Source organism: Pezoporus flaviventris, unplaced genomic scaffold, assembly GCF_033815535.1.
Source record: "Pezoporus flaviventris isolate CSIRO_AGI_PZ_B2104156 unplaced genomic scaffold, CSIRO_AGI_Pfla_v1 ptg000004l, whole genome shotgun sequence".
Classification (NCBI taxonomy): Eukaryota; Metazoa; Chordata; class Aves; order Psittaciformes; family Psittacidae; genus Pezoporus; species Pezoporus flaviventris.
Window position 1 is genome coordinate 142085 of NW_026892552.1, and position 72089 is coordinate 214173.

Below are 72089 nucleotides of genomic sequence, written 5' to 3' on the forward strand. Positions count from 1 at the left end.
GAACTGTTTGATGCCCCGTTGATAGCACTTCTCCCCAGCTGTAAGTTGGAGGCAGCACTATGATCAGAGGAAGGTCTTTCAAAGCGATGACACCAGCATTTCATTTACCATTGAACTTAAAAAAAAAAGCCTAGTCTGGCAGAAACCTCTTTTTTAGGATTATTCTAGAAGTAGCTGCTGGTAGTCTGAAAGGAGGACCTAGTTATTTATGTATAATGAAACAAAAACCAAAAGAGGAATGGTTCCCAAGATGCCTCCAGCAGATTCCAATTGCAGATTTCTTTGGAGCTGGTCCTGCCTACATGCAGAATCATAGAATAGTTAGGTTTGGGAAGTACCTTAAAATCATCTAGTTCCAACCCACCTGCCATGGGCAGGGACATCTCATACTAGACCATGTCACTCAAGGGTCTGTCCAGTCTTCTTCTGGCCAACGTGTAGACCTCTGTCTGCCTTACATGAGAGGGCGCCCACACAGAGGTGGGAAGATGTCCCAGCTACTGGCAGCAGTCCCCCCCCAGAGACCAGTCCTACAGCTGATTACTTTTCCTGCATTAGCACACGCCTGTGCTAATACAAAATCAGTTCTAGTGATAAAGTCACAACTGCAAATACAGCTTTTTTTCAGTACTTAATGCCTTTTGACAAGGTTAGACACCCAAGGGAGGCTGAAGTCTTTCAGGAGGAAGGACTAATGCTGTCTCAGCAGTGGGAAATCTTCCCAGACATCCTAAATGAAGAACTGCCATTTTAAATGACAAGTTTCACAGTCAGAGCCTTCTGCACAAATGGGTGATAAATACTGAGGTACTCTGGGATCGCGGTGCCCTCTAGAGCATTTGGACTGAAATAAGTGTTCAGTTCACACCCAGAGTTTTGCATGTCTGGCACACACCCCTCACTGACCACGTTCACCCCGAGGGTAAAAAAAAAATGAAATTTATCTATTCAAAATGCATTCGGGGATTCTGCACATCAATCAAGTCGTGCTGCCACCTCAATTTGTCTTGGAGCTTGAATAGGGGCATTGGACTTCCTACCAGAGCTGATGCTCTCTGCTAAATCAGGGTGCAGATGTATTTACTCCCAGGTTGGCTCTATGGGGCTGAAGCAGGGATTGCATCGAGCCCATGAAAACCAGACAGCAGCAAGGTGGCGAGGCTTGTCAGCTCCATGCAAGTTTGGCCAACTCTCCTGCTAGCTTTTGTGGCTAGAAAGTAGTTGGTTAAGAATTTCCCCCTCCACAGAGGATTCTCTACATGACCTCTGCTGTGTCAGTTGGCCATCAAGAGCATCTTGGAACGTGTCCAGCTGGCTGTTCAGTAAGGGCTTTACTTAGTGCTTGGTCTGTAGCCACACACATCTGTACAACATGGCAAAATGAGAGTTTTGCCTTTGGAGAGGATGTGAGCTTTAGTGTATGAACTTTGCTCCAGTATCTTCTCCAAACCCTGTCATCTCAGAGGCTCTTGTAGCAAGGAAACAACACCCAGCTAAATCTATCACACATGTTTGCCATGAATCTGGCTCTTAATTTAAAACATTTAGCTTCCACATCCTTGTCAGTGCTGCAGAGCAATACTTCTTCTTTTCATTCTCTTTCTTTTTTTTCCTGCAAATGGTTTAGTATGGGTCTGTTTAAGGGTTCCATAAAAGAAATGCAAGTATTTTAGCTTGACAGAGCTTTAACAATAGGTGCTCACCTCCAGATATTTTCTGTCTAGAAGACTAAATTACATATTTTTTTCCAGCACAGGGTTTCTTCACTGTGGCCAGAATGCCCTCAAGTCAGCATTACTCACCATTTGTCTTGTGTTTCTGTCTTGACTGTCAACTCAGCTATTAACATCTCTTTTCTTCAGAAAATTAGTTCTTTCTATAGGATTCTGTTTACATGCTTACCACACTTCCTGGTGCAAACAGAACACATAAGTATGCTCTTTTTTTGCAAGTGTTGTCCCCTCTTCTTGAGGAGCCCTAACAACATGAGCATCTGTTATTTCAGTTTTGTCTGTGATAGAGTTTATTTTCTTCATAGTACCTGGTGCAGTACAGTGTTTTGCTTTTAATCTGAGAACAATGATTATAACACACTGATGTTTTAGTTGTTGCTATATGATTCTTACCTGATCAAGGACTTTTCAGTCTCACGCTCTGCCAGTGAGGAGGGGTACCACAAGCTAAGAGGGAGCAGAGACAGGACACATGACCCAAACTAGCTAAAGGGGTATTCCATACCACTGCATGTTATGCCCAGTTTATAAATTGGGGGCAGTTACCCAGAAGAGACCGATCACTGCTTGGATCAGGCTATCAGTCAGCAGGCAGTGAGCAATTGCATTGGGCATCAATGCTGGCTTTTGTTTTGATTTGGGTTTTTTGGTTTCTCCCCCATACACCTGCCCCCCCCCCCCCCCCAAACCCCCGCCTTTTACACTTTAGTTTTAGACTCTCTCCTTGTTATTCTCTTTATGACTACAGGTACTAGTATTAGTATTGTGGTTTACTTTATTTTAGTTACTTTAGTCCTTATCTCAACCCATTGGGTTTACATTCTTCCGATTCTCATTCCCATCCCACCCAAAACAGGGAAGGAAGGGGGTGAGTGATCAGCGCTTCATTCTGGGCTTAAACCACAACATCCTTCTCTGGCTCCCCAGCCATTTGCAGCAGCCAATATCACCAGGAACCCGTGCTACTCCCCAGTACTGTCTGCATTGCCTATTGGCAAGGATGCGGGCTGGCTGTGCCAGCCTTGATGCTGCTTTCCAAGACATACAGCAGAAGATGCATATTAAGCAGTTAATTCTTACAAAGACAGGCTGAGAGAGCTGGGGTGGTTCAGCCATGACAAGAGATGGCTCCAGGGAGACCTTATGGTGTGCGAACTTTCAGTACATTAAAGGGGCCTAAAAGAAACCTGCAGAGGGCTTAGGACAAGGGCCTGTAGGGACAGGACAAGGGGGAATGGCTTTAACCTGACAGAGGGGAGACTGAGATGAGATCTTAGGAAGAAGTTCTTCCCCATGAGAGTGCTGAGGCCGTGGCACAGGTTGACCAGAGAAGCTGTGGCTGCCCCATCCCTGGCAGTGTTCAAGGCCAGGTTGGCTGGGCAGGGCTTGGAGCAACCTGGTCTAGTGGAAAGTGTCCCTGCCCATGGCAGGAGGCTTAGAACTGTGTGAGCTTTAAGGTCCCTTCCAACTCAAACCAGTGTGTGATTCTATGATGATTCTATGACTACATGCTGTGCTTAACTGACAGCCTGCTACTGGCTTTTTCCCCACAGTTAGCAATGGACCTGGTAGAGACCATTTCACACTCTCCAGTGGCTTTGTTCTAGTTCTTTCTGAAGCAAATGCTGTAGATTATATGCTACAACACCGTGACATATATCAGTCTGCATTTCTTAGCTGACATATGGACATCGCACATCTTTTAAAGACCTTAGACAGCTGAACATGCCTCTTGAAGGATCAGAGAAGCATCTCAGCATAAAGATTTAAAATGTTTGCACAATAAATATTTTAATCAGACAAACCAATTTTCTTGCATGACAGAACAGAAAGACTTAGCAGATGAACCTTGTGGACTTGGGGTAGGTCTGTCAGTAACTCCAGCATGGTTCTATAACACCTGTACTGTGTTTATCAGCATTAAAAAGTAATAATAAATGACCAACAAGAAGTACGTCCATGTCTCAGCCAGCCTGGTTCAGGTCCAGACGTAGAAGAGGTCTGGTGGACCTCAGCATCCTGAGCAGCAGAAGCTGCTGGTAGCCAGCATCCACGAGATGGAGCTCCAGGTGTTACAATAATAGCAATGAGGACGCTTCATCTTGCATTTTAGCTTGCCTTTTCCCTCTTCCCTTAGGTAGAATCGCAGAGCTGTGGGTGTGCAATACATTTTCTTAATAAATGAGTGCTTATTTCAAAAGTAAGCTAGAGGGTTTTGTTTGCCATCTGTTTCCCTGACTTTACCTAATACTGATTTGGTCGTTTGTTCAATTGCAGGACCTATTAGATGCAAAACAAAACAAACAAATGTCTCACTAGAAAACGGAGCATAGTTGTGAATGAGCAGTGTTAGGTCAGCTTTGCTTTCCTCTCATGCTGAAAGCTCCAGAAGGCAGAGATTATTGGTAAATTCAGATGGTAGGTAATAAGGACAGTTAATGGTAATCGACAGAGGCAGAACCATGTTCAAGAATTTCAGGTATTCTGCTGAAAATATTTAGGTACTTTTACCTAGCCAATTTCTCTAATTGTGGCAGGAATGTAAATTTCTTTCCTGCAGCTCTGGCACAAATGGGTCACAGAAAATAAGTAATTACAGTAATCTTACCTTTACAAGGGACAACTTTTTTAGGGAATTTTTGCTTGTTTTTCTCATGAGGTTCTGTTGTGGTTTAAACCCAGTCAGACAACTCGTTTACTCACTTCCCCCCCTTCTTGCCCTCCCCCTACTCCCAGAGGGACAGAGAGGAGAATCGAAAAGAATGCAACTCCCACGGGCTGAGATAAGAACAGTTTAGTAACTAAGGTATAACACAGATCACTACTGCTACCACCAATAATGATGAAGGAAATAACAAGGGAAGAGAATACAACATCTCACCACCAGCCAACTGATAACTTGCCCCCGTCCCCCCCAGCCTGACCAAGCACGGACCGATACCTCCTCCAACCCTGCAGTCTCCCAGCCCTTCCGGCTAACTCCCAGTTACATCCTGGGCATGACATGCTGTGGTATGGAATACCTCTTTGGTCAGACTGGGTCAGGTGTCCTGTCTCTGCTTCCTCCTGGCTTCCCCTCCTCCCTGGCAGGGCGTGAGGCTCACAAAGTCCTTGGCCAAATCAAAACATCCTTTTTATCAGCTCTGTTCCCGAGCCGAAAGTCAAAACACTGCACTGCATCAGCTACCAAGAAGGAGAAAAATGACTGCTACTGATGAACCCAGGGCAGGTTCAGAGAGCAGTGCCTGTGTACCTCAGGCAACCCAGAAAGTTATCTTTCTTACTACAGATTACTGAGAAGTTCCAGTGTTTCCATGAGCATTATTGGGCACCCTGCCCCTGTCCAGTTTCTGGGAATGTGAGCACAGGTAGATGTTCTCAACCTGTTATACCAGTGCTTGCCAAGCCTCATGGGTGGGCTTCAAGCCTGGAGTCCCAGCCCTTCTGCAAAAGTTTGGAGTGGGGTGTTGGTCTGCATTAAGACACTGAGTCTGGAGCATAGTGAGTTTGGGACCAGAAGGTACCAACCCCATTGGGCTCTACCCTAAGTGTTGGCATTTTAGTAGCATTATATTGCTTTGTCAGACACAACTGAGCCAGTCATAGAATCCCAGACTGATTTGGGTTGGAAGGGACCTTAAAGCCCATCCATTTCCAACCCCCTGCCACAGGCAGGGACACCTTCTACTAGACCAGGTTGCTCCAAGCCCTGTCCAACCTGGACTTGAACACTGCCAGGGATGGGGCAGCCACAGCTTCTCTGGTCAACCTGTGCCACGGCCTCAGCACCCTCATGGGGAAGAACTTCTTCCTAAGATCTCATCTCAGTGTCCCCTCTGTCAGGTTAAAGCCATTCCCCCTTGTCCTGTCCCTACAGGCCCTTGTCCTAAGCCCTCTGTAGGTTTCTTTTAGGCCCCTTTAATGTATTGAAAGTCCGCACGCAATAAGGTCTCCCTGGAGCCATCTCTTGTCATGGCTGAACCACCCCAGCTCTCTCAGCCTGTCTCCAGAGCAGCTCCAGCCCTTGCGACATCTCCATGGCCTCCTGTTGACTCCTGTTGACTCCTGTTGGAGTCCCCAGAGCTGAACGCAGAGCCAAGATCCTTGACTTAGCACACTGCTTTTCCTGGTAACTATAATTGATATAAAATAAAATAAGTGTTAGAGTTAATTTGAAATCTGATGGGTAACCACCATCCAGCTCAGCACCCCATGCTAAACCACATTAACACCAGGTGATTTGAAAGAACCTTCTTGCAGGCTGTTGGGCTGAGGGTGTGGGGTTGCTCAGTGCCAGCCCACCACCCTGGGGCACCCTGGGGACTTGGTCACTCCAAGAACATGGCAGAAGCAAGACCACTGCTTCTTGCTGCAGCCCCATGCACTAGTGTACCACCCCATCAGCCCTGCCTGAATTCCTCTGTTGCTATTCTGACAGAGGGGATGATTTTCTTATAGTTTTCTGGTGAGTGACCTTTTTAGCTGGAAAAGCAACTGTTGTTTTCATCACCTGGCTTTCACCTTCTGTTATGGGAATAGTGACTCACTGGAGGACAACAATGTAGTAATATATGAGGCCACCACATTACCTGTAGGGTACATCCCCATTAAGGCTCATCAACTAAGGTGCTAATTCACTTCCATTTTCAGCTTCTGGAAAATATGAACATTTATTCCAGCCTCTGGGGGAGGGCAGGTTTTACCCTCTGAACAAGACCTGCTGCCTCTCACAACCTGGGTCCTCCTCCTACATAATGACCTCTGCTCTTCAGTTGGTGTTTCAGCTCTCACCCAAGTCCTGATACATGGGCTACCATTTTCCTAGCCACTATTCCACCCTGACCCACATCGTCACTCATGGCAGACCTTGTGTCCAATCCCAGATGCTTTACTCTCAGGGGTGGTTTCTGGCCAGAGAATAGCAACTTGCACTTCGTTGGCTCTTGCTCAAGCCCTCTGGCTGATCTGGTCCTCAGAGACCCAGTTCACTGACTGCTGGATCCAGGTGCACTGAGGTCCTGCCAGACCCTTGCAGTACAAGCACACCCATACAGATGCACTGGAGATTTGTACCTCTGACTTCCTAGAGCTGCTCAGAGCATGACTACAAAACTAAGGAAAGGGCTGAAAAAGCCTCCATAGAAACACAAAATAAAATCAGCTAGATGGGATATTGGAGAAGGAAGTCAAAGAACTGTAAGCGTGGGCATAAGAGATACTCATGTCTCTCACACACACACTTTTACCCTACATATTACAAGATACACATATTGAGATTGAGAGAGATTAAATATTTTATAAATAAGGAGTTACACTATGTGCTTACCCCAGAAAATAATGTTCCTTGGATTTCAGTAGCAGTCAGTGATGTTTAAGCAGGGGTACTGAAAAGCTGCCTCTTGCTGTTGCAACCAAATTTGATCACATCTTCCCCTCCAGTACCCATGCTTGTGACACTGATGAGGACAGGCTGGCAGACAGGGCATGTTTTAGCAAGGAAAACAGCTCCTTTCCCCAGATAAGCACAGGAGGCTGAAGTCAAGGTTAAATGACCCTAAAACCCGTGGCTGTGACAGAAATTTAATCCCCACAAACACAGTCTAAGAGGTAGGGTGTCCTGGGTTCAGCAGTAGCAGTCATGTTTCTCCTTCTTGGTAGCTGGTGCAGTGCAGTGTTTTGACTTTCGGCCTGGGAACAGAACTGATAGCGATGTTTTGGTTTGGCCAAGGACTTTGTGAGCCTCATGCTCTGCCAGGGAGGAGGGGAAGCCAGGAGGAAGCAGAGACAGGACACCTGACCCAAACTGACCAAAGAGGTATTCCATACCACAGCACGTCATGCCCAGGATGTAACTGGGAGTTAGCCGGAAGGGCTGGGGGACTGCAGGGTTGGAGGAGGTATCGGTCGGTGCTTGGTCGGGCTGAGGGGGGCAAGTTATCGGTCGGCTGGTGGTGAGGTGTTGTATTCCCTTGTTATTTCCTTCATCATTATTGGTGGTAGCAGTAGTGATTTGTGTTATACCTTAGTTACTAAACTGTTCTTATCTCAGCCCGTGGGAGTTGCATTCTTTTTGATTCTCCTCTCCGTCCCTCCGGGAGCAGGGGGAGGGCAAAAAAGGGGGGGAAGTGAGTGAACGAGTTACCTGACTGGGTTTAAACCACAACATAGGGACATGCTGCCTAAGAGAGACAGGACAGAATAAGGGGTTTTCCCCCATCCCAGGCACATACCTCTGCTTTGTACCTCAGGCTGGACCAAATAGATCCCTCCAGGAGCTGATTCACCTGCAAACTGGCAGTATTTGGATCTGCCCCTCACACCAAGTGAGGGTCTCAGAGGAGAGGAAGGGATAAGGGGTTGGCAGGTTGAATTGGAAAATCTTCTTTTTTCACAGCTGAAACCACCTCACCTTGGAGGAGTCACTGTTGTCCTTGATTTTGACTTCAAGTTTTGGTGCTTCAGCCCCAGAGTTTGGAGGACAAGGGCAGCACTGACTAACCCCCCCAGTGCTGGAGAGATGAGCTGCTAAGAGACAGACCAAAGAACTAGCCTCTGCCCCTCCTGTGGCTCTCATCAGTGGTTTGCTGAGCTGCAGTTTTGAGCAAGGCTCATCCCACTTACGTCAGGCACCAGCACCAGTCCATGCACAGGAGCCAGTGCTGATGCAGTTCTCACTCCCTAACTTCTGCTCAGGTCACGTTAAAAGCATGGTGGGAACAGCAGCTTGGAGCATAAACACAGAGCAGGGGGTTGTCAGTTCTTTAGGGAGTGTTTGGAGAGGGGCTTTGGACAAAGGCACACAGGGACAGGACAAGGGGGAGTGGCTTTAACCTGACAGAGGGGAGATTGAGATGAGCTCTTAGGCAGAAGTTCTTCCCTGTGAGGGTGGTGAGGCCCTGGCACAGGTTGCCCAGAGAAGCTGTGGCTGCCCCATCCCTGGCAGTGTTCAAGGCCAGGTTGGATGGGGCTTGGAGCAACCTGGTCTAGTGGAAGGTGTCCCTGACCATGGCAGGGGGTTGGAACCGGGTTGTGTTTAAGGTCCCTTCCAACCGAAACCAGTCTATAGTTCTATGAACTCAGGTTTTGCAAGTAGTGGTCATGCTCTGGACTGGGAACTTCTCAGTGGCAAGTCGGAGAGTTTCTGACCACTGTCAGGCACCTCCCTATAGAACAGGATTAGGTGACTTTGCTCCCTGGCAGCAGGATTTAAAGCTAAACCCTTTCCAAGATTTTCTGTTTGGTATAACAACTCCAAGATATCCGACCTTTCTGTCCCGATTCTCACCGTGTCTCTAATTTGATGCTGTGCTTTTTGCCTCAGGAGCTGGCTGATGAAAAATAGGCTGCTGAGTATTTCAACGTGCAAATTAGTAGAATCTAACCCTAATTTATCCAATTTATAACTACCTTGTCTTCATGGGGATTTCTCCTCCAACAAGATACATAAGCACAAATCATTATTTTTCCAAGGGAATTCAGAGCAGCATAGCCCTCTGGAAGAGGATGTTTTTTCCTGGCATTTTTTTTTTTAAAGGATTTATCCAGTGTGGCAGCCAGAGCATGTCACTTGCAAGCTCCGGCCTAAAGGTGGGCCTCCACAAACAGAGCTATTAACCTTCAAATTCTCAATAGCTGGGTCTTGCTGCGGGAACAATATCTCATGTGTTTTGTATGCAAGAGTGGCTATCAATTTGCTGTTTATTTTGTGCCTCATTGGTTTAGGTTGTGCTTAATGGCAGCATTTTTTACTTCACTACTTGTACAGAAGACTTTTAATAAATTTCTAATTCTCCTTACTCATGAACCTGGTTTTAATGTACTTAGAGTTTTGAGAAGATAATCTAGTAATGGTTGAATAGATTACCTGCTTAGGAAGAACAGGTTACAGAGCAGAGATAAAAAGTTATTAGTACTGTCTTCGTTCCTGCCACATTAGTCAGTAAATCAGAAGTTTTGATCCAATAAACATATATCAATACATGCAGGACCAAAATATTTTGCACTTGGAAAATCCTGCTCGGAGGATAAGCACACTTTGTATGTAACATACACACACATACTTCCTTCACACCCCATTATACAGCCAAAAGTTTCCTTTCTCTCATGTAATGGGCTTTCATTTTAACTGAGGGTTGTTAAAGCCTTTCAATCTTTGGCACAAACACAACCAAATAGTTGCAAATAAATGTAGACTTTGGCTGTTGATTCAAATGCAGTTCACTTTCACACTTTCTTACACAGTAAGATTTAAAAAAAAAAAAAAGAAAGAAATGGGCTACCAGAACCTAAGGTAAAGGGAAAAATGCTCCAGCTAGCAGGTGGCCTGTCAGCCTTAGATAAATATGGAAAGATTGATTAAATCATGGTATTTATGCATCTAAGGAAGTCAAGACGAACACTTCAAGCTACTAATGACAAGGCCACTGTCACCCTCATTGCAAGGTCATGTTTTAATTAGAAACAAAACGGACAGCCTTGAAGAGCTGAAGGAAAACATGCAATGCTACAGAGCAATTCTTTCTGAAGATCACAAGGTGATATGAAAATTAAAATATAATTTTCAATTTTTCACAGTAATACTGGATTTTCCTCCATTTAAGTGATGGCAAAATCAAGTCTACTCTTGAACTTGTATGCTGTAATTATTACATCAATAGATAACATGATTTGGTAAAAAAAAGAGCAAGAGGTTTTCATGCTATTAGTACTTCACCATTGACTATTTCAAGCTTTTATCGAGTAGTGGTAATCAACCTTTTTATTTGCTTAATACATTCTTATCCCGAAGGGTTGATTTTATGAAAATTACCTTCTCAGTAAAGGTGTAATTTTCCTGTGGTAAAATGAAGGATGTTCTCAACACTGGTAATTGTCCAATTATTTTGTACTATTTTTATGTTTTAACAAGCTCAGTGAGTTTCAAGGCAGCCTGAGAGCTCTGCATGGTTTGTAAGCATGCTAAATAACAAGGCACCTGGCAATGCTATAATTATACATGGTCTTCTTGCTAACTATGAAAATAAGACCAGAGCATGTTTTTTCTTGCTGAATGTAAGAAAAAACATCACATTTTCACACACCAGAATACAAAACAAATATTATTCAATTCACTTTGCACTAGAAAAAACAATGTTATTTATTAGTACCTACCAGAGCACAAGATGAAACCCAGTGAAAAGAGCTCTGCTTAGCTCAGTGGGGACAGATAGCACCAAACCCACAAGGATTCTTGGTGCAGTGTTAAAACTAGATGTGTGCTATACCACTGGTAGACTGTAAATCTGTATTTCATATTAATTTATATATTTTACACATATTAATATCATACCTATCTAATATAAAAATACATAATATTAAATTTATAAATATATGCTCTGCTGAAGGACACACCTATCCCTGGAGAGGCTGATGTTTCCCTGGAGCAGAAGGAGGAAAACTCATATCCTGCTTTCAGTATGGTCCCTCCCATCAGATTATGGTTAGATGGCCACACTCAGAGAGTTGCGGTCAGTGGCTCAGTGTCCAAGTGGACATCAGTGACAAGGGGTGACCCCCATGAGTCAGTGTATAGACCGATCCTGCTCAACACTTTTGTTGGTGACATGGACAGTAGGACTAATGCACCTCAGCAAGTTTGCTGGTGACACTGAGCTGTGTGGTGCAGGCAACAGCTGGAGGGAAGGGAGGAGATCCAAAGGGACCTGGACAGGCTTGAGAGGTGGGCTCATGTGAACCTCATGAAGTTCAACAAGGCCAGGTCCAAAGTCCTGAACTTGGGGTGGGGCAATTCCAAGCACAGCTACAGGTTAGGAGGAGAATGGATTGGGACCAGCCCTGAGGAGAAGGACTTGGGGGTGTTGGATGAGATGAATCTGCCCATGACCCAGCTTCAGTGTGATGGGCCCAGAACCTCCCAGTGTGCTGGGCTGCATTCTCAGAGTGTGAGCAGCAGCTCGAGGGAGGGGATTCTCCCCCTCTACTATGCTCTGGGGAGAACCCCCTGCTCTGCAGTCCTGAGGCCCCAAACATAAGAGGGATGTGGACCTGGGCTGGCTGGAGCAAGCTGCAATGCACAAAGCAGCACACAACAGCAGGAACTCTAGCAAACATTTCACAAAACCTGAGCTGCAAACACCAGGATGTTTAAGTGAGCAGGCAAAACCTCCGTGCATTTATGTACTCATTCACAGTCACATTTCCATCCTTCCTTTCTCTGTTCCCACCCCAGGTTTTTTTGCATCGTTAACTGGAATGGCAAGGAACAGGGGCTTGCAGCTGAACATGATTTAAAATAAACATCTATCCAAAAACCATGTTGTCCTCTACTCCTATGTTCCTGTGAATATATGACATCTGCAGCAGGCTGTGCTTAAGGAACAGTACACTGTACCAGATAATCATCGTCACTGGAAAGAGCAGCTGAATCTTAGCACAGAAGTGAAACGCAGCTAACATGCAGTTGTTTGTAATGCTGGTAATTTAGATGACGAAACCTCTGAGCAGTGAGAAACAAGTTGTTACCTGACAATGTTACTGATTTTCTTATTTTGAAAGAAACACCAAATAAGCACTAGAGGTCAAGGCTGAAGGAGAGCAAAAACCAGCCGGACTGGATGGCAGTGAAACACTTGACACATTAGTAAAATTTCCTTCTGATAAAGTATATCCAGCTTGGAAGGAGCACTAATTTTAAAGTTGGCTGAAAGACTGAAAACAAAATGATAAGTTATAATATAGCAAAATGAGGAGGGTTTGTTCAATATGATGGCAAAGGGATGGGTGTCAGGGCTCAGTCTATTTAAAATCCCCATTAATGATCCAGAAGAAGAAACAAGCAGCAAGTAATGAGACTTGATACTTGAGAGGATTAGTTAGCACTAATGAAAACTGCTGATTAATGCAAAGCAACAGACACCAGAATCATGGGCACAGAACAAAAGGCACAAAGCTCACTGGTGGAAATCAAATTTAATAAAGAGAAACCTGAGGAAACTGTAGCCAGAGGAAACATCACTTGGGTTAAGAGGAAACCTGGGAAGCAGTAAGAAGGAAAGCAATTTCTGCAGGAGAACAGATGAGTTATCATGCACTATGCTGTGCTGCAAAGGTGCTGCAGCGAAAGCCGGAGTCACATAAGGCTGGGTCGTCCAGTGGGGAGCCTAGCAGCCTCCACATCTCAGCACCATTTTGGAGAGCACCACTGTGCTAAGCTGCTGTGACCTATGCATCTCAACACTCCCAGAACCCATAAAATACCAATAAAAGCAGTGGCAAAGAACCTAGGCATTTCAATCTCTGGGAAAAGCCTGGAAGTGCTGCAACTTTGCTGCTGTAGCACAGGTTAGCAAAGCCACAGCTTGGAAAGCACTTGTGGGGGGCAAAACCAACACCTCTATTGGAGGAGGCATAGGAAGACAAAATGCAGCTCAGAGCACTGAAACCACAGCTTCACCTATCAAGCAAGGAAGATCATAGAATCATATTATAGAACAGTTCGGGTTGGAAGGGACCTTAAAGACCACCTGGTTCCAACCCTCTGCCATGAGCAGGGACACCTTCCACTAGACCAAGTTTCTCCAAGCCCCATCCAACCTGGCCTTGAACACTGCCAGGGATGGGGCAGCCACAGCTTCTCTGGGAAACCTGTGCCAGGGCCTCAGCACCCTCACAGGAAAGAACTTCTGCCTAAGAACTCATCTCAATCTCCCCTCTGTCAGATTAAAGCCATTCCCCCTTGTCCTGTCCCTACAGGCCCTTGTCAAAAGTTCCTTTTCAGCTTTCTTGTTGGCCCCTTTAGTTACTGGAAGGCTATTGGTATTGGAAGATATATTCTGAGGTATTGGAAGAGGTCTCTTCACAATGTGTTTGGGCCATAGTGTATAAGGAAATTCCCATATTTGAGAATATAAGAGCAATTTGAGTAAATTCTATTGAAAGTGACAACCTGTAAGATCATACATAATCAGCAAGATGGCTATGATGCAACATTAATACCTGCTTGAAGAAAATCAGCTTTACACAAGTAAGGCTTCTTATTTATCTGAGCTCAGAATAGCAGAGACAGCATAGAAAGAGTTCCAGGTGATTACAGACTCTGACCATACAGTTATACCATAGAGTAATGTAAAAGGCTGAGTAAATGCCTTCAGATGACTTGGAGGCAGACTGCAGCCCCTCTTTACCATACTAGATGAGCAACTTTTCATTAGGCAGCACTTGCTGAGTTCCATGGAAGACCTGCAAAGGGAGCAGCCGCCTGTAACATGGGTCCCACTCTTTAGCTTGTCTGCTGCCCTCTCTTACAGACAGTGGCATCCCTCAGTGCAGTCTTATGCACTGTGCATGTTTTCACAAGCAAATGGCTAGCTCAGAGAGCAGCAGGGCTTTATAAGCAGTAAAAGGAAGGGCATTTAGCATCCAAAACCTCATAGGCAATTTGCTGGTTCATGATTTGAGCTGCAAGAGGAATAAAGTGTTGGTTTACCATTCTATTAGCTCCACTCCCTTGTTAAAAAACTTTTTAAAAATCCCGAACAAATTCAGTGACTTCCTCCTGACAGTTTTGTCAGGTAATTCATATGCATCACAAATCCATTTCCCATACTCTCACCTCTATTTACCTTGCTCTGAATTTCATCAGGGCCATAGCAGTACAGCAGCATAAAAGGAGCGTCCCTCCAGGTACTCCATGTGTCCATGTAGCTGCAACAAGACTCTTACATTAAACAGTCAAAAGAGAAGGCAAAAATACTGCAGGGTTGGGTTTTTTTAATCTCAATGGAGCCAGGTCAAATGGAAATTAAAGCGCACAAAGAGTACTCTATTCAAGTTCATAGGAAAAATCAGGTACCACAAAGAATTAATTCCTCCACATAGTAAGTGCAAGAAGGAATCCTCTGGTACTGTTGGTTATCTGTAATGTCAGAAATAGTGTCTGACCATCGCTTGTCCAAGGCTCAGCTCACACCAGGACGACCTGGGAAGCTCAGGAGTGGTACCAGGTTGGAGCCTGATCCTCTCCTGGGCTGGATGGGACTGAGCCCCATCAGCAGGCAAATGGGCAGTGGCAGAAGTCCAGGTAGCTCAGCAGTGGTGGCACACCCATCTCTGCTCACCTGGCCCAGACTCCCCACCTTGCTCCCAGAAGGGAGCAGAAGGCTTGCTGACTGGAACAGTGCAGGAAGTGAGCTGCTACCTGCCTAGACACAGTTGTGCAGAGGTGTCCTCCAGCTTTGCTGCAATGTCTAGTACCCAATGCAAGCCAAGTCCTCACACACACACAGCTGTGACAAAACCAAGGATCTGGTGGGCTCTGGGGAAGTGAACACCAGGCTAACATCTTGTTCCCCAGTTTACTCTCTCTACAGAGCATGTTGAGTCCTTTGTCCATGGCAGGTGTTGGCAAGCAGTGCTACCTACAGGTCATCATAAATCATAGCTGTTTGCAGATATTCTTTTTCAGACAGTCTCTGGATGGCAAGAAAAGACTCAGGCAGATGTGATATCACAAGGGAGCTCCTTGTCTGAAACTGCCAACCCTGCAAGGCAGACCCTGCCCTAACAGAGGAGCAGCAAAAGCTGTGAGGATCTTTCTGCATCTGGATGTCAGTCAAACATGGGTTTCTCTGCTTGTCCTGGGCAGAAAGCAGAACTGAATTGAGGAAGGTGCTGAGCAGCATCTGGGGAGCAGGAGCTCTGGAAGATGGCAGCTCCCTGCAAAACTTGCAGTCTTTCTGTTTACAGCAGAAGAAAGCAAGTCATTCTTGCCAAGAAAATTCCCAGGCTGAGTGTGATTTGTCAGAAAACAAAAAATGCTTTATTTGCATGCGAAGGATCATGACAAGAGCACCAAACTTGAATGCCATGATCACAGGCATGGTCTTTGCCATTCCAAGTTGTAGTGAACAGTTGCTGGGCAATCAGACAGAGACAAGGAGTTGTGATTACTGCTATTACTGCAAGACTGGCTAGATGCTCCATCCCTGGCAATGTTCAAGGCCAGGTTGGACAGAGCCCTGGGTGACATGGTTTAATGGGAGGTGTCCCTGTCCATGGCAGGGGGGGTGAAGCTAGATGTTCTTAAGGTCCTTTCCAACCCTAACTATTCTATGATTTTATGTATACGCGCAGAGAAGTCTCTGCCAAAGTATTCAAATGCTGTCTGACATTCATATCATGGCTTCGCTCTTCCCCTTGCTGCATTTTGCTCCAACTACAATCTGCTCAGAGTAGGGGCTCTCCTACACAGCCTGTCATACAGCTATCTCATACAGCACCTTGCTCAGGTTGTGTCATTAAGAGAAAAGCACTGCTGTGGATTATATAATACCTAAACTTATAAATATCACAAACAACATTTTAATCTCTCTGAGAGACTTCTGAAAAACCTGTTTGTCAGTGGCAGTAGCTGGGGCATGCCAAGAATAATCCCGAATAGGAAGGTAGGAAGGGTTTTGAACAGCAGTCGCATATTCGGCACAGCCAGGCACTCAACATGCGGTGTGCCTGAAGATGACTCAGCCTGCCCCTCTTTCAGAGTAAACAAAAGGTGATCTTGCCTCTTCTGTGTTACTTTTCTGGTTAGCTGAAGTGCTAGTGTTCTTCTTTTTCCTAGCCATCTTCAGGATGGAAAACATTAAAACCCAGGGCAGCTTGGTGAATGAGGGAGCTGCAGCACTCTGCTCTCCTATTGCTGCCTACAAATGAGTGTCAAACATTGTCACTGAAGGAACACTAATGCTACCCAAGGGAGGAGTTAGTGATGCTTATTTTTATAAGGTTTGTATTGTTTTATACAGAGGTACATGAGTGCTTGTATGTGTATGTTATCAGTAATTCTAGAGGAGAACAACCATTACTTTCAGACTGGGTAGTTCTGTTTCACATCTCACAGTTCTTGGCTAATTTACAGGTTTCTAGTCCTGACAATGCCCTTATTTCAGGCTGGAGTCTGTTTTGCAAAGGAACCAGTAAATCCCCGCATGGTACAGGACCTACAAAGCTTGCACACAGCATGTAGATCTTATTGATGGTAACAAAAATTAAATACACGAGATACTGTGTTTTGTCATTAATTTCACTGCACAAAAGATGTACTGGAATCCAAAACACAGTGTTTCTGCTTATATGTAAAAGAAACAAGAAGTGTTTGGACTGCTAGAACGTTTTGGTGAAAGCATAGACCAGGAAAACAAGTGCACTTCTGCTATAGTTTGTTCTGTTCGCAGAATCAATATGAGCTATGCTGCAGAATCACTGTTTCACTGAAATAAGTGCTCCTGGACTAGCAATACCAGAAAACAGTGCCCAGAACAGATGAAATCTTAGGTGATTGTAGGTAGAGTGGTGATCAGCAAAGAGACCTTTTATTTGGGCATTTTGGCAGGAGACTTCAGGCCAGGCAAGACTGGGCTGGACGCGGGTTAAATACCAGCCTGTTTCTGTCAACACTGCAAGAATTACTCTGGGTTTCACAGGTTATTCAAGTTTTCCCAGATTAGGGAAAAAGATGCATTCCTGCTAAATTGTTGTACATCATGTGATCAGTTCCCTGCAAGGAGCTTCTAGTAGAAGGAAAATCACCTTCAACCATTTACTGAGGGTTGAGAGGGCAAGGAGGATGTCTCTCTGAAGCAAAAAAATGTATATAGTTTGTAAACTCTTTTTCATCACTCTATTCTTTGAACAGACTGACAGCAGTACTGGTGGATGAAAACAAAGATTATGAGTGGATGAGCTCCATTCATGGCTCAGGAAAGGGCATGCTGATTGGCCTCCATAAGGAGAGAGGGTGAGCTGGGCATCAGGCTCCTTTATGTGCAAGATGAGCTGCAGTAAATCAAACCTCTTGCACTGTTACGTCCACCTACACAAAGACACTAATTTTATGACTGCATGCTGCAGATGCAGGCAAACAGAAGACACTTGCAGGCTCAGCCTCAGCTTTGTGCTAATAGGAGATGATTACACTCAACTTTGTGCATAATCCCCCCAGCCACACTTCACAATCTGTCAGAGATATACTGTTCCAGAGAGATGCAATGTAGGCTGGGGTTTAGCAAAAATCCTAAGGGATTTAGGTCCTTGGATGCCATTGACAGGTGAAGGATGTTGAGTCCCTACTTCCTTCTGTTCCCTTTTAAAGTTTCGGCAATGACACATTCGTCCATCAGCCCACCTCTGCAAGAAAAAAGAGCTGTGGTCACGCTTTGAATAGGTGTGTGTAGGGGATTTTGAATTGTGCAACAAGCTGAGCTGACACAATCATCATTAGATTTGCTGAGAAAAGTAAATACTGAGTGACTTCAAAGGTAAGCACACGCTGATGAATGCTCTTAAAAATGGATAATGCCTTCGACTTTCAGTGCAAAATTACAGATGCCAAGTCAAGGAACTGAGCTGATTAACTCAGATTAACTGCAGAGCGGATGAACCTTGAATATCTGAAATGCTGGGCTTTGGATTTTATAATCAGAATTCTGGCAGGAAAGGGAGATGAGAGAGATCAAGAAAGCAATGAATTTTATTACAAAACAAACCATATCTGAGTTATCAACAGGACCAGCAGAAAGATCTTAAAAATTTGTCCTTTGAAGCCAGAGTAATGCAACTGAGAATTGCTTGAATAAAGAAAGCACAAAATTTGATCTTTTTGGGGTCTGTCTCAACTCTGTTGTTTTCCTCTTTTCCTTTCCACTGCTGTGGAACAACACCCGACTGAAGTTATTTTGCTCTAGTTTCATCTGTCAGGTACACAAGAAAATTTGGAGTGAGCCTATAAGGACAGCGGAGTTACTCAAAATTCATGCAAAGTAACAGCACATTAATTATTATAATAATTAGTTATATATATAATATATATAACTAATATATACATATATATATATATTATATCTTCTATCTATTCTATCTTCTCTATCTCCTCTATCCTCTATATCTTCTCTCTCTCTTTCTCCTATATCTTCTCTCTTGGGCAGTAGGGCACCTTCTGTTAATAGCTGAGACACGGGTCGGTAGATGTGGGGAGCAATTGTATTCTCTTCCCTTGTTATTTCCCTTATCATTGTTATTATAGATGGTAGCAATAGTGGTTTGTGTTATACCATAATTACTGGACTGTTCTTATCTCAACACATGGGAGTGACATCCTTTTCCATTCTCCTCCCCATCACTCTGAGAGCATGGGAGGAAGAAGTGGGGGGAGTGAGTGAGTGGCTGAGTGGTTCTGAGTTACTGGCTGGGCTTAAACCACAACAGTTCTTTGACCTGTGTGGGGAAAACCCATTGGATTTTTGAATATATATATGTATAAAATATATATATTATCTATATAATATATAGATAATAATTATTATTATAACTAATTTAGTTTCAGTCTAGCTTCTTAAAAAGTGGACAGCATTCCCTGAACCTCATAAGAAGACTAAGACCATACAGGTTCGATGTAGAACCATAGAATCATAGAATAGTTAGGGTTGGAAAGTACCTTTAGATCATCTAGTTCCAATGCCCCTGACAAGGGCAGGGACACCTCACACTAAACCATCTCACTCTAGGCTTTGTCCAACCTGGTCTTGAACACTGCCAGGGACGGAGCATTCACAACCCCCCTTCACAACCCATTCCAGTGCCTCACCACCCTAACAGGAAAGAATTTCCTTCTTATATCCAACCTAAACTTCCCCTTTAACCCATTACCCCTTGTCGTATCACTACAGTCCCTAAGGAAGAGTCCCTCCTCAGCATCCCTATAGGCCCCCTTCAGATACTGAAAGGCTGCTATGAGGTTTCTGTGCAGCCTTCTCTTCTCAGGCTGAACAGACCCAACTTCCTCAGCCTGTCTTCATACAGGAGGTGCTCCAGTCCCCTGATCATCCTCGTGGCCCTTCTCTGGACTTGTTCCAACAGTTCCATGTCCTTTTTATGTTGAGGACACCAGAACTGCACACAATACTCCAAGTGAGGTCTCACAAGAGCAGAGTAGAGGGGCAGGATCACCTCCTTCGACCTGCTGGTCACGCTCCTTTTGATGCAGCCCAGGATACAGCTGGCTTTCTGGGCTGCAAGCGCACACTGAAGCCTGCTCATGTTCATTTTCCCATTAATCAACACCCCCAAGTCCTTCTCCGCAGGGCTGCTCTGAATCTCTTCTCTGCCCAACCTGTAGCGTGCCTGGGATTGCTCCCACCCCGGCATAGGACCTTGCACTTGGCATGGTTAAACTTCATGTGGTTGGCATCAGCCCACCTCACAAGCGTGTCAAGGTCCCTCTGGATGGCATTCCTTCCCTCCAGCGGATCAACCAAACCACACAGCTTGGTGTCATCGGCAAACTTGCTGAGGGCGCACCCAATCCCACTGTCCATGTCAGCAACAAAGATGTTCAACAAGACCGGTCCCAACACCGATCCCTGAGGTACACCAGTCGTTACTGGTCTCCAGCTGGACATTGAGCCATTGACCACAACTCTTTGCATGAGGCCATCCAGCCAGTTCTTTATCCACCGAGTGGTCCACCTATCAAACTAATGTCTCTCCAATTCAGAGACAAGGATGTCGTGTTGGACAGTGTCGAACGCTTTGCACAAGTCCAGGTAGATGACATCAACTGCTCTACCCCTGTCCATCAGTTCTGTAGCCCCATCATAGAAGGCCACCAAATTGGTCAGGCAGGATTTCCCCTTAGTGAAGCCATGCTGGCTGTCACCAAGCCCCTTGTTGTTTTTCATGTGCCTTAGCATGCCTTCCAGGAGAATGTGCTCCAAGATTTTGTCAGGCACAGAGGTGAGACTGACTGGTCTGTAATTCCCCCGGTCATCCATTTTCCCCTTCTTGAAAATGGGGGTTATATTTCCCTTTTTCCAGTCATCGGGAACTTCACCTGACTACCATGATTTCTCAAATATGATGGCCAGCGGCTTCGCAAGTTCATTTCCCAGCTCCTTCAGGACCCACGGATGGATGTCATCAGGACCCATGGACTTGTGCACGTTCAGATTTTTAAGATGGCCTCGAACCAGTTCCTCTCCTACAGTGGGCGCAAGGTCTTCATTCTCGCAGTCCCTGCGTCTGCCTTTCAAGACTTGGGTGGTTTGGTCAGAGCCTTTGCCAATGAAGACCGAGTCAAAGAGGTCATTCAGAACCTCAGCCTTCTCCAAATCCTGCGTAGCCAGTTCTCCTGAGAGCTTCCTGAGGGGGTGTACGTTGTCCCTACTCTTTTTTTTATTTGCTACGAACCTGTAGAATCCCTTCCTGTTATGCTTAACATGCCTAGCCAAGTTTAATTGTAAGTCTGAATCCTGAAATTTTTAGTAAGACTATAAAACCATATAATCCCAGACAGGTTTAGGTTGGAAGGGACCTTAAAGCCCATCCAGTTCCAACTCCCTGCCACAGACAGGGACACCTTCCACTAGACCAGGTTGCTCCAAGCCCCGTCCAACCTGGCCTTGAACACTGCCAGGGATGGGGCAGCCACAGCTTCTCTGGGCAACCTGTGCCAGGGCCTCTCCACCCTCACAGGGAAGAACTTTTGCCTAATGTCTAATCCAGATCTCCCCTCTGTCAGTTTAAGACCATTCCCCTACATGTTGGGAGAAAAAAAAGAAAGTTAACCTCTATGAAGTAAAGTCTCCACTGTACAGGGCTCACCTGCGGCTCTGTAAGTGTTGCCTCCCTGATAAAGAATGTCTTGTGCACACTTCCCTGAGGGAAAGTGATTCACCACACCAGGCTGAGACACAGTACACAATGTAATCAACTCACAAAACTCACCTGCATGTTCTAAGAAAATCTAAGCTTCACTCACAACATTTAATACTGAATTGCAAGCAGACATTAGCAATAACTAAGCATCACATCCCCTTACTCTGTGCAGAGGCACCCTCAAGGGGCAATCCTTTTGGATTCAGCCAGGTATTTGATCCTGTAACTATACTTAAACAGTCAGGAGAGTGATTGAAGCAAGCAAATAAGATTAAGCACAGGTTTAATGTCCTTACATCACCTGCAGCACATGCTTACACAACTCGATAAACTGAAGAATGCCCATTGTTTTCTGAGTTGATTTTCCTCTAGCCTGGCAGGGGTCATATATGGTGTCTCTTTATGCGCAGCTGCACTTCACTGACATCCTTGTAAATTTCCTGTAGCCACCACTGGACTGGAGAGCCCCTGCTGACTGAAGGGATGGTTTTTTTACAGCTTCAGCTTAGCCTTTCAAGCAGTGTGCAGATAATCCAGCAGTGCTCAGCATGGCTCAGCACCGGTCTGCGAGTAAGAGTGGGAAGGGATGAGGACAGCATCCACACTGCCTAATTTCAGAGACATAAATTCAGCACCTGAGTTGGGCCATTCAGGAGAGAGCTACTGTGTTCCTGGTGAGGCAGCTTTCTCCATGGCGTGGTGCAGAATAAAGCCTGTATCCTAATAGATGCTCTAAAAGAGACACTTTCTATTAATTTTAAGGGAAATCTAAAGAAATATTAAGAGTACTATAAATATCCTCCCCTAGTGAATTTCAAACTCAGTGCTCAAAGCCAAGAAGGAATTCTGACTGCAGTGTTTTCACAACAGAGCCAAGATCCACCATTTACAGAGCCTGATAAAATACTTACCTGTTGGCTTACAAAAGTCAGCATTACTTAACTGTCTAAACTGTTCAAAGCTCCCTAGAGAGTTATAGCTATTTTTATGAGACTAGGATTACTTTTCCATTGACACAGCTGCAGAAATACAGAATTCCTTGGCAAAATGCACTCCCGCTTTTAAAAGGATTATCAGATAAACAAATCTGCCTTTGTTCTATGCTCCTCTTCAAAGTAACCTGCATTATCAATACTACTGTGATGCAAAATCTGAGCTGAAATTTAGCTTTAAATTCTCATCTAGCAAATTAGTGCTGCAGCTTCTTACTTCTTGCTGTTCCCACTAAAAGTTGCTAGGTTCTGCCATCAAAGACAGCTTACACGGAGAGAGGTGAGCATATAATTGCTATTTTGTCATGGAAAGGTATAAGCAATGCATTGCATGGGCTTCAGACAGCCTGGTGTAACTCACAGCTTAAGCAGCGATTTAAGTGCTACAGCTATTTTCATAGAATCCTAAAATACTTTGAGTTTTACTTACTTCGAAGGGACCTTAAAGCTCATCCAATTCCAACCCCCTGCCATGGGCAGGGACACCTTCCACTAGACCAGGTTGCTTCAAGCCCCGTCCAACCTGGGATTTCAGAAAAATTTCATTCAAGTATGGTGCATCCCTCTAAAGCAGGGTAATTGAAATGCAACATGAAAGAGGAGAAACTCATATCTACGCGTTTCTTCTAAATTTTCAGATTTTAATACATCCCTTACAAACTGTGAATTAGCATGAAGATGATTGATTTCACTACTGAACTGTGGTACTTAATGGTGCCTTGGCTTCTTGGATGTCAGCGATGCTCCGCATCATACCATAGTTATATTGAAGAACAGGACTAATTCAATAGGCCTAATGGAGCTCGCATATGTCTTTTCTCTTTGTCTAACTTTTACGTTAGGTCTTTTTCTACATGAGCAGTTTGTGCACTGGCATATGCAAAGCTGCACGTCCTCAGTTCTACATGCATTTCCTTATCAGAATATATGGCATTGCTTTATGATGCGTGTTTATGATTTGAAACACCAATAATGGGGGCATAGTCAAACAAAATGGTACATGTAGCAGCAACCAATTCAGCTGTTTTAGGGAAAGCATACAACACCAGAAAGAAAGATGTATATGCTCAGCTATATTTGATTGGAGGTAGTCAAATAGCTGAAATCATATAACCATTAAGATACATTTTCCTGATAATTACCCATACTCACATATTATCTATTTATTTTTCCCTGGTATCTTAGTGTAACTTGGAATATATCTGACCTATTTTTTTCCAGTGGGCATTTACTGCATGGCTGGAATCAAAATTTCTCATTCTTTCTGGTTACATTTTCCTGCAATATTTCCTGCAAATTGCAATAAGAGAAGCAATATTTTTAATGAATCCTTGTGTGATTAAATAGAAAAGTGTTTACAGAAATCATCTCTATTAGTTGCCTAGCAGTGTTGGAGTTTGGGCCTTTTGTAATTTGTAGTCAGAAATATTAGCTGCAGTCAGAATATACGTTTGCAGACAGAAATATTAGCTGGCCATGTAACTGATTCAGAACAAAATACTCATTTCTGGATTTGTTGCTTTCTACAGTGTTGTTGTGAAAGACATGGTTCCTAGGAACTCTGGAAAGGAGCTTCCTGAAGCTTTCTGAAAGGAAAGACATCAAACAACATCAAACAGAAAGGCTTTAGGCTGCACAGATGTTCTGTATCTGCATAAACACAAGAGTGGTGCTGCATAATGACTATTTTTTTCCCTGTAATTTTTAAACTTTTTTTTTTTTTTGTCAGAGCTGAACTACTTCAGGAGCCAACTTTCCTTGTGTTTGCAATGTCTGCAGTGGTGGAGGTTGGTTTGTTGTTGCAGAAGGAGCCTCTCAGGGACAGCACTGCTCCTGCTGTTTTGCTGATGCATGCGCTGTTAAGCATGGCTGTCACCTCCACTGTGTGATCTGCACCTAAGACATGTTAAGAGCTCATAAGCAACATGTTTCCCCTTCCCATGAAGTACTCTTTGCATGAACAGACTACATCCTCTCTTAACTTCTGATACTAAGATGATTCTAAAACCTATTTTTGAAGTCCCCTCTTCTCTCTTAAAATACCTTTCTTACAGAAAATGCTCGTGATTGTTTTCAAATTTCAAAAGTGACTTTGAGTGAGGTAAAAGGATGCTTCTTTTGGAAACTACATTTCAAGTTTGGAGGTACAAGACATGACTGATCAAAAACTCTGGATGGGTAACTCAAAAGAGCTGTGGCATGAAATTTAAAAGCCCAGCCAACCTGAAAGAAAATCCATTGTTCAGTGTGGAAGACAGTTAATACTGCTCAAATGTAAACTTAGATTTTTTATTTTCTTTTCCTAATGCTATTGCAGAAATCTATTTTTACATTTACTAAAAGGATTTCTGGAATAGAAATGTAGCTTATTGAAAGCACAGAAAATGTTTTAACTATCCTTACAGCACATGACAAAGCAGGATTTTTGTAATTGAGCAGTAGTTAGTTGAGATTTCAGGAGCAAACTGAATAGGTGCATGATCCGTAAGTCCTCAAGATGTTAAAGGTTTGGAAAGCAGACTCGTTCATCTCTGCAGTGTTTGCTCTTGATGTCCTTTCAGCTTAACAGTGGGAGAATGAGGTTTCATGAAAGCGGAATTTTCTGGTTATGTCTGTACATCAGTGCAGGTTAGAGCCCATAGAACACCCCAAATTGTGTGCATGGACACATGGTCCCCACAGAGCCCACTCCTTGGTACAGGCCAGCACACAGGTACACTACAAGGCAGTTCTCCACAATTATTTCCAGTACATAATGGTATATAAGGTCTTGAAATGCAAGCAGTGGCCGGTGGGGTGGAACAACAAATATTTTTACTGCTCATGCTTTGATGCAAGAAGGTCGTCATATTTAATGCTAAGCCCTTGTATCATTCTGCTGTATTATTTCATTATAGCGCTTCTGACACACACACCTGTATGTAAAAAAGGCAGAATTTTGTAATTAAGAGCCATGGGATCTTAATTACAGACGGTACTGCTGCCACTGATGTCTGCAGCAAATCTTACTTTGGCTGCAGTTGTGAAGAGTAAGCACTCCAGTGTTCCTGCCATTCATATGCAATAAATCATACACTTTCTCCACCCAATCCCAGATTATTTCTTCAAGCCATTATTTTTATTTCTAAACTGTATTTCCCAGTCCTTTTAAGTCAATAGCTTGACTTTAGCTTATTGTTTTCTTTAAAAATGTTAAGACCACACACTGAGCTCTGCTAGCACACTGTATTAAGTCACTGGTAGGCAAATCTAACACATTACATACATGTTACAGTTGCTATTGGAACATGCCTTTTAAAAAATATCTTTATTGGATGAAATTGTCTCTTTCCCAAGAAAAATCTGTTTCTTCAATATAATTTATTATGCCTTTTAAAATTCTGTCGGTTCAATAAAATCTTTGCTATATTATAAATACCTGTAATGAAAATATAATTTAAAATTCTGAGAGAAAACTTTTTTTTTTCCTTTTACATTTTTCACAAAACCCACACAGGCACCAAGGAAAGACTAACAATAAAAATAATTTACTCCTTTACAATCTACTCTGTGTTGGAAACATTCAAAAGAGAGATTTTAAACTTGTCCTCTGATGAAACTTTGGCTACAACGTGGGAACTAATCTTAAAAGAAAGGAAGGTCTTATGTTTTCCACCTGTTTTATCTGAAAACCTCTTTCAAGGCATGATTTAGTGTCGCTAGTACTTTCCTTTCTGTAACACACCTGAATGAAGACTGGTTACAATCACTGTTATCTGAGGGAACCAGCCTCTAAGTTTCAATGCACAGGACTAAAAGTGGTCTTACCTCTCCAGATGGGAATATTTACCATGGAGATAAACTCCTAGTTCTGAAAATGGAACATTAGTGGAATTAAGTTAGTGCCCTCACTCTGCAATGGCAGCAATTACAAATTTTTATGGTTTTGCTTGTTCAATAGTTACAAATTGCCAGAAAGCTTGTATATGTAAGGGACAGCAGAAGAAAGCTTTCTGATCTGGACCACTTATGGGGAATTTTTTAATGACTTCTCATTCTAAGCAAATTTTTTTAGTAGTAGAGAGGGAAAGATTCAGTATCAGAATTGTGTAGCTGTTATCCTTGAGTATGGACAAGAAATATGGAAGAGTTATTAAATCAACTAAGCTAAACCTATCTAAAGCTGGCAATAAAGCACACTAAGCCCATGACAGGCATGAAACTGTCACAAAGAATAAATAAGCAGAGATTTTTAAATCTCCAGTTTGGAAAGACAATTCTCAAAATTGTCTTTAGAGCAGTCCCTTCTTTCACAGAAGATGACCTAAATATTGTTACAATAAATAGATTTGCTTTAAATTACAGAATTTACTGTGAAGTATGAAAAATCACTATCCAAACTGATGAATTGTGAGCAAAAAGCTAAATTCCTGACTTAGAGACATGTGCATCATCTTTTAAAGAGTAGACAGTGAAGGAGAATCAAATATTCTAGAGTGTCTGGAAAACACATTTCAGTAGTAGATGAGAGAGAAAATAAAGTAAAAATCATTCAGCACTTGTTTGGATTATCTTAGGCACTGCAATGAGAAAAATATCCCCTGGGAATCTCCATTTCCTTGTTCTAGATCCCCGTTAATTTCTGAGCATCCAACACTGCATTATTTTAATTATGAAAAGCAAAATAATATGTCAGTCTTGACCAACTTTAGAGAGCTTTGTGTGGAAAATTTCTGACTCCATTCTTGGAGTATTTTTTGTATCTCGTACCTTTCCCCTCCATTTTGCCTTAACTTCCTAGATACTTGGGAAATGTTACAATCTATCCCAGACACTGCAAAATCCAGTCCTTAAATGGGATCTGCTGGCACAGTTACCCTTTCTATTCCATCTCAGCTGCAGTTCAAAGAAAGGACAAAGAGATCCCAGCTTTGTTGTCCTAACTACTGCAGACATAGGCATCTCGTTTATATTACTTAATTTTAAAAATCTGACTGAGGCTCCATAGGTAGGTGGTTGGTCTCCAAAGCTCATATAACTGATACGAAAAGATCAGTACACCATCCAGATAATTAAAAACAGCATAAAGACTATCCAAGTGCTCTGAAGTGCTAACTATAGGAGCCTCTGTCCTCATTAAATACAGCCCAGAACGACTAGGTTCGTAATACAGGCACTTCACTTAAGTAAAGTTTGGTGGCGAGAAGGCCATCCTCATTTGGGGATATTTTATGCTAGTGTCTGTCTGTATTTTAAATTGTGAATAACTTCATCAGTGTCCACTGATGCTCCAGTCGAACTCCAGCCTCTGAGTTGCTCCTTTATGGGAGAATAGAATGGTAAGGGAGCACTGTTGTTTGAAGAAGAAACATAAAACCTATGATGGAAGCAGTACTGGATACACATGTTAAATCTGTGATAAATTCCAAATATAAGACTTCAATATTTATTAAAAATCCAGGGATGAGAGTACCTCCCCATAGCTCTGGTAGTTTGCTTCAAAACTGCTTGGTAATTCAAGTTTTGAATAGGGTAGAAGAATAAGCAATGTGAAAATCATTTAAAATAGAGCATTCGAGTTTTCAGGGGAATACTACTTGGATTTCATGCCTGAGGGGGCAAATCTACTCTTGATGGTAATGAAGAAAGGCTTTGAAAAAAGCTATTACTAAAAAGCATCAGTTTACTGGCTTATACTCCCACACACTTTTTTTTTCTTCTTTGATATTTGTATTAAATATGAAGCAATCAAAGCAGCAATCACACAACTAGAGCATACAACAGACTTCTGAAAAAAGCCTACAAGTGAAGTGGGGAGAATGAATATATCCAACTCAGTGACAGACCCTATAGTTTAGTTTCCTTCATTTATAATATCAATCAAGGCCTGCAGCAGTCTATCATCTCTATGCTTGTATGGTTTGGCATTGTAAAAGATATCAACGTAGTCACTGTACAGACTTTCTTCTGAGTCTCTCATCTGGGAAGGCTTGTTTAATTTTTCAAGGGCTTGATAGAAGTGCTCATACGGAATGTTTAACTTCTCACTTGCAGTCTTCCTTGGCAGTTGCTTCTGAGCCATCTGTCTGCTAAAAGCGCTTCGCAGTAAATGCAGCATAGCCTCTGATGGGATTTTATCTTCTGCTTTGTCACTGCTACTACTGGTATTTTCTGTGACATTGGGTTTTTCACGCAGGTTCTCTTGTGTGGTATGGTCCTAGAATACATATTAGCATAAAAAAGTTACGTGACAGAGAAAACCAACTGGATTCAGATTTGCTCTGGTTATCTATTTCTATCTATGTGTGGGTAGATGCTGTTTTTTCACCCAGGAGCCACTTAGCATCTAGAAAAGAACTAGACAATTGTACACAAAAAGAGACTATCAAAGCACTATATTCTATAAACTACCAAATCCCTCCACCACACATCCAACGTAGCAAGTTATAAATTCAGATTCCACATTGGCAGGTTACAACACGTCATTTTATAGAAGGATGTGTCCCAGTCTTAAGAGTTACTTCTGTTTGCACTATGGGAGACAGCTCCTCAGCAGTGTACCTGAAGGAAGCTTATACAGTAGTGATGGCAGCTCTGAATGTGTCACATACTGTTGTGCTTCCATATAACATTCTCTGCAGGTAATCTCACCTGAGAAAAGATGGTGAAATATGGCTAAGAGTTGGCCATGACATATATCTTGGAAATCACAGAATCATAGAATCGTTAGGGTTGAAAAGGACCTTAAGATCATCTAGTTCCAACCCCCCTGCCATGGGCAGGGACACCTTACGCTAAACTATGTCACCCAAGGCCTCGTCCAACCTGGTCTTGAACACTGCCAGGGATGGAGCATTCACAACGTCCCTGGGTAACCTATTCCAGTGCCTCACCACCCTAACAGGAAAGAATTTCCTTCTTATATCCAATCTAAATTTCCCCTGCTTAAGGTTTAACGTGTTACCCCTTGTCGTATCACTACAGTCCCTAAGGAACAGTCCCTCTCCAGCATCCCTATAGGCCCCCTTCAGATACTGGAAGGCTGCTATGAGGTCTCCACGCAGCCTTCTCTTCTCCAGGCTGAACAGCCCCAACTTCCTCAGCCTGTCTTCATACGGGAGGTGCTCCAGTCCCCTGATCATCCTCATGGCCCTTCTCTGGACTTGTTCCAACAGTTCCATGTCCTTTTTATGTTGAGGACACCAGAACTGCACACAATACTCCAAGTGAGGTCTCACAAGAGCAGAGTAGAGGGGCAGGATCACCTCCTTCGACCTGCTGGTCATGCTCCTTTTGATGCAGCCCAGGATACGGTTGGCTTTCTGGGCTGCAAGCGCACACTGAAGCCTGCTCATGTTCATTTTCTCACTGACCAGCACCTCCAAGTCCTTCTCCGCAGGGCTGCTCTGAATCTCTTCTCTGCCCAGCCTGTAGCTGTGCCTGGGATTGCTCCCACCCAGGTGTAGGACCTTGCACTTGGCATGGTTAAACTTCATGAGGTTGGCATCAGCCCACCTCACAAGCGTGTCAAGGTCCCTCTGGATGGCATTCCTTCCCTCCAGCAGATCAACCGAACCACACAGCTTGGTGTCATCGGCAAACTTGCTGAGGGCGCACTCAATCCCACTGTCCATGTCAGCAACAAAGATGTTCAACAAGACCGGTCCCAACACCGATCCCTGAGGTACACCAGTCGTTACTGGTCTCCAGCTGGACATTGAGCCATTGACCACAACTCTTTGCATGAGGCCATCCAGCCAGTTCTTTATCCACCGAGTGGTCCACCCATCAAATTGATGTCTCTCCAATTTAGAGACAAGACTATCATGCAGGACAGTGTCGAACGCTTTGCACAAGTCCAGGTAGATGACATCAACTGCTCTACCCCTGTCCATCAGTTCTGTAGCCCCATCATAGAAGGCCACCAAATTGGTCAGGCAGGATTTCCCCTCAGTGAAGCCATGCTGGCTGTCACCAAGCCCCTTGTTGTTTTTCATGTGCCTTAGCATGCCATCCAGGAGAATGTGCTCTAAGATTTTGCCAGGCACAGAGGTGAGACTGACTGGTCTGTAATTCCCCCGGTCATCCATTTTCCCCTTCTTGACAATGGGGGTTATATTTCCCTTTTTCCAGTCATCGGGAACTTCACCTGACTGCCATGACTTCTCAAATATGATGGCCAGCGGCTTCGCAAGTTCATTTCCCAGCTCCTTCAGGACCCGTGGATGGATCTCATCAGGACCCATGGACTTGTGCACGTTCAGATTTTTAAGATGGTCTCGAACCAGTTCCTCTCCTACAGTGGGCGCAAGGTCTTCATTCTCGCAGTCCCTGCATCTGCCTTTCAAGACTTGGGTGGTTTGGTCAGAGCCTTTGCCAGTGTAGACTGAGGCAAAGAAGTCATTCAGAACCTCAGCCTTCTCCAAATCCCATGTAGCCAGTTCTCCCGAGAGCTTCCTGAGGGGGCCTCCATTCTCTCTAGTCTGTTTTTTATTTTCTATGTACCTGTAGAATCCCTTCCTGTTATCTTTAATACCTCTAGCTAAGTTTAATTCTAACTGGGCCTTAGCTTTCCTAACCTGGTCCCTAGCTTCTCGTACAACATCCCTGTACTCTTCCCATGCCACCTGTCCTTGCTTCCACTTACTATAAGCCTCTTTGTTCAATTGAATTTTCCTCAGAGGCTCCTCATCCACCCAAGGAGGTCTCCTGGCCCTCCTGCTGCACTTCCTTCTGGTTGGGATGCAACACTCCTGAGCTTGCAGCAGGTGATCCTTGAATATCAACCAACAGTCTTGGGCCCCCCTGCCCTATAGGGCTGTATCCCATGGAACCTTCCGAAGCAGGCTCCTGAAGAGGCCAAAGTCTGCTTTCTTGAAGTCCACGGCAGTGAGCTTGCTGCACACTCTTCTCACTGTCCTGAGGATCTCAAATTCGAGCATCTCGTGATCACTGCATCCAAGGCTGCCCTGGAGCATCACATTTCCAACCAGCCCTTCCCTGTTGGTGAGCACGAGGTCAAGCATGGCACCTCTCCTTGTCAGCTCCTCTATTACTTGCAGAAGGAAGTTGTCTTCTACACAATCGAGAAACCTCCTGGATTGCTTGTGCTGGGCCGTACCGTCCTTCCAACAGATGTCAGGGTGGTTGAAGTCACCCGTGAGAACAAGGGCCTGCGAGCGTGAGGCTTTTCCTATCTGTCTATGGAGTGCTTCATCCGCCGGTTCTCCTTGATCAGGCAGTCTGTAACAGATCCCCACAGTAATGTCTCCCATAGCTATATTCCCTTTAACCCTGACCCACAAACTCTCTGTGGACTGCTCACCTGTCCCCAGACAGAGTTCCATAATCTCCAGCCTATCCTCATATAAAGGGCAACTCCCCTCCCCACCTGCCAGACCTGTCTTTTCTAAAGAGCCTGTAACCTTCCATTCCAACACTCCAGTCGTAGGAACCATCCCACCATGTTTCTGTGATGCCTATTATATCATACCCCCATAGACGTGCACACATCTCTAATTCCTCTTGTTTGTTCCTGGAAGACTAATGCCAGATACAGATGAAAAGAGAAGTTGGTGAGAGGCATAACCTTGTTTCAACAGTGTCTATTATGCCTGCCATACTGACATATTTCTTCCAATTTATTTTCATGTACATGGCTGCTACACCTGCATACACTTATATAACGTGTTTAAAGATCATAATCATGTCTCCCTCAATCTTCTCCTTCAAACCCAGCTGAAGAAGGTTAACCCCTCTATACTTTATGGACATTATTGTGATTATGTGATTAAGTATTCTAAAGATGTTGACATAATCAAGTGTTGTGAAAATGTACAATACTACCACCCTATGTATCTAGAAACAAACTGTCACTCTCACAAGCCTGGAGTTTGTTTAGAGCACGCTACCTGATATGTAAAGCAAGAGTGACAAAGGAGATAACAGCAACACATCCATTTAAGAAACCTTCTGAGTCAGTGAATTCCTGACTTTTGTCATGTTTTCTGTTACTAACTTCCTTCCAAACATCCTGGGAACACTCCAGCAGGCAAAGCTCCTTTTGGATGTGACACTTGTTCTTACCAGAATTACATAAATTTAGTGTGTCTGTCCAAGGTGTCTTCCTCCTCCTTGTATCACTCAATTGCATTAGCTATTGAGTTTACTGCTTTAGTAACAATACCGTCTTGCTTTAGTAACAATATCCTCTTACTATCCTAAACCCCTTATATATTGGCATACGAAAACAGAGACTAATAAAAATATCAGTTGTGGACATGGACAAAATTACGATACAAAACTCGAAAGTGGTTAGGGGCTAGATGACATAAATACAGAAGGAGTACATATCTTCCTACTAGCAAAAAATACCATTTTCTTATAAATTGTAAAATAGATAGGGAAAAAACCTAACTGAACACTACCTCTACAAAATCTGACATCTTCTCCACTCCTCTTCTGTCGTTTTGCACAGCATTGTAAGATGTGTATGTACGTGGCTGCTTCATATGTTCAGGCTGTGTAGCAGTGCCATGCAAAATCAATTTCCAATTTACAATCCTTCCTTCATTTTCTATTCGTCTGGACTAAAAGACACGCATGGCATTAGCATAGGTTCTCAGGACATAAGAAGAGGAAACAGGACATTTGATTGTAAAGTAGACAGAAGTGACTAAAATAAATTATAAGGCTTTCAGTATCTAAATTAAGACAATTACTTATAAGCATAAAAGAGATATATTAGAGACAGGATATATCAGAAAGCAGGATTTAATCCAATGGTTTAACTACTCCAAATCTCACACTTCGATGCAACATAATTATTAATTAATTGTGTGAGCATCAATGGAATTTTGTTATAACACAGAATGCTAAAAATTACTAAAGTAGTATTTTGTGTTATTACTGTTTATTCACTAGGCCATTCCTTGGCAATTTCCTCACAAAATTTACCAGTGGAACAGTAATTTGGAATAATATTCTGCAGTGATGTACAAAGCAATCTGAAAGACAGCTTTAGGTCCATTAGGTTTGGCAGTGGTATTTTAGCAGTAGAAAATGGAAGAGACAAGTACAGAGGCTGCTAAAACTTTATTTTACCGAAGCTTCTTTCAGAATTTTTGCTCTATCATTTAGTGACTGAAGATAGAGACTGAAGCTCTTCTTTCTTAACAGAAGTCTATACCAAAGTTAACATACACAGCTCTCACGACAACTAAGTTATGAGTAACTTTGTATGGCAATCTGTGATTTCTGCTTATTTCAGGAATCACAAAACACTACAAGCTGAAGAAAGAGTACATGACATCTTGAGGACAGAATGCTTGGTTTATTATAAGTTTCAGAAAACTCGCAGTTGAAAATTGAAAATGAAAGATAATTGCAAACAAAATGCTTTAAACTTTTTTAAAAATGCACTATATTGATTACAAAGAGCAGGGTATCTGTAACCATGGGGCTATCTATAAGCCTGCAGCAATAACACCACACTGTTGACACTGATATTTACTTCTACTGCCTTGTCCATCGGCTTAGTACTTGGCATTATCCTCCTGTTTATACAGTCTGAGGCTAATAGGGACTGGAGGTTCAGTGTCTGCTAGGAAGCATTCAGTTTCTGTCAGGATCTGACCCCTAATGACAAGCTTATTAACAGACAACTTCAGTGAAATCCTCCAGAGATGAGTGTGCTTGACCACTCTCTCTTTGAAGAGAATGATTTTTCAGCTGCCTATCAAGCAGCTTTATTCCAGTGTTTTGCTGTTGTAATCCATATCCCCAGGTGGTTCTAGTAAACTTATTTATTTCCTATCTGTAGATTCCTTGTCTTTAATCCTTAAATGTTGTTCAGCAGTAATTACTCTAAGAAAGAAGTCAGGGAAAGGTATACATCAGAACAGCTCTCTGAGGTTCATTTTCAACTAATGAATTTCACATGAGTTTTGAACTACTGAAAATTATGTACACACCAAGAAAAGACTAGATATACCCTGTGTTCTTTTCTACAGAAAAAGAAATATTATTAACTAAATAATAGTTAATCATATGTTAATTTGATTACATATTTCACTCCATGAATCACAGCGAATTACATGAAGCAATTTCTTTCATTGACATATAATGTGTGAGAAACACAGGCATGAAATTTTTTTGACAGGTACATGTTGGTGAAATGAGGCTGGTTCTTTGCGTTTATGTAAAGAACAAGAAAATTTGACCCTATTTTTTTCTTTTAATCATAGAATCCTAGAACGGTATGGGTTGGAAGGGACCTTAAAGCTCATCTAGTTCCAGCCCCTCTGTCATGTGCAGGGACACCTTCCACTAGATGAAGTTACTCAAAGCCCCGTATCTTTAATACAGATGGTGATTTAGTTTGAATGAATTCTTGTAGTTTGCTTAATGAGAAGAGTGGCTAATGATCCTTTTACCTGTGTTAGCTTCCAAATGTAGCTAGTTAACATACAGACATACTTACCATATCAGTAATTCTTAGAACCCAGGTGCCTGTTGGATTCTCTCCCCATGTGTGAACAGACATGAAGTCCCAGTTCTTAAAGCCATTGGGAGATCTATCTCTCTCTCTCTCAGCCAATAAGACAGTGCTGGTCCCTGTATTAGTGCAAGATCAACAGTAGTGACTGTTCATGTGTGACTGCTTTTACTCTTCACGTTACTCAACATGCACACTATCTAGCGCATAGATAACCTGGAAAATGCACTATTGCATAATTGCGTGTGGAACAGGAAATGTGCTACTTCTGATCAGTGGTTCCTTTAGTTATTTTCACAGCAGTATTTAACAGCATAAAAACTATCATATTAGATCATGCTAAAAGGTACATCTTGCTTAGTGTTCAATCTCCAACACAAAAAAGCAGTGGATGCACATAAAGAAACATAAGAAACAGAGGTCAGATGCAATCAGCCTTTTCCACTGGCGACTGGTTCAACAAACTTCTGAGACAGAAGTTCTGAAGGCAAACCAGTTTACACAGTATTGTGAAACCAAAGCCTTATCCTAAATTTGTCACAGTTGGGATTTTTTGTATGAGTTACAGCCTGAGACTTCAAAAGGGTGAAAAGAATATGCATTGATATTATTATAACAAAAATGCTGCAGTTCACAGAATATTTCTGCTTCAGAAAAGATCCTGCTGCATAGTAGGAAATTTCTTGAGCTTTTCTGCATATAATGGGAGAGCAAGTGAGTTATAGTTACATAATAAAAAGCAAAGAAGCCCCAGGGAGCCTGATCACAAGCTATAAATATATTTAAAGGTAACATCATAAATACAGAGAAGGAATGACAAACATTTGGTAGTACTGTTTTGCAGAAAAGGGAAAAAACAGCAAGAACCAAGGGAAAAATAGCTTAACCATGAAGGAAACATGATACTATAGTGGAGGCAGCAGCACTTGACTATCTCAGCTAAACTCTTAGAAATACATACAAAGATGAAGAACATATTACTGTCGTCAGTCTTTCAAAAAGAGGTGTTTTTCTAAGATGAAGCCATGCTTCCTACAGATTAGCAACAGAACAGTGTTCTGGGAGCGAAATACCTCTATGAAAGTAGAATAAGAGTTACTACTCCTGTCATCTCCCTGAGGTACCTAGAGACAGATTATATATTTACTTCCAAACTAAAACTTAGATAAGATGGAATTGAATTTGAAAATACCACCAAGAGTCAAGGGTAAAACACCTCACAATGACATTGCTCCTGTAGCACAAAAGGTAGACTCAGAATAGGAAGAATTAAGGTTAGGCGTAAAAGGAATCCCAGACAAGGTAGGGTTTTGAAATACACTGCATGTACAGTATCTTAATCCTGCTCCCTAGTGAGATCCTACAGTAATAATATGAATGAAGACTCTAGTAGTTTACCTCTGAATTACTAGATTAGGCTTTAACTTCAGTAAATTAGATCAGCCTCATGTTTAAATTCATACCTGAACACCTTTCTGTCTTTTTCCTTCTAACACCAGTTCATCTAACAGATCTTAGTCTCTACCAAGTTGTTCATACTAATTCTCTTTTTTTTCTTCTTCTCTTCATGGTGTTTTTCTGGGCATTGTCAAGATGGCTTGCCATATTCTAAAACATTTAGTATAGCTATACAAAGGTGCCTGACAGAGACACCATGTTATTAAATACACCAGTGGGAAGACACAGTTACACAAAATCTAGGGAGTCAGATTTCCTCAGTTTTCCATTAGTCTGTTTAATTGTAGTAAGGCTGATAAGCACTATTGAACTGTAATTTTTTGTCTGCCAGGAACTCTCAGTTTTTATAGGTCCTGTTCCTAAACAGAAATCTATTATAAACAGTGCCTTCATTTTCTGAAGTCTGATTTTCAAACCTTTTCTCACAAATATAACCCAGAACACTTGAAGGCTAAAAAAGGGTTTCAGAGAACCAGTTTTCTGGTTCCCAGGGTGCTTTGTAGTCATGCTCTCCCACTGGAGGTCACTACATTTGTCTGATGATGTATTTAGCTCTTTCTAAACCACTGAAAAACACAGAGGTGGTTTTTAAGGAAATAAATGTTACACACCACAGCAACACAAATAGAGTGTGCAATTGCTTCCTGTACCTGCTGGAGATACCAGAGTGACATGAAGATCACCTCTACGGGAATACTCAATCGTTGCCTCCAGCTGCACATGCTCCAGAGATGAAATGAAGCTTTCTTGAGCCTCGCAGGCTTTTGTAGGAATTTCAATGATGACTTCCTCATTTGCTCTTAATAATCTGGCAAAATTACAAGAGTTCTTTGATCGTGCATAGAAACTTTTGATTCTGGATCATTATGTTACGTGCAAATGACACATTTAACACCCATTTCAAAATTATAAAAAAGAAAGAAGTAAAGACAAACTGTACATTCATTATTTTTTTGAATGCTCCAGTAAAAGCCACGGGGAGCTCTGGAAGCACAGACAATACTTAAGTGGACAAATGATAAGAGCTGCTTAAGACAGACTTGTGCAACATATCCTGGAAGCAAGCAAGTCTGACAACTGAGGGTTTCTATCAAAACTTTGTTGTCCAACAGAGACTACAAAATACCAATCTTTGCATCACATGACTATGTCATGGCTTAGTCTTAATTGCCTCAAATATTCAGAAGAGCTGTTACCATGGAGTTAAAATACTGCAGCAGGCACAGCTGTTTTAACCTTTTGTAGTCAGCACCATCTCAAGAAGGAAAAGCTAACATCTGTACAAAGAGCTACTATGCAAACCTCTCCCTGTATAAATTTCATTACTTCTAATGAGAATGAGGTATCCAAATCTCCACATAAATTATTCTAAACTCAGAATTGTAGGATCTTTGTTTTTATAATGTAAGATAGAGGACTGCAATAAGCATACATAAACAGAAAGTATCACATACATCAGTACTGGGTCAACACTCTTTGGAAAGGAGAGCTCACAAAAGTAAATTGGTAGTAGAACAGTATAAATAATAAGGTTACCAAGAAGTGACACTCCAAAACACAGTAATATATTTCTGCCGAAAGATTTTTAATGCACTCACAGAGTATAATTTCAATCTTTGAAATAGCTGTGTTTTTAATAGACAATAAATCTGTAAGTGAACAAGTGGAGACAAAAAATTATATCCTTCTTAATTAATCATCTTAGTGACTAATTACAACTTACCTGCATGTTGAGCTCAGTTAGGCCCACTATGCTGGGAGCACTTCTGAATGCGGCTGGTAAGTCTTTTTAGTGAGCCTTTGAGATTTGTGTTTCATAAGAGACATGCCACATGTGACTAAAGCTCAGTCTATCACCTTGACTTCAACATGCACTGTGCCCACCACGGGAGAAGAATTGCTAAGACTGATTACAGATTTTATTTTATTTTTTAAATCCCTGGGAGTCTTTGGTATCTTTTTACTCATCTTTTGACAGCACTCTAAACATTCATAGCTTACCTGATTGCTTTCAGTCTCACAGCATCATCCATCCATACACTGGCTGCACAAGCAGACATAATTATCTTTGTTACAGCTTCATGCTAGTAATTTCCATCAGTCTTACACTAAAAAAAGCAAGCAAAGAAATGCTCCTTGCCTGCCCCTGATGAACACAGTAAGGCAAAATTAAATGAATCAAAAGAAATCTCTTAGTCTGGTTCAGAGCAATCTGTGCAGAATACTATCCTTCAGGCTTTAATAAAAGAGATATAAGCTTAGTTACTGCAATGCAAATTCTTACCTTGGTTTAAAGCTTTTGTCTTTGACAATACACTCTCTCTTTTCTGGCACACCTTTCCATCTTTTGGGATCAGCTAAATCTACCAATGCATTGGCGTTGAGTAGTCCAAACCCAAATCGACTGTTGACCATCAGTCCCGCTCCATTCTTTTTCCATCCTGGATTTCCAGCCAGTGGATCATATTCTGAGGTCCACACTACCAAGTGCTGCATATCCCTCCATGTTAGATTTGGGCTGTTGAGAAAATGTTCCTCGTTAATTGTTTCAGGGCTATTTTTCTCTCAATTATTATTATAGTAATAATAGTAATATAATATCAATAATAATATAATCAATAATAATTACAGTTATAATAATACATATAAATAATAAAAATAATAGCGTGATTATTATTAATAATGATATAATTACATTATTATTATTATTTAGTTTGCAACAGAATGCGATTTGAATGTATATGGTATTCCATTATTTAAAAATATACAGCGCTTAAAATATACATGCTTATCCTCACAATGCTTCTCCAGGTAGACAAGGTTTCCGTGTAAATGAAGGATAGTTATCTAGCAAAATTAAGAGTCAAATTCTTCCAAATTATTCAGGCATTTCAGTATGTCCCATCAGTCTTTATGGGACATGGACTTTGAAAATTAACTGGGTGTTTTGATTCTATCTGTGGTTAACTCTATGGCCCTACCTATCTTAGCTTATGCCATCAAAGGAGTATGCAATGGGAACTGGAGCTGAACCCACACCATTCAAGCACTAAGCCTATGCCTTAATGCATGATGTGTTTTCTGTGAAAAAGCCATTGTCTTGTCTTATCCTGTTCTTTCTTATCCTCTTTAAGTCCTACATTCTGACTACCAGCCCTACAGGATCTTAACCTGCCTGCTCCCAGCCTGCTCTGACAGTCAAGGTTGGGTATTTTCCATTTTATGCCTCAGCAGCAGCAGAAAAGCTTCAGTAAATTGACTAAAGACTTAAACTCCTCCAACCTATTGTCTTCAAATTACGTTCTGATACATGTGCAACCTCACTGCTTTGAAGTGCAATTGACAGAATTTAGTGAACAATTGTGGCCAATGCATGAAATGGACTAAAATTCCTCTGTCATCACATATTACTTATGTTGGCTCTTCTTTACTCAGAAGGTGTTGAGGCAAATAGCTGCTTATTTTTGTCATCAGCCTGAGCAAGTCTGACTGACAAAAAGTGGAGTTGCAGCATGAGATGGTGCCACTTCATACAGACAACACTTCAGGGAAGATGGTGGGGTGGCTGAGAAAGAGGAGTTTCAAAGGTAATTGTGTGGCATCTTACTTTGCTTCCAGTGCCAAAGCAAAAATTCCTGCTGCCAGTGGTGCAGATGCAGAGGTCCCAGTGTGAGTCTCTGTACATTCATTGTGAAGATCAGCACTTGTCTGAGCAAAAAAACAACAACAAAAAAAGACTGCATGAATAAACAGTTGTAAATACAGTCATATCCACACTCACAAGCATAACCATATATCCTTTACTTGATGCACGTCAATACATTTCTCACCAGCACAAAAGTGAGGGATGCTTAAATCTGTTCATATTTCAATCCACTCTTTTTACTTCAACTATAATTTTTGTATCAAAACGCTTTGTGTTGGAACAAAATACTCCCACACTAAGTATCTTATTTTATTCTCAGGTTTCACAATAAGTGTTTCAGGCTTACTGGTGAATCATAAAAACAGATCATTGTGTTGGGCCTAGAACATTTAAAATCACTGCTTCCTAGAAAATTATTCATAGGATTAGTATTGGTGTTCTGCTCCCTCTTCAGCAGAAGAACTATAATTTGCAATGAAACATGTGCTTTATTTGGAAATTAAATACCAAGCTCTTTTACCCATGTATCTACATCTCAGGTATGAAGAGAAACCACTTAGGAAGGACACATCTCCTGGCTAACTTGGAATGACATTTTAATCCCCATCAATGTAGTTTATAGTAAAATTAGCATCCACCAGGGCTGAACAGAAATTATAAGTACTTCAACATTATTTTATCACATGAACTTTCTTCAGTACAAGTTATTTCTTGCACAGGAATGAAAGCATGGAGATTGATATGCCTGTTTGCTGAGTACCTTTTAAAGGTTTGCAAGCAGTACTACTGCTGTCACAATCTTACAAAAGGTAATGGCAAGGTATAGAGAGATACTGACTCACTAAATTCAAAGGTTCTTTTTGCCCTTCCTCTAAAACTCCCTTCATTTGTCCTTTCTGAAGAGTGAGACCATATAAAGCTTCATGCAGAGACCTCTGCAATACAAACAGCAGGCAAATTCAGCAAGCTGATTTAACTGGATCAACGCAATGATTTTGTTTAGCTATTGCTTACAGTCGAAGATGTTCCAGGAATGCAATCACTTTTTGAAACACAAACCCCTCTGTTTTCCAAGGCAAATGCACTAAGCATGTAACACATAACACAAAGCGGGTACTAGAAAACAAGCATTTAAGAGCTCTCACTTATTATTTGCATATGAAATACATTTTTATGTTTGTTCTGAATCTGGTAAAAACAACCTACAATTCTTTGGTCTGTATAATCCCCACTGCTGTAAGCTGTGGCCAGAGTTGAAGAGCACTTCTCTGCATACCAGGGAGAAAGGCCCTGCTGAGAAGCACTGCTAATGGAAATAGTGTAGATACTATCAGTGTAACCATCACAGTCACAGTTGTCACCCTGACGGCCTCCGTTCCCAGAAGCCCATACGAAAATGGAGCCTTTCCCATTTCGGCCCTAGAGAAAATGGAAATGAGCAGTTATCAAAGAGATTTCAGTCTCTGTAATGTACTCTCAACAACCTCTCCCCCCAAAAAAAGCCCGATAAATAAAACATTTTCAGATAGAAAAGGACAGTTTTCCATGCACACCGTAGAAGACAGAGACAGAAGAAACCAGCTACCTGAGGTATCCTACTACACACCCTACAGTACATATCTTAATTTGACTGGTCGAGGGTTAGTGTTCCACGTACAGCAACTTTCCTCAGAATAGGATTTTAAGTTAAAAACAGAATCTGTATTCAACAGGTAAGTTTTCCCACACACTGATGTTTTAGTTCAGACTACTTCTATGAAAAAAGCATTTTTATTTTTTTTTTTAAGAAATGGGAAGTAAAAACTTCTCTATTTCACTTATTTCACTTGCCTTTCTGCAATCATGGAGCTATGCGTAAACAGTATGAATTATGCACATGATAAGACTTTTCCATCCATTCATTTTTTGTAAGGAAGCCTTTCATGGTTGGCCTTTACTTGCTGAAACACAGGACACCAGCAAGCACATCTCACTGAAAATCCTCTTACAGGCCTGTGGGCTACCAACACCAGCCTCCAGATGTAACCATGTTCATTCCCTGCTCTGATCTCCAGTATGTAAAGAGGGAGCAGCAGCTAACAACTGATGCTGGCAGCTGACAGCATGTAAAGCATCACAGCTATCGTAGGGAAACACGTATTACCTTATCCAGTCTTAAGCTGTGCTAGTCCTTCAGGAAAAAAAAAAAAAAAGATTCACATGAAAAGCAAAAGTTCATATGTTGCTCATTATTGATTTATGCACATTCATTAGAAACAGCAGTTAAATACAGATTTTTATCATCCCACTCAGATGAGATTTGAAATTATTCATGGAAGTGTTAAGACATTTGCAGCACTTAAAATACCAAAAATGAAGAAAAAGCAAACTGCACTCTTTGTGATACAACTGTTAAAATGGGAAGAACAAGCTATGTCAGTTACAGAAAATTAGATCGTATCTTACTTTGAGAACAAAGGCTGCAGTCCAGAAAAGCACTGGTATATGTAAATACTTGCTTTGGTTTCACTTAAGAGTACTGCTAATGCCCCTTAAAACACTTAAGACTAAGCATACAGGCCAGCAATGAATGTGGCAGGGATGAAAGTCACTGGTCACCCGAACTCTGTTTGACTTTAAGCTGAGTGGAGATCATCCAGCTCCTTGCCAAAGAAAGCCTGACAAATGAATGGGCAAATTTGCTCCCCTTGAGAAATAATACGAGCTGTAAAAAAAAGCTACTTTCTTCACCAAAGAACCTGCTTTTTCAGAGTAGGCCCACTGACACACTTCCTCCCTAATTATTGCCTTTAATTCTCCCTCTTCTCTTGCTGCCTATCTATGGACTTAGCTCTGTTTATCGCCAGCCCACTCCTCTTGGTCTCCAGTCTTCCCTCACAGTATGCCTATCAGTCGTCAGACTCTTCTTTCTTCTCTCCTCCTGTATGCTAATGTTAATTGCCCTTCTTCCAAAATCCATTCTTTTTGATTCTGTCCTTTAAGCTTCCCTCCATTTCTCTCCTCTCTCATCTCTGAATTTGTCTTCCTCTCTGTATTAGTAGCTGTCCATCTTTAGATACCTTTTTACCTCACTGGCAAGAGCAAGGTGGTATTAATACATCCCCAGTAGCTCTCAGTTTGTACCCTACTTACCATCCAACCAGATCTGAAGAGGATAACATTAAAAAGAACTGTAAAAACATTGTTTCCAATTCTCTTCATAATGCATTTTTACTATCTTCCTTTTAACTGGATCATGATATGCACCAATTTATAAACTAATGCAATTAATACAAAACAAGCCCAACCACAGGGTGCTGAAATCCATCGCTATTTCTCACAGACAAATACTCACAAAGCCAAAATTTTATATTAAATTGGATAGGCTTTCAGTGCAGAAATCCAATTACTGTTCAGCGCAGAGAAGGGTGGCAGGATGAGACAAAGGCAGAAAAAGTGAGGATGGAAAAAGAAAGCTTATCTGTGGAGAATAACAGCTTAAAACCAGTTAGAAAGCTTCAACGGTGCTTTTCTAGCTGGTAATTTCTCTGACCTGTACTATTAAAATACCTCTCCTCCTTTTTAAATACACTTGAGCAAAAAGAGCACAAACCATGGTTTTGTTTTTTTTCCCCTGGTGTCAACCATTTTATAATTCTGTTCTCTACCACATTTTATTCTTTCTCTTAAGCATTGTACCTTCTTTATTCCATACTCGAAAGCCTTCTGTGCCAGTCTCCCAGGTCCCTCTACAGTTTTACCATCATCATTAGGGCCCCAGCTTGCGCTGTAAATATCCACATGTTCTGGATTGAAACCAATTGAACTGGCTTCAATAGCATCAGTGACTATTCCATCCAGCATTCGTATACCTTAATGAAGAAAAAGAAGCAAACTGTATTTACATTGTGTTCCCTCCTTTGTTAACTGTGAAATTTCCAGCCAAATTAATATGCAACTACTGCAAGCACAGCCTACTGCTCTTCATGTAAGCAACATTCATGTCAGTGTGAAACTGTACAGTTACACATTATATGCAGAGCTCAGTGCTCTCTACAAACACTTAAAAAAAACCCTCTAAAAATCTAAGTTGACTATTATTTACTTCTCTTTCTACATAAAGCCAAGATGTTTTCTTTACTCTTCCTGCTTTTTCCTACTGTATTGAGCTCTTCTTTTACTCTTCCTCTCTGTTAAATCTGTAACAAAAACTGCTAGCATGTCACTAAAATGAAATAGGTTTTATAACCATTACTTTTATCTTTAAGAGTTCTGAGAATTTTTGTTCAAAGACGTAGTTCCCAATGTTCCAACTAAACCACTTTGTCCTCACAGTTATTAATGGGTTTGCTGTCTTTGACGCTGGTATCTCACTAGCTTTTCAATCATCACCACAAAAAATTCCCACTGTTGTTTTCCCACTGACCATTTTTTTTTCTCCTGTATGCAATACCAAAATGCTAGAGACACCTAGCCTTTAACATTTTATTAAGAACTGCATGAACTAATCTTCTTCAGAGCAAGCCTGATCTCAGCAGTACTTAAAATTCAGTGGCAGACAGAGGTTCATCAGCACTGGAGCTCTGCAGTAGGACTGTTACCTCTGTCCACAGCAGAAGTCTGGCAAAATTCCCACTATGCCATGGCTCTCCCAGCAACAGCAGCAATGTAAGAGCCATGGTTGTCAGGATTAAGCCACTTTGTCAGGCAGTAAAAATGAAAAAATGTCTGGGTTCTCTTGAACGCAGGAAGCTGGTGCTAAAGCAGCTGCACCATTACTGGCATTCGTGAAATGTGAGGATTCATTTTCTAGTGTTTTCCACAAAATGGGGATTTTTTTTTTTTTTTCCCCAAAGGATAGTAGGAAAAACATAAACAACTTTGCTCTTGTAGCTCAGTGCCTTGTTATTATTTTCATAGTATAAAGCAGGAAAAAAAAGAAGACTGTAAGCATAATCCTTTTCCCATACGGCTGGCCTCTAAGACTCATACTACTTCCGAGATAAAGCTTGGCTTTATTATTTCATTTTAATTAGTATCAAAAACAGACAAAGGAGTTAATCTACTCAACCACTGCTAATCCACTATCACTCACAAAGTTGGAAAAAGAATCAAAGTATATCCATATCTCCTGGGCCTCAGGTACTAAAAATACCACTTACCCTGGATAGGCTTAAACTCATAACATTTTGAATACTCATTTTTCAGTTGGCTCAGAATTGTGAGATGCTCTCATAGTAGTGCACTGTGAGCAAAGATCTGCCTGCATGGAAATATGACTGTGAGCTCTGGGTTTGAGCATGAAACACATAATGCAGTGCTGAAAATGCAGAGTAGTGTACAGATATTTCCCACAGAAATAGACAAAGCCAACTCTGAAGATAAATACTGTAATAAGGGAGAAAGCAAGAACACTGACGACACACTGATGAAAACAGTGCAAGGAAAAAATGAGTCTTGTCTTTGTGATCACCAAAAATCCTGCTTGCTTAAGTCAACTCAGGATTTCATAGCTGCAGTGATATTTCCCTAAGCAGATTCAAATTATGTCCTATTGCCTAAACTCTTTTGTATTCTTGCACATGCTTACTGCCATCAACAGTCCCACAAAATCAAAAGCCAAAGCCAAAGTAATTTCAGACACATACATGTATCTGCCTGGCAGAAGGCTATTTTTAGCAACATGTCACTGTGCAGGATCTCTCAGCCCAGTCCTTTGTAAAATGGAGCTTCTTAATCATTTGATTTTCATGGTAGCATCATGGAAATATCAGAGCACAGTGCTATGGTTAGGTACATGTAAAAAAACATATAAACCCTGTTTTACCCCAAAAGCGATTGATACACATGTATTTCTTAGCACTACAGAGAACAAGAAGTGAATATTAAAGGACACTGAAAGGTGTCACTTGGAAAACTGGTATTGAGAGCCATTTTTATTTTTTTTACAGAGCGCAGTGAAAAGCCTATGGGATTCACAGGCACAGAGTACTGAAGAGACTAATCATGGTTTCAGAATAGATCCAGACATTGATGTTACTAGTGAGAACACTCAGGGCTACTAAAGACAGTATTTTCATGGAAAACAAAGCATTCTGAACTGAATGTTTTGTTTTGACCCCTCAAGACAAAGTTAAACCAACCTCTTATGCTGAAGGTTAAGAGAACACAGTATTCCACATCAGGGTTTCTTTCCCTAAAGCAGCTACTGCTGACTATCAAAGAGAAGCCATTGGCTGTGGACCACTGGATTTATTCAGTATGGCAACTGCTACAAGCAAAGAGCCACTTAAAGAAGTCATCCTGAACTAATACCAAATAGAAGTGTGTAGTGTGCCAATTCATGGATTTAAAAAAAAAAAAAAGGAAGAAAAGACTGTGAAGAAATTAATTAATCCTGTATAGCCCAGAACATCAAAAAAGCCTTCCAATGTTTAGCCACTTCAAATTTACATTAATATTTTGAAGACGTCGCCTATCTTCCACTGCTCTTTGAACACATTTTTGTTATGTACCTATCTTAATCAAGCTTGTTGTATATAACAGCTTACAATTTCTGTCAACTTTTCCATTCTTCCTCCTCTGCAGCCCAGGTATAAGCAGCTTTCTGTGTAATTCAGATTCCTGGATTGCTTTTCATCCTGTTATTTTCCTGTCCTAGACAAATCACCCTGCATGTATCTGTAGTTTGCATCTGCAAATGAACACAGAGCATATGCAAATAACTGGAAGAATCTTCTCTGTAGATGCAAGTGCCTTAAAATATGGGCACAGCGGGAGTTCAGACATCTTTTCAGCTTCATCCATTTTCCCCTGCTTTGAAACCTTGGCGTCTTCCTCTTATGAGTGAGGTATTTTACTTAAACAGAGCATGACAGCATAATGTTTTATGGCAAAGGCAGATTGCAAAGCTGACATCTATGACAGCTCAGTAGAGTAAATGGGAACCTACAAGCCTAAGACTGAAATGGTGGAATGGCAGTTATGGCTGTCAATTGGCACTCATCATCTCTTTGTTTAAAAGGGAAAAAGGGAGTAATGGAAAAACTAGCTCTGTACAAGTATCTTCCTCTGAGCTAAATAACCATTTGCCACTGATGCTTTGATCACAACTATTTCATAGACCTCTAATGGATTAAGCTTTCAGTCACCACTTCAAAAAAACCCAGCAATACTGATGGACGGGCAAGCAAGAATACTTATTTTCAAAATTAACTTAGGATGATAGTATAGAGGTAAGCTGTTGAAACAAAAGCCACAGCAGTTTGAATATCCTCACTGATACGACCTTTCAAATGCAATTGTGTAAACAATACTCTGCAAGCAAGCGTAGGTATAAATTTGTGTATTTTTACTTTCACTCTACTCAATCCTTCTTCCTCAACCCACCTCCTTCCAGGATAAGCAATTGTAAGTGGGTCCATCATTCCTTAAAAGATATAGTCTTATCTCTCAGTACAATATAGGTTCTTGCTATTGTTGTTGGGTACAATATAGGTTCTTGCTATTGTTATTATTATTATTACTACTACTACTATTATCACCATCATCATTACCACCACCTATATTGTTGTTGCTGTTGTTATATGTTCTGCCTATATTCAACTAACAGCCAGGTTCCAGACAGTGTGCTGATATTCATGAAACATTGTCAAACGCAGTAACACTCTGCAATATGGCCAGACTTGGGATTTTGTAGCCTAACACTGCAAGATCGATGTTTTCTGAAAAGGAACAATCATTGGTGTTTCAGATTAATGGTAGGTGAAAATGCTCAGCACTTCACAGGATCTGCCTGGTTTCTGTTCATATTAGGCATCTAATAATTTTTGTTTTCTTACCTCCAACTTTGGAATTATAGGCAACTCCAACTCCACATTTTCTGTTGTTGGCTTGCATGGCAATTTCTCCGGCACACCGCGTTCCATGCCTGAATAAATATAGCAAGAACAAGCTACGTCTCATAGTATCTCTGTGTAATGTACACAAAAGAGTCATCAGTGACTTTGATTTGCCGGAGGTCTTCCTTTAAATGAACGCAATGCAGCTACAGTTGTATCTGCGTAACACAAAAATACTTGTTTCTCGTAGGCTTCAAGCAACTTAACTTCATCTACTTCATGATCAAAGGATCATTGTGAGGAGATGATAAATACCTTACTTAAAACACACTGAAGTCAATAGACCTGTTAGATGCCAGTACTTAGGATTTCAGAAACTAAGCTTTTAAAGTATCTTCATCATCTCCAAATTTTTCTTGTAACCAACTACTTTCTATGCAATTTTTTTTTCTCCATAGGTGATTCTGATGCCACAATACAGAGTATCTGCATATAAGTGTAAATTGTAGAAGAGCTGTATTATTTAATAGTACAGACTGTTATTCAATTAACTGTTTGCTTCTAGGCAGAATTACATTTACTTATTAACAAAGATTAGAGGTAAACCAGGTAGATTTAAGAGATAATGTCATCAGAACAACAGGATAATGGGTTCTTGCTCTTAAGTAACACTGTAACAAAGTAGAAATGTCATTTTTCAGATGTCTTATTCATGGGATATTTATCCTTTGATTAATTACTTGGGTTTTTCCCCCATACACTGATTTATGTTGTGGATGTCACTGTGCTGTCTGAGAGACAACAGGGAATCAGTGCATTAGTTTCCTGCTGTATCTGTATTGAGTAGCAGCATCCTGTTTTAGGAAATTGACTTCTTCCAAGTACCAGCTTTTAAAAAAGTCCATTCTCTTCCCTTTCTGATAGACAAAATCCCTCCCTGAAGCACGACAGAAATGATTGGATATGACAGACCCATCCAGGCGTTCCAGAGAGTATCAGAAAGGTAGCTCTACAGAGGGTATCAGAAAAAATTTCTCTCACCTTGCAGGCCACTCAAGTCCACTAAGTGAGCTGGCTGGTTCTTAGAATCATAGAATAGTTAGGGTTGGAAAGGACCTTAAAAGCATCTAGTTCCAACCCCTCTGCCATGGGCAGGGACACCTCACACTAAACCATCTTACCAAGGCTTCGTCTAACCTGGCCTTGAACATTGCCAGGGATGGAGCATTCAAAACCTCCCTGGGCAACCCATTCCAGTGCCTCACCACCCTAACAGGAAAGAATTTCCTCCTTATATCCAATCTAAACTTCCCCTGTTTAAGTTTTAACCCGTTACCCCTTGTCCTGCCACTACAGTCTTGTGTTCAAGCATTTTGTAACTTCCTAGGTTATTACATTGAGGATATTTAGGCCACATCTGGTCTAAATAAAGCTTCCATATGCCTCAGAAGAGACAGAAAGTTTGTCATGGGAGTGAAAGTAACCTACTTCAGTCTCTGACCATGTGTCAAATTCACGAGGTCAGAAGTATGACTTCACCTGTGGCTGCACACACTGAGCTAGAAGCTATGCTATTAGTTCAAAAGGTACTGCCAAAACTGGAGTAGAGTGTCCTTGGCTACAACAGCTGACCTCAAGGAATAGGTTCCTTGGTAAATTAGATTCCTCTAAGATACAGTCTCTTTCAGAGCCCTTTATAGCATATTCTTCTAAAATTCCTGGTGCAAAGCAAAGAACTGAAGTAAAACTCTACTTAGGGAGGTATCACTCTACAATCACACACAGTGACATGAACAGATAGTTCCCTTCAGTTTACAGAAACATGTCAGTAGCTTACCTGACAAAGATGAAGAAACTCAGGGCACATCTAGGGAGATTACTAAACAAAAGAGGTTCCTCCCAAACACCAAGAAACACTTTTTCCACTGTGAGAGTGAGGGAGCACTGGCACAGGTTGCCCAGGAGGTTGTGGAGTCTTCCTTCCTCCTCAGAAATATTCAAAAGCCATATGGATGTGGTCCTGGACAATTGGCTCTAGGTATCCCTGACTGAGCAGGGGTTTGGACCAGATTACCTGCAGAGGTCCCTTTGAACTTAAACCATCCTGTGATTTTGTTACACAAATTCCTCCTTCTATTATATGACTGTCATAAAGGACATATACAAGTATTTCTGCATTTGCACATTCTAAGAGACAAATTAACACTGTGCTGTTTTGTTCTGTTCACGCAGCTAGAAGGCTACTCACTTGTTTTCATTTGTTGGATCATATCTAGGAAAGGGATCGTGATCATTGTCATTGAAATCATAACTTGCCCTTGGATCCTACATGTAAGAAAAAGAACAACAGACTTAATTTGGACAACTACAAAATGCATTTTAAAATACGTAACAAAATGGGTTCTACAGTCTGTGTTTATTTATCTGGTGTGCCTCATATTGACAGCAATCAAGTTGGTAGAATTTGATGGGCATTAGCAATTCCATAAATTTTTCATGGAGCTTTAACTAACATGTCTGGGAATTAAATCCACCAAGGGAAAAACAAAACAACAAAAGAACCACCCCACTATCATTGTTAAGTAACATTCCAGTTCCTGTGACACAGACCAGGTTCTAAATTATGCCTAAGGCAAACATTTCAGTCTCTGTACTGCAGGAGCTGACTTACGGAACAGACAGCAAGATGAGTAAGAGTGTCTGTATATCAAATTTACAGTTGATTAATTTATTCCATAGCATTCTAATGGCCAAACTTACATAGTTAGAGAAGATGTCAGTGTGATTCCACTCCAAGCCATCATCTAATACTGTGATGACAACGCCCTTGCCTGTTATCCCTTTCTGCCATACAGGAATAACATGGAGATCCAGTTTGGGCAGGGATGGAGTTATTCTTGTATCTTGCTGGGAGACAGAAAGGATTAAAATACGTCAACATTTTTATCCACTAACACTACACAGGTCTAAAGCTGTATTTTAAAGATGCTCTAAACCATCCCAGCCTGAGCTTGTAGATTTTGCGTATATTTTGCAAAGATAAAGTAAAAATTAGTTGCAGCACTTAAGGATTTATGCCCTTAATTAAGTTCTGTGAAAAGCATCTCTGAACAAAGAGCATCCTGTATTTACTGGGCATAAGGCAACAGAAACATGGCAATGGTGAGGATGCACCAATGAACCTTGGAACGTTGAGTTAATAATCAGACCTGCTAATGTTTGGTTTTTTCCCTTGATGAGAAGCCAAGACAGTACCCCACAGTACAGTAAGCTGTGCTTTCTCCAAATGCATTTCCTCTTTTGACATTCAAGTTAGCCAGAACAAAGCAATTAATGGATAAAACAATTAAGGTAGTCCTTTGATTAGGAACAATTGCTGAATCACAAGTTTCTGTTGACTATCCTCATTACTGCTCCTGTGGTAAATCAACTGGAAGCATGAATCATCTATAGACTTCTCTTCCACAGAAAATTCTTTGAAGAGTAGCTCCTAAATGGGTAATTTTTCCTCTTCAACATTAGATGTGCAGTACATATATTTAATTTAGATTACTTCCTTACAAAACCCATAAAAACAAAAGTGTAAAAAAAAAGCCATTTTTTTTCCTGTTTCTCTGTGCATAATTACATTAGTTGATCACAAGTTATTCATTTCTTTGTTTCCACAGGAATTCTGCATTAAAGTATGAGGCTTAGAAAAAGAAATTCATTACTGAAATGACCTTTCTTTCATTTTATGCTTTCTATTCTCGCTGCTGCCATTCAGGGAGTTATTCGAGGTTTCACATTTTGTTCTCTTGAAGCCATCAAATAACCCTTTTTTCTGGTGATGTGTGAAGGTACACTGAATGAAGCTAAAAACTGTTGCAAATCATAATAATAAGGTAATACTAATTTATTTACTACAAAGCAAGAAATGCATTTTGGAAAAAATATTTAACATATTTATGCATTTCATCAGAAAAAAAAAAAAATCAATGTACACTGCAAACAAGGGTAAGCATAATGTTCCTGTTTCTCATATGGGAAAACTGAAGGGAAGAAGTGAAAAACACAGAAAGGTGGAAAAAGGAGCTATGCCTCCTGGAGAACAGGACATTGTTGTTTTTACAATTTGCTCTTTTGCTCTTTGTGTGTGTTTGCATATATGTCTAACACAGACATCTTGGAAATTTCCTGCTTCCTACTGGAAACAGGCAAAGGAGCAAACAGATACTCAGCTTCAAGTAAAAGTTAAATTCTTAATGACAATCTTTTTATGTTGAAAAGAAATCTGCAGGAATCTTCATGGAACTATTTTATGCTATGCAGTTTCTAATTTATTTTTCCTAGCACAAACAAAAGAAAGGAAGGGCAAAACATTATACAAACAGCATAGGGTTTGGTCTGTTTTCTCTAAGCTGAGCTGAAGAAGAGAAAAATATTTGCAGCCAACTGGGGCACATCATTGACCTTTCTTCTTGATTTGTTGCACTCACCTTTGATCCCACCCCTATTCTGAGTGACAGCAATGAAGCCTAGAACAAAGGTACAGCTAGAACGCACAGTGGAAATACAGACTCTCAAAAGAAACCATATAAAACATAAATGTTCAACTGTATTTCTGAGTTGTCAGATGCAAACAAGAACTATAGAACTCAGGAAATTTGACTTCCTTGAGGTACTGAACGTGTGACCTGTAGAGACCCGCTTCTACATAAATCCTAGTCCAAGAGGCTGAAGGTGCCTGTCATATGTATGTGTATCCTTTTGTTCTCATCCGAAGCATGCACTCTGCACTACTAAATTTAATAAAGAAATACATGGCCACTTTCAGACATGATAAGGGATGACTAATATGCCAATAGTAAATATTTTAAAATTATCACAAAGGTAGCTTTTAACTGCTACACTTTCTAACATCAACCCCCATCCTAAGCAGCTGCCTGAATTGGCTTTTAGAGTCTTTGTACAAATGACACTTCAGGAAAAACAGAAGGTTGCCCAGAAATATTATGTGCAGAGATCTCTCATTTTTATAGCATATGCTAATGAGGGGGACTCTTCATTTACTCCCTTCACTGCAGTCGCACTCATACTAGTAAAATAAGGCAGCTGATAGCACAACTGAAATTCACCATTCCCCAGTTCCATAGTGAAATAAATTCTTACCAGATACCACTGCTGATTCCACATAGGATCATTGAAAAGATTATCTGCTGAGTCTCTCACGATGGCACGCTTAGTTCTCTTTTTTTCATATTGCTGCTCTGCCCATGACACCTACAATTATTTGCATAGATATGACAAGTAAGCCTTTATGGGTTATGGCTTTTTTCTTTTAGGGGATAAGGATTTTCCACACACAGCAAAATTTTGATGCCTAAAGCAAAATGAGCAATGCTTGATACAGAAGAATTGCTTCTATTTTAGCACAGTGTGCTTTGGGGAAGAGGACTCAGTGAAATCACAATACTCTAGAATCAATTAATAGAAAATCATTTAGTACAAGTGAACAGTAGAACTCCTGTGAGTGCCACACAATGCAGGCTTTTATTACCAAATGTTCAATACAGTTAGAAGGTTATCTAAGCAGTGGTGGTTACTGAAACAAGAAAAACCACAGCCTGCTTTTTTCTCCCACCTACATTTTAAGCACCTTCTATTTCTACTGGGATTTAAAAGGAAAGCAGAAAGATTATGTCTGGCTTTAGTATAGCAATCATAATGATGCTGTTACTCATAGCTCAGCTGGACCTTCAAGTCTCCTTCGCAGTGGTGTTTTGAAGTGCAATCAATTAGTAAGCTATGAATATTGGACTAAATTCATCACAGCAGAATTCAGCTTCAGGAAAGTGAAAGCCAAAATGCTTCAGCATGTTTTGCTGGAGCATCAGTACAAGCGGCACAACATTTGTCCACTCACACAGCAATCTCTAAGCCACTAGGCTGCAGTTTAAAAATGCATCCCACTTAGTTCCCTTGAAGGTATTATTAAACCCAGTCAAAACCAAATTCTGATTCTAATACCTCTTCCGTGCTGTGTGCTCCTGTTCAAGCGGGTATAAAATGTTATTAATTGCTAGCACCTGAATGGTCATTCTGACACAGATCAAGTTGGTGCTTTTCATCCCAACTTCAAAATGAGCAAAGCAAATTCAGGTTCAGTAGACGGCCAAGATCTTGCTATAAGCCTAAAGCAAAGGACGACTTGGATTTAACCTTTTGTTTTCAATGTCTGAATAGATTTCATTACTTTTCTCTCTGATCCTTACATCTATCACCATATATGAAACAATAATGAGTGACTCAGAAACTGTAATGATTAAAAATGATACTGATTTGATTAAAACGTGATTTCCTAGTGAGAGTCTAATGAAAATTCATTACAATAATATAAATCCTTGAAAATGGTAACTACTCCAAGCATGCTCACTGAAAGTTCCCTAATACTGTTCCCCTTGCTATATATTCAGTGTTAAAGCCCCTATAAACTGCAGTTAGTCACAGAAGATGAATATACCTGTGCAAGTATAAACATTTTAAATTGCCCTATTTACACCCAGGGCCACACATACTTCTGAACAGGTTAGACCAATTACCTTTATCTCTATTCCCTGCCCACAGTAAAGCTTGGCCTCTTCACCATCCAACAGTAATTAACAATTGACAACTTACATGCTTGTTATTTTTTTCCACGTGGACAACTGCACTGAGAAAAATGAGATGAAACTACCAAGCACATATGTCAAACAAGCCAAATGTTTGTCACTCAGCAACTGGGTGAGGTTCCAACCATCCATCTACAGCAAAAGCTGAAGGCCCTATGCCAAGCTTCCAGTCAAAGATACATAAAGCAGTGAAAATAACCTTGCAGTATCTTGCAAGAAAGTAGACTGTGGAACTAGTGCAAATACTGGAAGAAGTAAGGGAACCAGACCATTACATCCCTTCAATATATTCACAGTCTTTATCTGTTTTACAACAAACATGGGGATATCTATAGGAAGCAGATAAATATTCAGATGAGAGCCAAGTTTTACCCCAGCTTTCACACTTAACATACCGTAAAATTCATGAAGGCATTACTCAAACAAAAGCACTGTTCCCTTCTCCCTCCCTTTTTGAAGACTGAATTTAAATATTTTTAAATGGGCAGTTACTGAAGAAGAGCAGCTTTTTGGAGAAACAGTCATAGCATCACAGAATAGATAGGGTTGGAAAGGACCTTTTAGTTTCAACCCCCCTGTCATGGGCAGGTCCATGTATGCAGTACTACATGATTGCTTTGTGTTTATATTCTTACATAATCACATAATTACATCTTGTTCATTCACATAGCTAATTTGCATACTAGTTGGTAAATAAAAGTGAAATTGGAGTAAATTTATCAAATCACCTCCAGCACTTTGAAACTCTGGTTTTGAATCTATGTAAGTCTGCAATAATGTTTGGCAGTAAGGCACGTAACACAATTGCTTCCATTCTGCTTATGGCATTAGAATTTGGTATATTAAACATAGTCATGCTTCCCTCTTACAGAGATAGATTTGATATAGTTAGTCTGAAAAAGGGAGGAACTGGAACAAAACTGGTTTTGAACATTGTACTATGACCACATTTAACATCTGGTCATGGGTGTGGATATTAGGTAGAATTTACACTAAAGCTGTGGTCTTGAACATCCCCAGTTTAGAGTAATTTCATCAGGAAGACTTTAACTGTTAAACCAATGTTTGCATGGATATATAGATGGGAGTGTACCATTTTGAAGCAGAACAGGCAAATAAACCATCTCACCCCCTCCTTTAATTCTTCTAGCTACATATAGAATATTTCTTCCTAGATGACACTTAAATCTAAAACCTCCATATAATCAATTACTTGTCAAGTGGTTTGCCCTTATATGATAAATTGCTGGTTTTCACAACTGGGTTACTTCATGTTTTGGGCTATCCGTATTTTTACAATCACTGCTGCAACAATGCTGATTTGAAATTAAAATTTCATTGTTCTGAAATTTGCCAGAAACTGGTTTTAAGAGGGGTTGACAGCATTCTGGTCTGTTCCTTAAATATGCCACCCACCCCAGTTTTCCAGTACACTTACAAACAGACATGCTTCTCTCTTAAATAAAGTCAGATAACTGGGGTGTCTACTGCACCAGTGCAGACCCTTAGATCCTGGCTCTCCACTGTGCCTGTTCTCTGTCTGCCATGGGATCCCACTGTACCTAAGGACTGCAAGTCTAGAACTTGTGATGGATCCTTTGAGAAGGGGTTTTAAGCTGTCACAGAAGTGAATCCAGCAAAACCTCAGTCTGTTTCACCTACTTTTTTTTTTTATTTAATATTCAATCACTTCAAATCAAATGTAATTCCCATGGTAATTGCACAGGGGTGGCCTGATTAAACTTAGTGCATCCATGGGTTTTTACTTTGAATCAAGCCCTGTGGTTGTTTGTATTTTCAACAGTAACAAACATCTGAAATTCTAAGCCTTTGCATTGCTGCATATTTTAAATCTTAATTTAGAAAGCACTTGCAAAAATATGGTAAGAGAGGGTCAGACTTTGCTTGTTAATGACAGAATAATAAAGTATTATTCAGCATGTCTGAATAGCTTAGACTTGCAAAACAAGGAAAGCCTGCTTGTGACCTCATCGTAAAGCGAGCAATAAGGAGACAGAATAAACACAGAGCATGACAAGGAGTAAACTTAATACTCACCCGCTCATCATCAGAAAGTCTTTTAGTGATGAGAATGGCACTTCTTCGGGACCTCCTTGGATGGCTTTTATGTCTGAACAGGTAGTGATTTTTGAGTGATCCGATCTGTAAGTCACAGGTGTACTTTAACTATCAAGAGGTATTTCCATACTGCAAACAAGTACCAACTATTGCAACCTGACCAAATTCATTCTGCTTCAAAGACAAAAGAAAGGAAACGAGCATCTGGAGAAGACAAGGCTGAGTGGAGACCTCATAGCAGCCTTCAGTATCTGAAGGGGGCCTACAGGGATGCTGGGGAGGGACTCTTCATTAGGGACTGTAGTGATACGACAAGGGGTAACGGGTTAAAACTTGAACAGGGGAAGTTTAAATTGGATATAAGGAAGAAGTTCTTTACTGTAAGGGTGGTGAGGCACTGGAATAGGTTGCCTAAGGAAGTTGTGAATACTCCGTCCATGTTGGTGCTCAAGGCCAGGTTGGACAGACCCTTGGGTGACATGGTTTAGTGTGAGGTGTCCCTGCCCATGGCAGGGGCTTGGAACTAGATGATCTTAAGATCCTTTCCTACCCTAACTATTTTATGACTCTATTTTAATCTAAACTAAAAAACACTCTTCAAGTATTGAGTGCTTATCACAGCCTGTGTGCTGCTAGAAGCTGGGGGAATCATCTGAGCTAGCGAGGTAGCAGTCATTACCACTACAGTACTTGGTAACACAGTTACTTGTAGTAGCGACCAGGATGGACATACTTTGTCATGGACATACCTTGACATGGCCACATTTCAAAGGACAGGTTTTAATGTAATCACACACCAGTTTCAGCTGCTGAACACGTGTAAAAAACACCATGTGGCTTCAGAAGCCTCACTGCAGGATTGATTTGTATGGGCACCTTCCGAACAGGCATTTTGACAGGCACAGTACCCGCTCACTCTCAGATGTGGGTTTAAACATCCCTCTTCCCCGAGCAGCGCTGTTTGAAATCGGTAGGGGCAAATCCCCTCACTCCAAAGGTGGAAAGACCAATTCCACAGCGGTGCGATCACACCCTAGGTTTGAGCAAGGCTGTGGCCGCCCGCCCTCCCGGGGAGCAGCCGGGAATGGGCTGCCCTGAGGCTCACGGCCCACCCGGGCAGAGGTGACTCCGCCGCTCCCGGCCTGCTCCCGGCGCAGGGCCGCGGCTCGGCGAGCGGTGCCAGGGCCCCCAGCGCTCCCAGACGCACTGCCCGGCGAAAGACCCCCACCTGGGGACGGGGTGTGGGGGCAATACGGGACTATCACCTAAAGGCGGTTACTCATCCTTGACAACGCTGACGTCACAGCATCCCAGAAAAGCGTCGGGAGGGCCTCATGGAAAGGAGACCCACGATGGCGACGGAGCCTCCGGGGTGGGTTGCCCGCGGCCTCCTCTTGCCAGGGCTCCCGGCTGGGGGGCAGTGTGCACTGCGCGGCTCCCTCAGCAATAGCCGGGTGCTCTGCCCAGTCTTCTCAAGGAGGACTGGGGTGCCCTGCCAGGTGCCCTCAAGGAGAGATGAGGTGCGCTGCCCGGTCCCTCGGGGAGAGCAGAGTCTCCCTGCCTGACTCTCAGCCCTCCTCAGGCAGAGCCCGACTCTGCCCGGCCCCTTCAGGAAAAGCAGTCCCCGGCTGGGCGCTGCTATCGCGGGGCTGCCGCCCTGCGGGGACCCGGGTCCAGGGAGGGGGCGGGGGTAGAAGGCACTTCAAACTCCCCGGAGCCTTGCGAACAGCCGCCACGCGCAAGTTTCGGTGCAGCTCGGAGGAAGGGGCAGAGAAAGGGAGGGATAGAGAAAAGGAGAGACTGAGGGGACCCCGGCGCCGGGCAGTCCGCCTGTGTGCGCAGCCGTACCTGCCCCACGAGGTCGTAGTTCAGCTCCTCTGCGATGGCTCTGGCGGCGGCGTGGCCCGCGGGGACCTCCGCTGCCCACTCGTTAAGGAACTGGCGCTCAGAGCAGCCGCCGCGGGGCAGGCAGCAGACGGCCAGCAGCACCAGTGCCAAGCACCGGCTTGCCCAGTGGCGCCGGTCCATGGCCGCGGGGAGCGGCGGCTGCGGGGCGATGTGTTGCTAAGCGAGCGCGGCTATAGGGGTCCCTGCTGCCTGCTTGCTGCCTGCTGGCGCGGCTGCCCGGGGCCGCGGCACCCAGACCCTCTGGAGTCGGAATGGAAATGAGTGTTTACACGTCAAAACGACGACAGACATCCTGACGTCAAGTGTACCTGGCCCCCGAGCCGGGAAGGGGGTGGTAATTCCCGGGAGAGGGGTGGCGGCGTGCGCGGAAGCGAGCGGGCGGGACGCGAGCGGGCGGCAGGGGCCGGCCCTCCTGCTGCCGCTGGCGGCCCCTTTGGGAGAGGGATCGTGTCCCAGCGGGCAGCACGGTAGATGCCGCTCCGCTGTGCCCTGCCCTGCCGGCGGTGGGCTAGGAGGGGCGCCTGGAGAGGGGTCTCCACCCTCGTCCTGCAGCTGTCCGCTCTCCCTCCTCACTCCCGGCGCAAGGGCAGAGCTAAGTGAGCAACTCCTCTTCTTTCGATCCATCCCATCACTCGGGACCTGCGCGGTGGACGCGCTGCATCCCCCTGTACTTGCGACCCCAACGTAGCTATGCGGTATTCACTGGCACCGCTACCGTGGCTGGTTATGTAACGGGCACCACCACCCCGAACTACAGTCACTAGCTCTAAAATTATATTAATTTTTTTCTAAAAAAAAAAAAAATTCTATTTTTAATCACATCCAGTAGTCTGCACGTTGCACTTTCTAATCAAACGCTGCAGTTTGTTCAAGACTCACTCATTTCCCTATTTTCATTTTGCATCTGCATTTCCCTAGCTCCTTTCTGTCTCTTTGAGCTTTCCCACTAACATTTTATTGTCTTTTCCCACATGTAAAAAAAACCCGCCTCCAAAAAATTCCCTGATGCGCCCTAAATGCCTCTGCCTCTGAAATAGACACTCTTAAGAGCTTTGGGTCATACTTGACTATATTTCACTGCTCAATTCTCCCAACTTTTAAACTTGAGATTTTAATAAGTTGCATTTAGGTGTCAGAGACGCCCTTCAATACTGCTTTCCTCTGTGTATTACAGACGGACAGACATGTGCCTCACTGGCTTCTAAAATACGGAGATAAGGGAAAACATAAATACCACACACCAAAGAGTGGAAAATATTGTAAATGGCCAGCACTCCAGTCTGGAATCTCAGCCTTGGATATCATTCTGCCTGGAAGGGTTCAGTTCCAAGAGCCTCCTGAGTATGCATGTGTTCCGTAAGGATGAGGGGATTTTAACCACTGCAGCTAAGGACCAGCCATGATGTAGGCAGGAGCCCAAAATAATGGGAATTCAAATAGCTCAAAGGAGGCAGAAAAGGATGAATATGCAATCACTATACTGGAAACACCAATATAAAATCAATATCAATATCAAATAAAACACCAATAAAATCACAATATAGCACCATCCTGGTATCTACCCATACCCATTTTCTGCACCATGGTAAGATGACAAAAGAGAGTTTATCAAAGTCAAACCAGGGACTAGGAAGTGTTTTGTGTTAATTTTAATTTGTTGTATTCACTGCATGATTTTCTCAGCGTTCACTGCCAAAAATGTATTTTCCTCCATTCCAATTTTAGCAATGCTTCCGAGGCTTTGTTAAAATGTGGTTGTCTCACCAAGCGACTGCTGGGTCCACAAAGGTTTTTCCTCTGTCCGTTTTACCGTTGCTGTTCTACTCACAACACAAAGGGCTTTTTGCCTTTTTATTTCTCATGACTGTGACTGCAACTTGGCTTGAATTTTACATCTTGTATTAAGCAACTGTGCAGAAACATCATCTACATACAAAAACTGAGTGAGAGCTATGTATATATAATATATATATTATATATAAAATATATATATAATAAATATATATAATTTATATTCCCAACTCAAATAGTGGCTAGAACATCTACATCCCAAAGAGTGTTTTGAAAATCTTGGTAAGCTTTTCTAAGTACGGGGCTTTTGACAAGGGCATATACTGATAGGACAAGGGAATGGCTTTAAGTTGACAGAAGGAATATTGAGATGGGATCTCAGGAAGAAGTTCTTCCTTGTGGGGGTGGTGAGGACCTGGGTGAGCTGGGATTGTCAACCTGGAAAAGAGAAGGCTCCGGGGCTCCGGGAGACCTTAGAGCAGCTGCCAGTGCTTGAAGAGGCTACAAGAAAGCTGAAGAGGGGCTCTGGACAAGGGCCTTTAGGGACAGGACAAGGGGGAAAGGCTTTAACCTGACAGAGGGGATATTGAGAGGTGTTCTTAGGCAGAAGTCCTTCCCTGGATTAGGCATTAGGCAAAAGTTCTTCTCTGTGAGGGTGGTGAGGCCCTGGCACAGGTTGCCCAGAGAAGCTGTGGCTGCCCCATCCCTGGCAGTGTTCAAGGCCAGGTTGGATGGGGCTTGGAGCAACCTCATCGAGTGGAAGGTGTCCCTGCCTGTGAAAGGGGTTTGGAACTGGATGAGCTTTAAGGTTCCTTCCACCCCAAACCAGTCTGTGTGGAGCTATGTGCTACACAAACTCAGTTATCCCATCAATCAGTGAAGAATGCTGTAAGCTCCACTACATTCCCAATTAATAATAGCATGACAAAAAGGAACAGCTTGTTCAACAGCATCAGGTGCATCCAAAGAGAACTGTTTCATGCTCCACAAACAATTTAGATTTGTTGTTTATCAGTGAGAGATTTATTTAGCCCCTAATGCAACCAGTGGTATTCTGCCTGAATGTAAAATCAGAAATGAACACAAGACCTATTGTAAAAATATTATTTCTAGTGTATAACTTCATTTTAACATTCAAGTCAGATGTGCTTCTATGTGATCTACATCCTGATAAGAACTTCTTTGCATCTGGTGGAGAATTGTTACTAAAGCAGCTCTTCCAGTGCATAGCAGCTGGGTGGGAATCATTACATTTCCCAAGCTGAACTGCCTTCTTGCTGATCAAGCACAAAACATTACCTGGCACATAATTAAGGTGTCCATCAATACAGTGTGTAAGACTGAGTATAAAATCCTAACCCACAAAGGCCTGTAGCCCCTGGCTGCAGGAGTGCCACACGTGAAACTTCTCAGTCCCGATATTGACATAACAAGGTTGTAAATCACCAGTAATCCCACTAAATAAAATGTTTTATTATGGAAAGTGTATTACAGCAACATAAATGAACCCAAATCAGAACCCATGAGTCTTTTCTCAAATCCCATATTGCTTCAGCAAGTATAAATACGTAGCTTCATTGTTTATGTTCTGGATGCCCGCCTTACCACGCTTAGCTTGCAGGGGTGCTTTGGTACCATGTTTGGTAACTTGGTCTGCAACATCTGGCTGAAAATCACATTGAAAATGTCCTTACCCACCCCATGTGAAAACTTACTCCCATTACAGCCAAAGGCAGTGTTCCAGCTCTCTTATGCCTAGGAGTTTAACTTACTGAGTTTTATTTCCTTGTTGTCAAAAGGCATGTAAAGGTTTCAGGCCACAGCTGTTTCTGTACCTGCATTTCTGATCCTGCCCATTGGAGAGGGAGGCAGACCGGCTTTGAAAAGCCAAGCATTTACACAAAACACCATGTTTCCTTGCTCATTATTTGGGCCTAACACATTTTAAAACTAGCAATTCTTATTCAAGGCTCAAGTTCATCTTCTTGAGCCCAGCTCTCCACTTCAGCTCTGTGGCATTTCTCTAGACAGCCACTCCCAGCTGCTGTGGGACTTGGTGTAGGGAGAGGGCTGTCTGCAAACGGGGTCCTGGGAAGAGCAGCAGGGGCTGAGGCTGGCTTGGGAACTGCTCTCTGCAGCTGGTGCTGTGTGGCTTCACTATGTCCACACCATGCACAAACCCACCCCATCAGTGAGAACCATGCAGTCAGGTGAAATCTGTCATGTGGGAGAAGGCTGGGGATCTCAAAAGCTTCACCGCCTCTGAATGGCAGGTGGCACCCTGAGAAATATACCGATTACAAGGTGGGAAACACAGGCATGAAACCCGGCAACTGGTGAAGTGACAAAGCTGTCACTGAAATTAAAGCAGTGCAGAAAGAGATAATGTTGCATTCCTTCATCTTTGTGCATATTGTAGAAGAGGATTAATCGTCTTGGTTACTGTGGCAAATAATGAAAGAGCAGAGATAAACAAGAACAAAGCGTAAGAAAAACCAAAGGCAGGTAAAAAAACCCTTAAGTTTATCTGAAGAAAAAAAATCAAAATATTTCAGGGGAATGCCATTATTTTATCACCTTATTATTTTGAAAGTTGTTTTTTTTTCTTTTTTAATGAAGAAGGGTATTATGTAGTCACATTTCATTTTTAATCAGTAACAAGGTAAAAGCCAGGGAGCAAATTCATCTCTGATGTTGCTTCATGAAGGGAAATCAACCCACTTGATTTTTAAAAATGAAACTAAGCATTTTTTCTTTAACCGCAGGGCTTTCTTTCAAGGTGTATCCTAAATTAGGTTAAAATATTGGTCGTTCTTGGAAGGTAAACAACAAGTCCTCACCTTGAAAGCAAGAAGAGGCATGTTTATGAAGCAGGAGGAGCATGGCCTGAACATGTTACTGCGTCCCTGTACTCTGCTGCTGAGCTGTCAGAGAAAGATGGGACCAGGTCTCAGTGCTGAGTATCTTCCACCACTGCAGAGAGCCGAAGCAGAGACCCGTCCTCTGCAAGCTCTGAAAGAAATAGTGAATCAGAGGCGGGAACACTTGTTTGGGAGAAGAGATCAATGCACAGGGATCAAAGATCAGCCCAATCCTAGACTAAGTGTTTTGGCTACTGTGTTTCATGACTTGAGGGTGGCTCTCAGCCTATTGTTCTGGCTGGGTGTGCATGGAGCAGCTCCTGGGTCAGGCTCAATGCTGGTTTTGCAGAACACGACTTCTACCCTGACCACTGAGGAGCTGCTCTTATCCTCATGGAGGATAGCATATCCTCTCATCCTTCTTTCATTCCTCCTCCAACTGCATTCACTTAGAAGAACAATACATCACAGAAAACCTGTTATATAAAGTGACCTCTGATATTTCTGCCTGTGCCATTATAAAATCCACCCATTATTAGCACTGCAAGGTCAGTAGATCTTACACAGCTGTCAGGAGCTGAACACTTTTGAAAGATAAAACTTCAGGTTGTAAAGTATAAAGCTAACTGATTTCCAGGTTTCAATATGATTTTACTGACTCTACTGTTCGAAAGGTACAATTTGGGGATGTTAACCACTTAAATGGGAATTTGTGTCATGTGTAGCTTTAATTTACCAAGTCGGAGCACCACATTTTAAAATGAGAGTAATTGGAAATGCAGTTTGATGTTTAAAGTGGATGTGGTAGCTGCTGTAGTTTAATTACTTAAATACTAAAATGAGCTGTGCTGCTTATATTTAATTTGCAGTGGACCAAAGTCCAGTCTTGAAACCCACTCTTTTTTGGTAAGACTATTTCTGTAGGAGCCAAAACTGCAAAGTAATTGAAGGATAGTATAAAAGGAGCCATATGTGTAGGCAATCACAGAGAACATGGGAAACACCTGTTTTTCCATCAATTACTGCCTGCAAACTAGCTGGCATGTTTATTCTGGGGGCATTACATTTGCCTGGGTAATATCGCATGACACATTTTCAGTTTTATGGCAGACGAACATTGAGAACAGCTAATCATATCTGTATAAATGAAACACAAACATGACCTCCAAGCCATACGTGCGCTTAAATATGGGCCTAATGACACAAGCCATTGCCTGCGCACACTCTCAGGCGAGCAGGAAGCAGTTGATGAACAACCGTCTGTTTGTAGCAACCTGGCTACCTAGCTACTTCTGTTTATTCTATAGCTCAAACTAATTCAAGCAAAAAGCCTGGAAAACATGCTGCCAGTATTGTTGGAGAGGTGGAAAAGCCCAGAAAAAAAACAGCAATAATGCCATTACTTGGAAGAGACAAAGTTCGTCCCTGGAAGTATTTTACTGCTGGCATTAGAAAGAGTCACAGTTGCACTGTTTGTTCATAATGGAGATAACAGAGGTGATCAAAGAAAAGAAATATGTTAGGGGAATGTTTTATCATCTTCAGCTACATAGATATAACCTCCAACATTTATAAATTCTACATCTTTGGGTTATACTTTTAACAGTATTTTACTTACAGTAAAGTCCTTTATTGTCCTGTATTGCAAGCTTTTCCCTAAGGAGGACGAATAAATGCATGAATCATGAATGTATTTTAATAACAGCACAAATAGCATTGATGAAAACACTTCTGAGAAAATGACTATTTTCATTACATGTTCAATTTAAAGGGGGTGGTTTTGCAGAAGTCATTTAGAAGGCTAAGTACATTGATTAATTATTTTTAAATGACTCTTATACAGTGTTCTTCCTCTTCGTGTTCCATTTCAAGTGTGATGAAAAAGAGAAAAGACTGGATAGTACAGAGAGCATGAATATAGAAGAGTATAAATACATGGGTAAGCAGATTAAACCCCACTCAGAGCTATATAAAAGCTGTGTAGAAGAATTCTCCCTTTTTTTTTTTTTTTTGTACTTACGAGTAAGTAAACATAAAGTGACAATAAATGGTGATTTCAGGTTAAAATTTCTTGTGTTAAGAAAGGGTAATCTCACTGAAGAAAACTGTGAGAAACTAAGTTAAAGTGCTTCCTACCAAAGTCAGCATCAGTTCCATAATGTACACATGAAAGCAAAAATAATAAAGTAGAGTAGAATAATGGAATAATTTCAGTTGGAAAAAACCTTCAAGCTCATCAATTCCAACCATTAACTGGCAAGGCCACCAGTAAACCATGTTTCTAAGTGCCATGTCTACATGCCTCTGGGGATGGTGACTCTACCAGCTTCCCTAGGAAGCCTGTTCTGGTACTTGACAATCCTTTCAGTGGCAAGTAATGGCTGATGTTAGGTTGTCAGACCATTGCAGAAGACAGCAGTGCCTGTGCCCTGTCACGTCCCTTTTGGTAGTGACCCAAGCACAGGTGAACATGAGGTAAGTGAAAGCATGTTGGGTTTACCTCCATCTTCTCAAGGCATTTCTTTATGTTACACCTGAATGGGGGGGATGGCACAGACTGCACATCCCACATCAATGTCCAAGGTCACCTTGCCAGGAGATGCACCTACCCTCTGTAAATCTTGCCCGAAATCAGGCTGATTTATTCAAACAGGGGAAAATTTCTCTCATCATTGTTTCGTCTTAAAATATCTACCTGTGGGTTGCACTAGAATCATAGAATAGTTAACGTTGGAAAGGACCTAAAGATCATGTAGTTCCAACCCCCCTGCCATGGGCAGGGACACCTCACACTGAACCATGTCACCCAAGCCTCTGTCCAACCTGGCCTTGAAGACCACCAGGGATGGAGCATTCACAACTTCCCTGAGCAACCCATTCCAGTGCCCCAACACCCTTACAGTAAAGAACTTCTTCCTTATATTCAGTCTAAACAAAGGCCACCTGGTTGGTCAATACTAGAGGATCCACCAACAGGGCTGGCCCAGCCCAGTCAGAACTTTTGCATACTGTAGAGGGGGACAAAGTTCCTGTGGTGGACATAAAGAATTTGCTGGGGAAGACAGTCTGGGTTATTCCTGCTTCAGGTAAAGGCAAAACCACTCCTGGGATGGCTTTTGCTCAGGGACCTGGGTATATTTGGTGGGTAATGCGGGAAGATGGGGAAGTCCGATGTATACCTCAAGGGGATTTGTTTTAGGGGAAAACAGCCAACGAACTCAATTGTATGCTGTTGCCTGCTATGTAATATTTTTATATCCCATCAACTAGATCATCAGGTCACCAGTGACTAGCCCTGACTTCCCTCTAACCATCATCCCAATAGAGAATGAACTTTGATAGAACCAGATGAGTTCTGAGGTAAAGGAACGATCAGCATCAGCAGGCAACAATCCAGCACTGCACACAGCCTTTCCTGCCCTGAAAGACTGTAACAAGAGATGGAACCTGACATCATGGACCGAATGGACTCAGCAGCATTATAGGGATTGGTCCATGCACTAAGAAATGATCTTTTTCTCTCTGTCTGTGTGTGTATGTGGATGTATATATGTAAGAGCGATGGTATATTGAAAATGTGGGAATGTGGTATGGAATAAGGGGTGGATACTGTCCTGGGTTTAGCAGTGGCAGTCATTTTTTCTCCTTCTTGGTAGCTGGTGCAGCAATGTGTTTTTGACTTTCAGCCTGGGAACAGAGCTGATAACACCGATGATTTTAGTTACTGCTCAAATGTTTACCATGACCAAGGACTTTGTCAGTCTCATGCTCTGCCAGGGAGGAGGGGAAGCTGGGAGGAAGCAGAGACAGGACACCTGACCCAAACTGACCAAAGAGGTATTCCATACCACAGCACGTCATGCCCAGGGAGGTAATTGGGAGTTACCTGGAAGGGCACTCTCTTCTCAGTCGGGCTCATTTCGGCAGGTGGTATTGTATTCTCTTCCCTAGTTATTTCCCTTATCATTATTATTATTGGTGTAGCAGTAGTGATTTGTGTTACACCTTAGTTACTGGACTGTTCTTATCTCAACCCATGGGAGTTACATTCTTTCGATTCTCCTCCCCATCCCTCCAGACTGGGAGGGGGGGGGGGGGGAAGGAAAGAAAGAGGGGGGGGCAGTAGTAACTATGTGGCTTACTGGGTTTAAACCATGACGCCATTATAGTTGGCAGTGTTAAATTAATTTTCACAAAGTCATGTCTGTTTTGCTCATGGTGGTAACTGGCAAGTGATATCCCTGTTTTATATCAACCCATGAGCCTTTCCATCTCATTTCTCCCCTGCCCCATTGAGGCAGAGGAGTGAGAGAGCAGCTGGGTTGGCATCTGACAGTCAACCGAGGTCAACCTACCACAGTCCTTGTTGGTGCCAGCACTGGCTGGAGTGGAGGTCACTTACCTCATAGCAGCCTATGTGATGCTGTGCTTCATGTTTGTGGCTAAACCAGTGTTGGTAACATACCCATGTTTTGGCTATTGCTGATCAGTGCTCACACAACATCAGGGCAGAGTGGGATGGAGGCTGGGAAGGGGACATGGAAATGTTATAGCTGACCAAAGGGATATCCCATGCCATATGACATCATGCTGAGCAATAAAAGCTCAAAGAAGGGAGTAAGATGCAGGAACATTAGTGATTATAGTATTTGTCTTCACACGTAGCCATCAACTGAGCTGATTCAAATGTCACTGAATGGTTTATTCTCATCCTTTATTTGGGGGAAGCAACAAAAGAAGGAGAAAGGTGTATGTCTCAAAACCAGTCTTCCCTAAATCTCCTTTCTCATGCTAAACAATAACAGACATTTCTTGCTGCTGCATCCAAAAGGCATGTTGTGATTTCCCTAGCTACTACTGCTGTGTCCAGGGAAGAGCAACCTTCCAGCCTCTTCTCTAAAAAAAGATGGTTCAGGCAGAGCACAGTGCCATGGACTGGAAGAGATAGGAAAGACAATCCTGTGAGGCAAATGAGGCTGCTTGTGTAAGGAAAGAAAATTCAGCTCCCAACAGGCTAAACAGTGACAGCTTGAAATTCCAGTGACAGCTTGAAAACATGAAGCATCTTCCAGGATGATGGTGTCTAGCCATGGGCAAAAATGTGCTTTCTGGGGAATGCACTCAATCGAGTATCATTAGAAAAGAGACATAAAAGGTTAGCGCAGCCAAAACAAGTGCATTTGAAACTTTGGGCCAGTCATCTCAAATAAATGTTTCAATAGTCCTGTGACAGCTGCCAGATTGGGTGTTATTTAAAATCAGAATATCCTAGGCCAAAAGATATGCTACCATAACATTGTGGGGAAGTTGCATGGAACTACATAAATATAAATATTTGTTTTATCTTGAAATAATATTTATTAAACCCTCTTCTCCAAAATATGTCATTATGGACAGCCTGCCCTTCTAAGCCACTTTCCATCGACCCATCTCCTTTGTCTTCTGTTGCCCATTATATGTTTGAACAGGACTCACTATAAAGACTTATTCAATCAAATTGAAGAAAAAGCCTTTTTCAGATACAAGCAAGTGCTTCCAGTTAGTTCCCCACAGATTAAATATTTTAGCTTTGTATTTTATTTTTCAGATCTCCCAAGTTAATAACAATTCATCTAAAATTAATACCAGCAACATTCTAGATCAGGTTATCTTAAATAATTTGGTTGGCTGTTCATGCAACAGCAAGAGGATATGTGCAGGTTTCTCTGTATTTTTATATAACCAGTATGAAATCCTGTTGCTAAGCAGAAACCAAAATCAATATAGAAAGCAAGCCATACCAGCACATCTTTAAGTTACTGTAGACATTTCACTTTCTTGTAACCTCTTCTCCTTTAACAGCTTTCTTCTGTAAAAATCTGAAATTACTATGTAACTGGTACTTTATACTTCACCGTGTTCTAGAATACATCACATTAAAACTTGTGCTATTTGACTAAAAGGTATCATTTTGATTAAACTGCTAAACAGCTTCCACTATTAAATGACCACCTTGGAATAATATGTGATACAGGCTGAATGTTAAGTAGAGAGTCCTTCCACTATTCTATCAGTACATGGATGGCTCTTTCTCTTCCAGTCAAATCACACCAAATGAAACTTTTGCTGAAATGCTCTACTGTAAAAAATTCCTTACGTTCACTGTTGAGAGAACCACTTAAATGCTTACTCTTCATGTAAGGAAAAAAAATCCAAAACATAAAATGTCCTTTCACTTGCATTTAGTTTCATTTTATTTTGTGGGGAGCCCTCAGTGAATGATCACTCTCCTGCCTCATAGATGCAAGGGAGTGAGAAAGCTGATGATGCCTTGCAGTCTGGGAATGGTCTTGCAGAGAACTGGGCTTTTTCTCGGTGGCTTATTCTTTCTCCTTGTGGTGGGTCCAGCAGAGGTGCCCTGTTCAGCTCAGCTCAGCACACAGGTGGATTTGTCATTACCCCCGGTGGCTTTAGTAGTGTCACTCTATTTCTTACAGGTCACTGTAGTTCTGGAACTGGGTTTTGTGTATCTTCTCCCTCTCATTGCAGGCAGAGCAGTCAATGCACGTAAACCTGTCCCCATGTCAGTGGGCTGAGATATACACCCCTGGTTCTCATGTTGGGTTTGGAGGTCTTCTGACATTTGTGTATTTCTCAGCAATCTGGCTGCTGCCCTGGTGCAGTTCAGGAGCAGGAACCAAACAGGCACATTCACCCAGTGCTCAGGAGCCCTGATGTGTGGTGTGCACCAGTCACTTATCGTTGTGGACAGGGATGCTCAGGTGGTACTGGCTGTGTCACATCCACCTGCCTGGGTCATCCTTGCTCACAGCTCTCTGTACCACACTCTGTGCCGTAGACTTGTCTTAAATGACATGCCAGAATTCATGTCATGATGGCTGACTGCATGGTCCAGTATGCCAACAGCATGATCAGAATGCTTAATGACATGCAGTCCCGGGGCTGGTGCCTGTGTGGTTGTATTGCTCGCTATCAGCCACACCAAGGAGACATGGTGGAGTAATGGTCCTGACTACCTGGTGTGTGCATTGAACTCAGAGCTTCAAGACAGTGTGCTGTTTTACTTGGGTGCTTTGAAGTTGTGTGAAGCTCTGGACTAACTTAACCAAACAGAAACAGCTCCCGTCTACCCTCTCCCTAAGACAACTATTCTGCTAAGTGTTCTCTGCACTGCAGGCTGTGAATCTTGCAAAAATCAAATGCTTCTCTTCCTTTAAGCTGGAAATTCCTCCTGGCACTTGTGAAAAGAAAAAGAATATAACAAAAATACTCCATACTGAATAGTGAGGACAGAAATAAATATCTCATGATTGAGCAGATATAGCACAGCTTTTGCTGGATTAAAAGGATGATTAATTCATACACTTTGCACATATAAAAGTTATTTCAGAAACAGCATGAGCAATATATGCCTGGAAATTCCCAATTCGATTCAAGAGCATGTTGGAGTGAGTAAGTGCACACCCACTGGAGCAGATGTTTGTTTGCAGTATCGCAGTGCTTGTATCACATATCCAACTGACTGCAGAGACAAGAGGGGGTGGTGAAAAGATGCTGCTGAGTTCAAAGTAACCATGGCATTCCTTTTATTGTCACCCTTCCCTTCACTTCCCTTCACTTCCCTTCACTTCCCTTCTCTTCCTCATTTTACTGATAAACTGTAAGAGATTTTTTTATCAGAATCTTGGTATTTTATCTTGCTTCCTTCAGTAAAATCCATCCTGTTTCTAGAGTAATACATGTTTCCAGGTAGGCAGTTTAGGATATCCTCTACCTGTGCCAAGCTCATCAGGCATTCATGTGCCCAAACCATGGTTGCAGAGATTGGTACAATGTCCTGTCTATCTGTCTGGGTGCCTCATTGGCTGCAGATACAGAGCAGATGATGGTCTTCAGTAAGGCAAGCATGGGAGATGTTTTCAGTCTCCATTTCTACCTCTCCTTTTGGCTCATGCAAACAATGAAAGGGGACTAAGCACTGTCAAACACAAAGCTGCCATGCAGAAGCCTCACACTGGTGTGAGAATTAAAGAAAAATCAAAAAGCCCCAAATCTATTCAGACCTGAGGTTCCACCACCATTTCTAAGATCAGTTTGTCAGCTCTTAGTTTGGAAAGAAAGTCAAAAATTATAGATCTGTTTCTTCTGAAGAAAATAATGACATGTTCTGATTTTAGAGATGGGGGGGGGGGGGTTGTTTTTTTTTTGTTGGTTTTTTTTTATATATATACTCTGACAGTCTCATATGATCTCCTTTGGGAGAATGGTAAGTTAAGAGATCTAGCTTTAAGACAGCATGATTCATCAGCTTACACTTTACAGTGAGGAACAGAATTGTTATTTCTTTTTTATGCAGAGGGAAACTGGAGGAAGAGGGAGATGCATTGACTTACTAGGGACCATGCTGCCAGGCAGACAAAATCTAGGCATCCCAAGTGCCAGGCCAGTGCTCTATGCAGTCAGTGAGTTAACATAAAAGATCCAGAGAGGTTTTCATTCCTCATATTCATTGAAAGTCAGTTTTCAAGCTCTGAAATAGCTTCCTTACAAGTTCCAACCCCCTTCCACTAGATCAAGTCACTGAAAGTAACTACTTCATCAGTACCTACTGAATATGTTAAGAGAAGAAATTTCAGAAAGACACAAAATTTGTAATGATATACAGAAAGCTTCTCTATAACCTGTAATTGTTTTTAGTTATACCACGTCTTCAGCATAAATTGCTTTGATGCCATTGCATTTTCACTGAGCTTTATTATTTTTTATTATATAATATATATTATATCTATATAATAATATATATAATAATATATATTATTATAGTGGTGAATAAAGGATGGGGACCTCATACACCTTTGTAAGTTGCCTCCCCACCACTGTTTCTACAGGCAGAGTGGTAGAGGAGGGGAGATGATAGCATGTTATAAGGCTGTTAATATAGCTTACTGCCACAGCTCCAGGGAGAACAAGTC

At 42.0% G+C, this 72089-nt stretch overlaps 1 protein-coding gene across 2 annotated transcripts; it reads right to left on the reverse strand.

The window, feature by feature from the left end:
* Positions 1–25640: 25640 nt before the first annotated feature.
* Positions 25641–58799, reverse strand: PCSK1 (proprotein convertase subtilisin/kexin type 1). Of its 2 annotated transcripts, none has more exons than XM_061445315.1 (14): positions 58406–58799; positions 56537–56641; positions 52980–53090; positions 50589–50735; positions 50077–50153; positions 47829–47959; positions 43687–43859; positions 41215–41427; positions 39970–40070; positions 38647–38880; positions 37013–37170; positions 34890–35023; positions 32836–32997; positions 25641–28625 (listed from the first exon to the last, which is right to left on the reverse strand). In XM_061445315.1, the coding sequence occupies exons 1-14, from the start codon at positions 58583–58585 to the stop codon at positions 28263–28265; spliced, it is 2289 nt and encodes a 762-aa protein (XP_061301299.1). In that variant the 5' UTR covers positions 58586–58799; the 3' UTR covers positions 25641–28262. The 2 variants fall into 2 exon arrangements, with proteins under 2 accessions (XP_061301299.1, XP_061301300.1); XM_061445316.1 differs by having other exon boundaries at positions 47829–47917; positions 58406–58798.
* Between the last annotated feature and the right edge of the window lie 13290 nt (positions 58800–72089).

Coding starts and splice junctions, on each gene's coding strand:
- PCSK1 (XM_061445315.1), bottom strand. CDS start 58,585: ATGGACCGGCGCCACTGGGCAAGCCGGTGCTTGGCACTGGTGCTGCTG. Junction 53,091..56,536: donor GACTTTCTGATGATGAGCGG/GTGAGTATTAAG, acceptor AAATAATTGTAG/GTGTCATGGGCAGAGCAGCA. Junction 32,998..34,889: donor TTCTAAGAATTACTGATATG/GTAAGTATGTCT, acceptor CGTGTCTTTTAG/TCCAGACGAATAGAAAATGA.